At 32.1% G+C, this 66,718-nt stretch overlaps 7 protein-coding genes across 7 annotated transcripts; 5 read left to right on the top strand and 2 right to left on the bottom strand.

Moving 5' to 3' along the window:
• The first annotated feature begins 14,370 nt into the window (after positions 1–14,370).
• LOC129877836 (gibberellin 3-beta-dioxygenase 1-like) lies at positions 14,371–15,770 on the top strand. The gene is made up of 2 exons (XM_055953375.1): positions 14,371–14,868; positions 15,072–15,770. Exons 1-2 carry the CDS (start codon positions 14,387–14,389, stop codon positions 15,640–15,642), a joined length of 1,053 nt encoding a protein of 350 aa, XP_055809350.1. The 5' UTR covers positions 14,371–14,386; the 3' UTR covers positions 15,643–15,770.
• A 4,915-nt stretch (positions 15,771–20,685) lies between these two features.
• LOC129880891 (uncharacterized) lies at positions 20,686–29,616 on the top strand. Its single transcript, XM_055955128.1, has 5 exons — positions 20,686–21,174; positions 21,589–21,700; positions 25,552–25,666; positions 27,391–28,452; positions 29,179–29,616. The coding sequence occupies exons 1-5, from the start codon at positions 20,985–20,987 to the stop codon at positions 29,434–29,436; spliced, it is 1,737 nt and encodes a 578-aa protein (XP_055811103.1). The 5' UTR covers positions 20,686–20,984; the 3' UTR covers positions 29,437–29,616.
• Positions 29,617–35,055: 5,439 nt separating this feature from the next.
• Positions 35,056–35,786, top strand: LOC129877827 (pleckstrin homology domain-containing protein 1-like). Its single transcript, XM_055953369.1, has one exon. It carries the CDS (start codon positions 35,137–35,139, stop codon positions 35,572–35,574), a length of 438 nt encoding a protein of 145 aa, XP_055809344.1. The 5' UTR covers positions 35,056–35,136; the 3' UTR covers positions 35,575–35,786.
• A 3,852-nt stretch (positions 35,787–39,638) lies between these two features.
• Positions 39,639–41,548, bottom strand: LOC129880889 (30S ribosomal protein S31, chloroplastic). Its single transcript, XM_055955127.1, has 3 exons — positions 41,302–41,548; positions 41,131–41,195; positions 39,639–39,886 (listed from the first exon to the last, which is right to left on the bottom strand). Exons 1-3 carry the CDS (start codon positions 41,477–41,479, stop codon positions 39,764–39,766), a joined length of 366 nt encoding a protein of 121 aa, XP_055811102.1. The 5' UTR covers positions 41,480–41,548; the 3' UTR covers positions 39,639–39,763.
• Positions 41,549–42,857: 1,309 nt separating this feature from the next.
• LOC129880888 (uncharacterized) lies at positions 42,858–47,059 on the bottom strand. Its single transcript, XM_055955126.1, has 3 exons — positions 45,780–47,059; positions 43,505–43,820; positions 42,858–43,299 (listed from the first exon to the last, which is right to left on the bottom strand). The coding sequence occupies exons 1-2, from the start codon at positions 46,916–46,918 to the stop codon at positions 43,556–43,558; spliced, it is 1,404 nt and encodes a 467-aa protein (XP_055811101.1). The 5' UTR covers positions 46,919–47,059; the 3' UTR covers positions 42,858–43,299; positions 43,505–43,555.
• A 4,794-nt stretch (positions 47,060–51,853) lies between these two features.
• Positions 51,854–56,199, top strand: LOC129880887 (eukaryotic translation initiation factor 3 subunit F). Its single transcript, XM_055955125.1, has 6 exons — positions 51,854–52,180; positions 53,983–54,062; positions 54,519–54,748; positions 55,083–55,204; positions 55,289–55,402; positions 55,710–56,199. Exons 1-6 carry the CDS (start codon positions 51,959–51,961, stop codon positions 55,797–55,799), a joined length of 858 nt encoding a protein of 285 aa, XP_055811100.1. The 5' UTR covers positions 51,854–51,958; the 3' UTR covers positions 55,800–56,199.
• Positions 56,200–58,917: 2,718 nt separating this feature from the next.
• LOC129877818 (uncharacterized acetyltransferase At3g50280) lies at positions 58,918–60,547 on the top strand. Its single transcript, XM_055953359.1, has one exon. It carries the CDS (start codon positions 59,043–59,045, stop codon positions 60,432–60,434), a length of 1,392 nt encoding a protein of 463 aa, XP_055809334.1. The 5' UTR covers positions 58,918–59,042; the 3' UTR covers positions 60,435–60,547.
• Positions 60,548–66,718: the final 6,171 nt, after the last annotated feature.

Here is a 66,718-nt window from a genome sequence, read left to right as displayed (position 1 = left end):
AATTAACACCTAGGACCTGAAAGTCGATGTACAAAACCTCTAAAAAAAACATTTCTCCGAGTTTCTACTACTAAGTAACACTTCTGTTATTCAATCATAGAATCGGCTAACCTACCCAACAAATAAGTTGGATCCTCTGGATTCCATCGATTGTAGCTAGTGATTGCTCGGGTCTAGTTCCTAGAAGAGTTAATACAGCTCATAATCACTAGCTACAATTTCACACAAGGGTCCTCTCATGGAACCTATAGACACCAATTTGTGTGTCAAAACGTGACACTCGTTCCAAGGTTGTGTCGAAAAGTGACACCCAATTCAATTTATGTATCGAAACGTGACATCTGATCCAATTATATGTCAAAAAATGACACCCGATCCAAGCATACAAAATCAACCACAATCACAGTAAATAGTTCAGCTATCACATCTACCAAGAACAGGTTCATTACAAGTCATGGCCAGTAAGTAGTTATATCACATAACTCATTTCATTATTCCCTATTCATATACACATATGCATACAACAAAGTAATTTAACAAGTACACATATCACATATGGAAAGACAAATTGTCATATACCTCGAAATCAAGTTTTGACAACTCTAAAGTGTAGGAGCCTTCCCTTTTAGGGTTCGTTCAGCTTGCTCTTGGTCTAAAGACAGTAAAAACATACAAAAGATCAATATAATGGTCTAATTTACGCAAATTATAGCATAATCTCCGCTCTTAAACCATTTACGCGAATTGGCGACGCAGTAGGACTATTTCCCATCCTTAGTTTCAGGCCACCCCCTCTCCAATGATTATCAATCATAAGTCTAGGTTCTATGAATCGAATTACGAAGTATGGGAGTAATAATCTGACCTTTGACATGAGAAATCATAGAAAAATGATAAAAAGGGACCTGAGTCGCCTCCTAACTTCTTAAGAGCAGTTTTTCAGAAGAAATACTGTTTCTAAAGTTTTTTCCGACTTAAGACATGTTTGTCCCGCCACAGCGGGACTATCCTCTACAGCGGGATCATCCTGCTCTGGCGGCCCTACCCTGGAGGGAATAATCTTGCTTTGGCGGGATAGAGGGAGAAAGAGAGCTCGTAAGGAGTCTCAAAGTCTCCCTTTTTACAACACACCCTTGTCCCAAGACGCCTTAAAATATACCTTTCACGCCAAGACTGATTCCAAGAGTTTTACTCACCCGAATGCGATTTCGTAAAGTCGTATAGGCTTTGTATCATCTTGGCTATCAACTAAATCAATCAAACTATAGGTTCAATCCCCCATCCATTTCCCAATCACTCTAGACCTCACCTGACTCTAAATTCGTCCAAGTCTGACTTAGGCTCAAAATTTTCCAAGTCACTACTCGAAGTTTTCTGGTCCGAATTTCTTTTCTATTGACTTATCCGTAATGACGGAAATAGATCGTTACAGACTACAAAATTGAAAGATTTTCGTTATTTTTTTAAATTCTGTGTTAAGTCAAATTAGATCATTTATTTTAAACGGAGGGAGTAGTACATATGAGAATCCCTCATATAGTAAGTGTGGATTCAATGCTGATGATTATTGCTTCTTTGAACCAGCTGGATCCTAATTTCCAAATATTATATATGTGTATATATTTAAGTTAAGTTATACTATAACTTAAAAGAGAAAATTTGATAAATAACTATAATTAATTTAGAGTGTAATTACAAAATTTATCATAGCTTGCATATTTATGAAACCTAATGTCTTTCACATTCAGCTATAACAATGAATAATTTTTTAATTTCTAAATGATAGTTTTAAAAAAAACGTACTTCGATATCAAAAAAGCGTATTCGTAAAAATATTTAGAAAAGGAAGGGGTATTGGATAGCATTAAAGGCTTTTTCGTTAGCGAAATCTTTTTCTACCGGGAATTTTTTAAAAAAATTGTACGCCAAACCAAAATAAATAAGTAATAAAACGTTAGAATAAGTTGAATCAACTTGAAAAAATAATTCAATTATTCTTAAATTATTCAATTATTATCTAATTAGTAGTTATATCAATAAAAGAGTTGTATTAGGCGGATATTAATTATATCAATAAAAGAGTTTTATTCAAATTTCGACGGCTAATAGCTGAAACAGAAAAAAGAATTGTATTAGGCGAATATTAATTATATCAACAAAAGAGTTTTGTTTAGATTTTGACTATCAAGCGGCTAACAGCTGAAGCACGCAGAAAAATATAATCAAAATATTTTTCACGTCATATAAATTTTTTAACTTTTTAACTTTAAATCCAAAAAAAAAACCTAACATAATGGAGACTAACACGTTAATTTATAACACGTTATCAGCACGAAGCTCTAATTTTTCAGAAAATTAACTTCTATATCAGGTATATCTACTAAAGAAATTTAATTTTTAAGTTATCTTTGTTACTTTCAAATTAATTTTCATCATGTCAAACTTGTCAAAATTGGAATTTGTGGCACTTGATATTTCTGGTAAAAATTATTTGTCATGGGTACTTGATGCTGAAATTCACCTTACCGCTAAGGGTCTTGGTGATGCTATAATTGAAGGAAATACAGCATCAAGTCAGGATAAAGCAAAGGCTATGATTTTCCTTCGTCATCATCTAGATGAAAGCCTAAAAATGGAATACTTGACAGTGAAAGATCCACTTGAATTGTGGAAAGACTTAAAAGGGAGGTATGACCACCTCAGGGCAACGGTATTGCCAAGGGCTCGTTATGAGTGGATGCACTTACGGTTTCAAGATTTTAAAACCGTAATTGAGTATAATTCTGCTGTATTTAGAATAACTTCCCAATTAAAATTATGTGGGGAAAATATAAATGATGAGGACATGTTAGAAAAGACACTAACTACTTTTCATGCCTCTAATGTAATATTATAGCAGCAATACCGTGAAAAGGGTTTTAAAAAATACTCTGAATTGATATCATGCCTTCTGGTGGCTGAACAACATAATGCCCTTTTAATGAAAAATCATGAAGCCCGTCCCACTGGAACTGCTCCGTTACCGGAGGCAAATATGGTAAAAGCACATGGCCAGTCTGAAAGAAGACATAATAAATATCAAGGTCACAATAATGTGCGTGGGCGTGGCAATGGCAGATGACGATATAATAATCGTCGTTGTGGTGGTCAACATAAAAGGGAGAACAATATCAGTTCTCAAAATGGCCCTTCAAAAAGTAACTGTCATCGTTGTGGCATGAAAGGCCACTGGAAAAATGAATGTCGGACGCCTGAGCATTTTGTAAGACTTTATCAAAATTCTTTTAAAAGAAAGGCAAATAGAGGTGGTGCCTCTTCTTCTAATGCTCGGATAGAGTCACACTTGGCGTTCGAAAATAATGTTGAGGCAAGGCCTTTGAATAATGATAATATTGAAACAAATCTGGCCTTAAGGGATGATGATTTTAATGACCTCAATGATATTACTCATTTGGAGGTTGAAGATTTTTTTAAGGATCTTAATTGATGTTTAATTTCATGTTTTTCAATATGTTATCATGTACTTCGAATTATTGTGTTTTTACGTTTATGTATTTGAAGAAAAATAATAATAATCAAGGTCACATTTTTATGATAATTGTATATTGTTTATTAAATTGTGCTATTTTACAATATTGTAATTAATTACTATTAGTGTGCTATTATTTAATCTTAATATCATATTGTTACTAAAAATAATATTCGCCTTATTTAATGTCATTATACTAACTGTTTATTCTTGTTAATGTTTTAGACATTAATAATATATAATGATTGTATTATTTTTGTCAATAAACAAATTATCTATACATGATGAATATTATATTAATGTTTTATAATATATTTGTTTTTAATACTTGTGTATAATATTTATTTAAGGTTAATAAATATATAATTCCATAAACTAAATTATTGTAACATTAATCATAATTGAATCATATAATTTTTTAAATTCTAAATTACCATAATTTAACTTTTAAAAAAAAAAGGGACTTATGTTTTTCTAGCAAAATTGTTACTTATTTTATTTCTTACAATGCATTTTTATTTTATGAAGATAAATAAATTTATCAGTCTTCAATTGGATTCAAGATGAATAATGGAGATATGTGCATTTTGGATAGTGCCACAACTCATACGATATTAAAAGAAAAGAAATATTTTTGTCATTTGATTATGAAAAAGGCCTATGTCAATACAATATCTGATAGTACAAAATTAATTGAAGGCTCTGGAAAAGCAGCCTTATTACTACCTGGAGGAACGATATTGGTAATTGATAATGCATTATATTGTAGTAAGTCTCAAAGAAACTTGTTAAGTTTCAAGGTTATTCGCCAAAATGGCTATCATATTGAGACTGCAAATGAAGGAAATGTTGAATATCTTTATATTACTACAATAAATATGAAGAAGAAAATTGTGCACGAAAAATTACCTGCACTTTCTTCTGGGTTGTACCATACAAATATTGGTACTGTTGAATCACATGCCATTGTAAACAAAAGGTTTACTGATTCTAATGATTTTATCATTTGGCATGACCGGTTGGGCCATCCCGGTTATAATATGATGCGCAGAATTATTGAGAATTCACATGGACACACTTTGAAGAATCAGAAAATTTTTCAATCTAAGGAATTCTCTTGTGTTGCTTGTTCCCAAGGAAAACTGATTATCAAACCATCAGCAACTAAGGTTGGGATTGAATCCCCTGCGTTTCTGGAACGTATATAGGGTGATATATGTGGGCCAATTCACCCTTCATGTGGACCATTTAAATATTATATGGTCTTGATAGATGCATCTACAAGATGGTCACATGTGTGCTTATTATCAACTCGCAACATGGCTTTTGCGAGATTGTTAGCTCAAATTATAAGGTTAAGAGCACAATTTCCAGATTATGCAATAAAGACAATTCGTCTTGATAATGCTGGTGAATTCACATCTCAATCATTTAATGATTATTGTATGTCGATTGGAATAAAAGTTGAACATCCGGTCGCTCATGTACATACTCAAAATGGTCTAGCAGAATCATTGATTAAACGCCTCCAATGGATAGCTAAACCATTGCTAATGAGGACAAAACTTCCTATTTCAGTATGGGGGCATGTTATTTTGCATGCAGCAGCACTTGTGCGCGTAAGGCCAACAAATTATCATGAATTTTTCCCATTACAGTTGGCATTTGGAAGGGAGCCAAATATATCCCATCTTAGAATATTTGGATGTGCGGTATATGTCCCAATTGCTCCACCGCACCGCACAAAGATGGGTCCCCAAAGAAGGTTGGGAATATATGTTGGGTATGAATCTCCTTCTATTATAAAATATCTGGAACCTATGACTGGAGATTTATTTACGGCAAGATTCGCTGATTGTCATTTTGATGAATCAGTATACCCAACATTAGGGGGAGAAGATAAGCAGTTGAAAAATGAGATAGATTGGAATTCATTGTCACTATCTCATTTAGATCCTCGAACAAATCAATGTGAGCAAGAAGTTCAAAAGATGATTTATTTGCAGAATATTGCAAATCAACTGCCGGATGCATTTACTAACCTTCCACGGGTTACTAAATCGCATATCCCAGCTGCTAATGCTCAAGTTCGAGTTGATGTCCCGGTAGGACAACTTATTCAGGCAAATGAGTCTAGACCACGCTTAAAACGTGGAAGACCATTTGGTTCCAAAGATAAAAATCCTCGAAAAAGGAAAGGAATAAATGATCAAGATGATCATAATTTGGAGGCGAGTGCTCAAGAAGAGCCCAGAGACACAACAAATGGTGATACCACCGAGGAGGTCCAAGTACCTGAAAATAATGAGAATGAAGAAATCTCAATAAGTTATGTCTCGACAGGAAAACGGTGGAACCGAAATGATATTGTGGTCGATAATATTTTTGCTTATAATGTTGCCATTGAAATAATGCAACAAGATAAGGATCTTGAACCAAAATCTGTCGATGAATGCAGACAGAGAAATGATTGGCCAAGATGGAAGGATGCAATTCAAGCAGAGTTAACTTCACTTAAAAAACGTGAAGTTTTCGGATCAATAGTTCGAACACCTGAAGGTGTCAAGCCAGTAGGGCACAAATGGGTTTTTGTGCGTAAACGAAATGAAAAGGGTGAAGTCGTAAGATATAAAGCACGACTTGTAGCCCAAGGTTTTTCGCAAAGACCTGACATTGACTATATGGAAACATATTCTCCTGTGGTGGATGCAATTACTTTCAGGTATCTAATGAATTTGGCAGTTCATGAAAAGCTTGAAATGCACTTAATGGACGTGGTCACTGCCTATTTATATGGCTCATTGGACCACGACATTTTTATGAAAATTCCCGAAGGGTTCAAAGTGCCTGAAGCATACAAGGATTCTCGAGAAAATTGTTCAATAAAGCTTCAGAAATCCTTGTACGGGTTGAAACAATCAGGGCGAATGTGGTACAATCGTCTTAGCGAATATTTGCTAAAAGAAGGATATAAAAATGATCCAATTTGCCCTTGTGTCTTTATGAGAAGGTCTAAATCTGAATTTGTCATAATAGCAGTATATGTTGATGATTTGAATATTATTGGAACTCCGGAAGAACTTTCAAAGGCAGTAAAATGCCTGAAAAAGGAGTTTGAAATGAAAGACCTTGGAAAGACAAAATTTTGTCTTGGTCTACAAATTGAACATTTTACAAATGGGATATTTGTCCATCAGTCAACATATACTGAAAATATTTTAAAGAGATTTTATATGGATAAAGCACACCCATTGAGTACTCCAATGGTTGTGAGATCTCTTGATATTAATACAGATCCGTTTCGGCCTTATGAAAATGATGAAGAACTTATTGGTGCTGAAATACCATACCTTAGTGCAATTGGTGCATTAATGTATCTTGCCAACAATTCTAGACCAGATATAGCTTTCTCAGTAAACTTGTTAGCAAGATTTAGTTCTTCACCAACACGCAGACACTGGAATGGAATTAAGCATATATTCAGATACCTTCGAGGTACCATTGATATGGGATTGTTTTACTCAAATGATTCCATGTCACAATTGATCGGTTATGCAGATGCGGGATATTTATCTGATCCCCATAAAGGTCGATCGCAAACAGGCTATTTATTTACATGTGGTGGTACAGCTATATCATGGCGTTCAACAAAGCAAACTATGGTTGCCACTTTCTCAAATCATGCAGAGATAATAGCCATTCATGAAGCAAGTCGAGAATGTGTTTGGTTAAGATCAATAACTGAACACATTCAAAAAACATGTGGTCTTTCTTTGACAAAAGACGCTCCAACAATATTGTATGAAGACAATGCTGCATGTATAGCTCAACTGAAGGGAGGATACATCAAAGGAGACAGAACAAAACATATTTCACCAAAATTCTTTTTCACTCATGATCTTCAAAAGAAGGGTGAAATAGATGTCCAACAAATTCGTTCAAGTGACAATTTGGCGGATATGTTCACCAAAGCATTGACAACTTCAACCTTTGAGAAAATGAGATACAAAATTGGAATGCGTCGTATTCGAGATATTAAGTGATATTTTCATCAGGGGGAGCAAAATACGCGCTGTACTCTTTTTCCCTTAGTCAAGGTTTTGTCCCACTGGGTTTTCCTGATAAGGTTTTTAATGAGGCAGCACTCAAGGCGTATTATCAGATATGTGTACTCTTTTTCCTTCATTAGGCTTTTTCCCACTGGGTTTTTCCTAATAAGGTTTTAACGAGGCACATTTCTCGTGGACATCCAAGGGGGAGTATTATCAACCAAGTAAAATGGTTGTCCACTTAAAATGGTGGATAGTCCATTTACTTTTTAAGTGGGTAAATTGCCACTAATATTTTCCTCCACTTGTAAATATGACTATAAATATAGCCTTAAATTTCAATGTAAAAATACACAAAACATATAAAAGAAGAGAATTACTATTACTCTCTCTATATTACTACTCTCTCTATTAATACTTTCTATATTACTCTCTTGTTCTTCTTCCTTTACAAAATTGTCAAGTAAGTTAATTTATAACAAAAGAGTTTTGTTTAGATTTTGACTATCAAGCGGCTAACAGCTGAAGCACGCAGAAAAATATAATCAAAATATTTTTCACGTCATATAAATTTTTTAACTTTTTAACTTTAAATCCAAAAAAAAACCCTAACATAATGGAGACTACTCCTTCAGTCCTATAGAGAAAACGTTTTTTTTCTTTTCTGCTTAATTTATGGTCTAATTAATAGATCAAATAAAACAAACCCATTTGGTAAACATCAAATCATTCAATAATATTCACTACCAAACAAAAGTGATACTAACAAAGATATCATTTAAAATATACATTTTGATAATTTGTACATGACCCACATGCTTCAGCATAAATAGTACATGACCAAACAAAAATTCTATCCACATGAGTAAAAAATTCAACGGCGAAACTAAATTTTTTATTATAATCATATCATATATTTATACAAGGGAAACTTACAGATATACTATATTAGAAAAATATTTATTATTTATAACAATAATATTTTTATTTTTATTGAATACTTATAATACATTTATAATACAGTTTTAATATATATATTTTTATTGAATACTTATAATCCTAATTATTTATTAAAAATCACTTTTAAAATAATTTTTTCTTTATACAATATTAAAAACACGAAGTTCTTTAAAAAAAGGTCTTGGAGGAATGCCAAAATGTGGGACAAATGAAGAATCAGAAACAAGTTGGAGCTTGGAATTGGTTATAGAATTTTTTTTTATTTCTTTTCATCTGTTGATTTCTATGTTTGTTTGTATTTTTTTTTGGATGATTTGTGATACTGTTGTTATCATGCTTGACTAACTTATTTCTATATTAAAAGTACCTTGGCATGAACATTAAGGTTGATATTGGGTCGAAGGATTGGCTTATTTACTCGCGTTATTTATTCAAATATAAGATTATATATTAAATCTTAGTGATTGAACGTAATTGTTTGAGAGATTGATCAATAACTGAACTCTATTTAGAAATATTGATTTTAACTTGAAATTTTACTTTTCAAAATAATGTATCCGGGCTTGGCTCTAATACTGTGGGTTTTGAGAAATTTGTTCATCTTAACGCAATACACACGGGTAAAGCACATACATTTTACTAGTTTATACTATGTTAAAAGAATTAAGACCCTTAAAATATTGATTGAACTTTTTGCCTTTTATTAAAAGATTCTGCTTTAGACAAAAGTCTTTTCACCATTTTTTTCAATTACTACACCATTATAGTTTTATTAAATATTTACTATAATAAATATAATAAAAATTATATGGAGAAGTTTTCTTATCATATTATGATTAAATTTCTATACAAAGAATATTTTTTCAATTAAAATAGACTTGATCTCAAAAAAATAATAAAAAAACTTTCAAAACAATAGGCAAAAAAAAGATTTTTTAAAAAGCTTTAGAAAAGGATCCAAAAAAATAGGCCACAAAATAGGCAAAAAAAGGTTTAATTTTTTTTTGAAAGAAACGTCAAAACAATATAACCAAAAAAATCATTAAAAATAGGTAAAAAATTTCTATTCCTAATATGTGGTACAATGGTTTTTTTAAAAAAGCTGAGAAAAGGATCCAAAAAAATATTCCATAAAATAGGCCAAAAAATGTTTTAAAAAAAACGTCAAAACAAATATAGCCCAAAAAAATCTTTAAAAAAGCTAAAAGTTTTCTAACTTAAAAATTGACTAAACTTATAATTCTTAAATCTTTTAAAATTAATAATAAAAGTCTTAACATTTAAATCTTTCCTTTTTATTTGAAAAATATAAGAATTTTTATTTTATATCTCATGATAAATATCTATATCATCTTGAATTGTCATTTAGGTTTATGATTCTTAACTTCTTCTTTATTTAGGATTCTTGACTTTCGAATTAGGGTAGCAAAACTGCGGTAGATTTAGTTTCTACTCAAGTCAATCTTATTTATAAAATCTCATGTAAATCTCTTCAATAGAAATTATAAAATTATTATTTTTCTCTCTGATTTTCATGGTATAATAATCAAGGGTTCCTATTTTTCTGTAGACCGAATCTAATTTATTGCTTTTGTTTTTGCAGCATATGGTCATCTCAAACAAGTATGAATTTCGGCAAGTTTTGATTAGGTTATCTTTTTATTTGAATATTATATATCGAAAACAACCTCTTATTTCATGAAAATAATAATAGTAAATTAGGGATAAATTCTGCATATACGTACGTTATTATTGTTGTTGTTGCAAATATTATATGTGCTTCTAAGTTGTTATAGTGACTAGGATTTTGCTTAGACGTTGGCTTGCTCATTCATTGACATCAAAAAGGTTGGTATCTCATGTCTTTTGTATTTAATAATATATTATAGATACAATAATTTATTTTTATATATTTATTATTAATTAATGCAATAAACACGTGTAAATCACGTACACTTGACTAGTATTATTAAACGTAAAAAGTTCCAAAGTATAAAGTTGGATTACCATTTTACCCCTATACTTGATTAAAATATTTATAAAATATCTAATTAATTAAATAGTAAGTGATAAAATTTTAATTAGTTAATTATGCTTTGTATGAGAGACTTGGGTTATATGTAAGGAAAAATTACCAAGGAAAATACTTTTTAATAAATAATTACTGATTTTAGCGATAGTTTTTATTTATTATCATCTATAGCAATACATAACAATATTATGATATATCTGCCATGAATTAAAAGTGAATTATGCATGCAATATAAGTGTATTATAAGTGTTTTAAAATATATTATACTTGTTTAGTAAGAAATTGACATAATATATTATAAGTGTATTAAAGTGTATGATAAATATATTATCCATGAATAAAACTTATATTATATACAACAACAACAACAACAACAACAACAACCCAGTAAAATCCCACAACGTGGGGTCTGGGGAGGGTAGAGTGTACGCAGACCTTACTCCTACCAAGGTAGGACGGCTGTTTCCGAGAGACCCTCGGCTCAAAAAAGACATAAAGACATAAAAAGGGGGGTCAGATAAGGTTAAGAAATTCAAAGCGCTATAGGAAAATAAATAACGAACGCATCACAGATAAAATAGAGTAATCACAAGTACTGAAAGTAATAAATAGTAACAGAAATAGCAGAAATGAGAGCACAAGGAATTGTAATGTGCTAATGCGCCTACGAATAGGGAAGAATAACGAGACTATGTACTAGCCTTCTACCCTAATGTGGGTCCTCCACACCCTCCTATCTAAGGTCATGTCCTCGGTAAGCTGTAACTGAGCCATGTCCTGTCTAATCACCTCTCCCCAATACTTCTTCGGCCTACCCCTACCTCTTCTGTAACCATCCATGGCCAACCTCTCACACCTCTTCACTGGGTCATCTGTGTCTCTCCTCTTCACATTCCCAAACCATCTCAGTCGCATTTCCCGCATCTTGTCTTCCACCGAGGCCACTCCTACCTTGTCCCGAATAGCCTCATTTCTAATCCTGTCGCTCCTGGTGTGACCACACATCCATCTCAACATTCTCATCTCGGCAACTTTCATCTTTTGAATGTGAGAGATCTTAACTGGCCAACACTCTGCCCCATACAACATAGCCGGTCTAACCACCACTTTGTAGAACTTGCCCTTAAGTTGTAAAACTTATATTATATGAGTTTTATAAATTATTCTCGCTAATATGTATTAAAATTGTATTAAAACTATATTATAAATGTATTATAAGTGTTCAGTGAAAAAAATATTATTATTATAAATGGTAAATATTTTCTTAATATAGTATATTTACGTAAGTTTCCCTATATGCAATGGCTAATAAGTTATTATGGGACTTAAATGGCCAGAAATTAATTAAAGAATAGACGATAAAAAGAATTAAGTTGTGAATGTGAACATTTACATATTGCATGGTATCAATTTTTTCATTCAATATTTGTTTCTTTTAGCTTCCTACGATTATTACTCATTCATTCATTTCAATCTTTTCGTTTTCTTTCTTTCCCTTATTATAAAAATAGATATTAAATCGATTAGACTTTACCAAAAATGATTTTCAATTGGAAAAATCCTTTCTTTTTGATTAAAAAAATTTCTTTTCATCTGGTGTACCTTCTTATTATATACAATACAATCAATTCATAAATTTTATATTAAATTAACTGATTGATAAGTGTTAAAATAGACGTACCATGATATATGAAAAAAATAATCAAGCATATTAAATGAAAGGAGGGAGTCTTGAAAAAAGGTTGTGGGAGCAAAAGTTTTTTTTCTTTTTACTGTTACGTTTATTGAGTGTCCTTTATGCTTATAGTTGTTTCTTTTCTATGTGCCCGTTTGGATGGACTTTAAGTTGATTTTGAATTTAGCCTTCTTACATACAAATTTTAAAATATTTAAGTTAAATTTAATATTAATAAATTTCAGTTTCTTTCACTATTTACTCTCTTTCTTTTATTGTAAAATCACTAGCAAGAACAATCATAAATTAAAGTTGTTGTCATTTAAAATAAAACTTGGCTTAGACATATATTAAATGATCAATCAAGAAAGGGAGATAATATTGTTCCTGCCTTTCACTAATTTGATAAAATAATTAAGTTTTATTTATCTCAACTTTAATAATATACAAGTAGAAGAAGATAACTCAAATCATCATAAACCGAAACTATATTTTTATAGAATTTATAACATTAAAAAAATGTACATATCGAAACAGTTTTATAGAAGAGAGAAAAAACTAAGTACCTAAACTAATTTCCAAAAGTTACATAATAGAATTAGATTTATATATCTTGAAATCACGTGCAACGCACTGGTCGTAGAACTAATTTTTCTAAAAAACATAATAAGTAAATGTACAAATAAGTGCAAGGAGATTAAATATTTTTAATATATTCATACTCTCTCAACAATCTATTTCTTGAATGGAGTTTCACGTGACTTGTCATCATTCATGGGGATAAATTAAAATATAGTCATCTATAGTATTTATGGTTATCAAAACTTACTAACCTTTTTTTTATTATTATTATTTATTTATTTATTTATTTATTTATTTGTGTGTCTTTAAAGTTATAGATATATAAAAGTAACAAATCAGCACAAAAATGGGCAAGCACGCTAAGTAAGTCGGGCACTACGCCATCAACTCCATTATCATTATATTTGTTTCGCAGAATCATTAACTTTGATATTAGTTATAAATTTAGAAAGGATAAAATAAATATAATTTTACTTTTATTTTTGTTAGTTAAAAAAATTATTTTTAATTGATCCTAGACAATCCTCATCGTCTTTTAAATTTGTGATAAACATATGAATGAACTCACACAAATAAAATTAATATATATATATATATATATAAAATATAATTATTAACAAAGAAAATTCAGATAAACCCTTCTAATTCCGTAGCAGTCTTGTTTCAATTATTAACTTTTGTCCACGTCAAACATATTGAGGAGGGTAACACTTGTCTATTTCCAGATTATCGACCCTATTTAAATTGTATTATAAGCTTAAGATCATCCAAAGCACGATTGCTAGCTATTTTTGTTTTTTCCACAAGTGAAATTTTATCCCATTTAGTAGCGCAATAAGAAATTTTATTTAAGAAGATTTTAAAATATAAAAAGGTAAACAATCAAAGAAATTAAAGGAATTTAATATTATATATATATATAAAAATCTTAATTTTGTATATATGTTATAATTTTTTTACACCATGTGGACTCCGCCCCTGACTCCATCTTTAGTTCTAGTTTGATCATAAATTTAAAAATTGATATTTAAAATTTGAAAATTTAAGTTTTGTCGTGATTTTTGGAAAATTCTGCTATATTTGGAAAGAAAATTAAGATTTTGTGAGTGGAAGTCTGAAAAACTCAAAAATTGACTGTTTTGGTGGGACTTGAAAATATTTGAAAATTAAAATTTTATGATCTAATAAATATATTTTAAAACAGATTTTTAACATCTGATTTAAAATCTAAGTCAAAAAGATATTTAAAGAAATATTTTTTATGTCTAACCAAAAATCTAAGTTAAACATATATTTAAAGAAAAAGTTTAAATGACTGATCTAAAATCCAAGTCAAATAAATATTTAAAGAAATTTTTTTAAATGTTTGATTCAAAATCTAAGAATAAATGGTAACTTAATAATGAGCCAGAATTGAGAACCTACCTATAGACAACATATACTCCAAAAGACCAGTCAATCCATGTGTGAAAATATATTTTTCCTACCTTATATATATTCCATGAAAAAACCATATACTTATCAATACAATATTTGTTTTTTCTCCAAAGTCCAAGATAATGGCCACTACTACTCTCGAAGAAGTTTACAAAGAAAACCCTCTTAGCCCTCAACACATTCTTCCTATAGATTTTCACTCAATCCAAGAAGTTCCAAACTCTCATCTATGGCCTAAAATCAATGATTCCCCAATTAGTGATGATGAAAAAAACAAAAATGTCCCAATAATTGATCTTTTGGCCCCTAATGCTGTAGAACTTATTGGTCATGCATGCAAAACATGGGGAATATTTCAAGTGGTTAATCATGGAGTCTATTTAGAACTTTTTGATAAAGTTGAGTCTCAGGCAAGACGATTTTTCGCTTTGCCTGCAGAAGAGAAGGTGAAGGTCGTGAGATCTGCTAGTGGCGCTACTGGCTATGGCACGGCTCGAATTACGCCATTTTTCTCGAAGTTCATGTGGCACGAAGGGTTCACCATTGTGGATTCACCACTTGATCATGCTAAGGAGCTTTGGCCACATGACTATCAACATTTTTGGTGAGTACACGAATCAATTTTTTTTTACATGAATGTATATAAAGACGATTGAAATTATATGCGTTAACGATATAAAATATATTTATATAAGATAATTTTAGGTAACAATTACATTTCTTTCATGATAAACATAAATTTAATTACGTAGATAATTTGAGATAATTATTTTAAGAAATCACGACAATTTTCTTTGGTCTTTGCAGTGATGTGATGGAAACTTATCAAAAGAAGATGAAAGCTCTATCCTTCCAACTCTGGCTACTCATCCTCAATTACTTACAACCATCTCAAGAACATTTAATTAATTCATTTGAATTTATAGGAGCCTTACAATTGAATTCATATCCAAGTTGCCCTAACCCTAACCATGCACTAGGGTTAGCTCCTCATACTGATTCATCATTCCTAACAATACTCCATCAAACTCATAACACAAAGGGTCTTCAAATCTTGAAAAAAGACCATGGATGGATTTCAATTGCTCCGGTTTCCAATGATGCGCTCATCGTTAACATAGGTGATCTTCTTCATATACTCTCTAATGGTGAATTCCCAGCGGTTTATCATCGAGTTCTTGTGGATCAAACTAAGCATAGGGTTTCTTTGGCATATTTTCTTGGACCTCAAGTTGATTCTATAATTGTTCCAATAATTTCTTCTAAGGATAATGATGGTGATGTTGTTGTACCAAAATATAGAAAGGTGGAAGTGAAAGAGTATCTTAGTCTCAAGGCTAAACATCTTGAGAAGGCATTCTCTTTGATTAGATCTTGATGATCAAGAATATAATTATGTTATAGTATTTTAGTACGTAGCTCAGTTGGTTGACTACGTAAACTTTTATTTAGTAGGTGAGGGTTCGATTCCTCATCTTGTGCTCCGCTCCCCATTTCCCCATCCCCCACCCCTACCCCAATTTAATAAAATGAAATATGATGTTTTTCTAGTATTCATGATTTTTAGTAATGTGATCTTTGGTGTAATACATATATACCGTGAAAGTTGTTTGTAGTTTCTAATCAGTTCTCAAGTAGAATCTTAAATTTTGAAAGAATATGTTTTGATTTTCAATATGTTCCACGCGTACGAGTTTATATTTTTTATGAGTCAAATACGTGATTTTTTTAAATATTAAAGTATGATAGTGAGATTCGAATTCAAAATTCCTATCTACGCATGCACTATAATAACGTACATAGTCATTTTATCTAAAAAAAACTAAGTTATTAATAAAAATACAATTTTCTTTACTTAATTATGTTCTCAACACACACTATATATAAATAAGAGTAGTGAAAACAAAAAATAAATTAATAATAAATACATCAAGTTGAGTCACCTAGGAATTTACTCATTTCCAGCTTGTCATACTATTAGAGCAACATTCGAAAAAGACAACAAAAAGCCTATGAAAAAGAAATCTGTGAAATTGCGTAATTAAATTGAGTTATGTCTTATTTAATTACGTCTAATAAGTCCAAAATAAATCACTTCTGGTCTAGTCTTAGGCAGCTAGTTTATATATCATATTAAGAATTAAATTGAAAAGCTGAAGGATGAGACAAAAATGACCTAGTATTAGTTCAATAACTCCAAAAATGATAAAGCTTCCAAATCCCCTAGCCCCCCTTCTTCCAACCCAAACTACCAACTCTTACAAGTGAGGGTTGCTCAGTTGGTTAAGCACCTCGACCCATGATCGGTAGGTCCTGGGTTCGAATCACACTGGAGGGAAAGTGTGGAAACACTATAAATCCTCCAAAATGGGGGATAAAAAAAAAAACTACCAACTCTAGAAAAATATTATATTAAAAACTAATAATATTTAATAAAGATTTGATAATAAATTTTAAATATTTTTCACTTTAATTAGGATTTATAAAAATTAAAAGTAAAGATAAAATTATGTTTAATTATATTCTTTTGCAAATAAGAGAAGAAAGTATTTTATTTAAATTTTATGATTTGTTAGAGTTCTTAATTAATTCGAGGATGGTTTGATTTGAAATATGAAAATATAATCTAATTGAAATTTGGAATTAAATTTATAACATTAATTTCACATTTGGTAGAATTCTTTATGTCCCGATCGATACTCATATGGTATAGTAATGTCAAATTAACAATATTGGGATTAAATATTAGATTGATACATATGTCTTTCTCTAAAGCTCTTTTCCATAAGTTGCTTAAATAGCCGCGACTAAAATTAAAATTAAAAATTTACCTTGTTTTATCTTAGTTTAAATCAAGCACATACTCTATGTTATATATGTATGTTCCATTTTTTTAATTAAATAAAAAATATATATATAAAAAAAATTATTCAATAAATAATCCCATTACTTAGAGATGTCAATTTTGGTCAGGTCCGACCAACCTAGTCATCTCGCACAAGTTTTGAAATTTGATGGGCCAAGATGGGATGACTCACCATTTCAATTGGTATAAACAACACAAATTTCACTAGTTTATGATCTAATTATATGTCTTTTCGTGAGTCTTTGAAAAAGCAAATTACACTCAGTGGTCATTCGACCAAATTAATTATCAAAAAAATTGTCATTCATTATATAGGCATGTATAATCAGTGTATCATAATGTATATTCAGTGTATAGCTCATGTATAAGTAATCTATATTGTATAGTCAGTGTATAATCATTGTATATTTTCTATGATTTTGGTTATTTTTTATGTAAATAAAATATGGCTATATTTGTTTTAAACTAATTAGTTTATTGTATATATTTGAAATTGTTCTTTTTTGAAATTAGGAGACACTATCTAATTACACAATCATTCCTACCATATTTACTAATTTTTGCTGTAATTTGAAATAATTACATTTTTTATTACTAATTAATAATTTCATATCCGATTTCAAGTCAGATAGATCTAGATATAATTTTTTTGCTACCAGATACACTGAAATAGGGAGAGAGGCGAGCGAGACAGGTCTATTTATGCCAAATATATGTGAATCACATTAGATGCATGTATCTAAATGTATCTGGTGTGATTCGCATGAATCTGGGATACCAGATACGCGAGGGAGATAGAAGGAGGTGAGGAAGATTTGTCTATGTGTTCCAGATACATGCGAATCCATTTGGATAAATATATCTAGAACAAATTACACCTAATTAATTTGACCCCATTTATCCCAAGATACATGTATCTGAACATATCTGGATGAACTAAAATTTATAAAATTCGTAATATTGCAAACTAGCGTGTAACTTAGTAATTAACTCATAAACTAGTGAGATTTCTGTAAGTTACCTTTGAAATTACTATTCATGCTAGAATTTGATCTCTAGAAACATGGGTCAAAATTAGGTTTAATTTTTTTAGATACATTTTATCCAAGTGGATTTGCATGTATTTGGGATAAACTAACTCTCTCGCTCGCCTATTTCCCTATGATATGATATTCCAAATATATGTATCTAATGTGATTTATATATATCTGCTAGAATACACCAACTCTCTTGCTTGTCTCCCTTAAGGGTATAATTATTATATCCTCCTTTCTTGTATGAGTTAACATTTGAAGTTAATATTTATTTATTATTAACAAACAAACACCAAGTTCTTGTTTTTTCCTTATAGCGTTTTGTAGTTGTTCTTTATTATCTTAAGCTTGCCGACACTTAAACTTTTTGTTAAAATTTTATTTTGTGAGACAAAACACAAATACTGCATCTGTTCATTCTCCAGTGTAATGTTTTTTTGTTAGGATAATTAATTATAAAGAAATCATTAGATCAAGGAATAATCTGACAGACCATATAAACAAAACGACAAAGCTACATTTTGCTATGATCTCTAAAATTTACAATTCTACCATATCATTAAGGGGCGAAAATCGTGCTTTGGCAAATGAATGAATCAGATCATGACACGTGATTGAATCGAAATTAAAGATACATTAATCCTTTTTACCTTAGCTCAAGATTATTCGGGGATCACAAAATCGTGTTATAACCAGATAACTCTCATTCCGAATGCCAATAAGACCACTTCCTCAATCCTGAGCATCATTTAACTCAAGAGCCGAAGGATCAATTTTCGGAAACAAACCACATTATAGGTAGAGTGAGGACCCTCGAGCTAATCAATAGTCATCCTCGAGCTCAATATTGGAGCCCAGGACCATGCTACTATATAGATCTTTTAAAATTAGCGTGTAGTTATTTCACACTTAGGTGTGGGATTGACTTTTGGGCTAAAAATAGAGCTTTCGAAGAAGAAGATCAAAGTCACACTGAAAATATATCTACTTGACTACTTCCATTTGTTTTTTATGGTTTTAACGAGACTCTCCACCTTCTCTATTCATGTATTTTTCCTTTCCTTTAATGTGTATAATCTCATTCTTATAATCACTCCCTAATTCACTTGTCTTTAACCTCTTCTTTACAAGTTTCATTGTTAACCAAAAAATAATAATTCAATAAATAATATTGAAAATAATTTATGTATGTCAAAATGATCAGGGGCGGAGTAGCTAGATATTCGAGTATGAATTTGATCGAATTCAATAGCTTTTACTTAAAACAACATATTTATGTTTAAAAAATTTATCAAATATAGTAATAAAAGGACAGTCCGGTGCACTTAAGCTCCCGCTATGCGCAGGGTTCGGGGAAGGACCCGACCACAAGGGTCTATTGTACGCAGCCTTACATTTCTGCCAGAGGCTGTTTTCAAGGCTTGAACCTGTGATCTCCTGATCACATGACAGCAACTTTACCAGTTACTCCAAGGCTTCCCTTCAATTTAACCATATTTGTGTAATATATATTAAGAGTCTGTTTGACCAAACAAGGCTAATGGCTATATAGGCCATATAAAATAAAGTTTAGTTTGGTGATATAATATTATGCTTGATAAAAGTTATATAGTTGACTATAATATGATTAAAATTAAGACGTTATATATTATACCTTTATAGGTAGTATTGAGGATTTCCTATTTTTCAGATATACAATAAGAATGTGGTGCAGTGAATGAAGTTATTTCTTTTTTAATTAGAGGTCTCAATTTTAACTTTTGAATATAAGTAAAAAAACCTTGATAAAAAGTGTTAATCATAAATGATTTCTATCCAGCATGAATTCAGACTAATCATGCTCTATTATGAATATCGAATGTCGAATGAAAATCCAAAAAAGAAATCCAATGATATCTTCATTCGAACTTTTTGAAGACAACTAACCACCATAACTTCTTTTTTTTGGTCAAACTAACCACCATAACTTCTTTTTCCCTCACAACAAGGCAAAAGTGTAATTTTAAAAATATTTTTAATTAAATAAATCAAAATTTATGAAGTGGGGCTATTTTTGTAATTATGCATAGCAACCATTGGAATTCTGATAACGTACCCTTCAAGTGAAGAAAACATCAAAAGAGAAGCTTTGTTAGTTGCATTAAACATGCCCCACGCTCATCACTATTTTTTTCTTTTTAATTTTATTATATCTGTATTCGTATTTGATTAATTTAAATTCATTCATATAAGATATCTTTAAGAGAAATTTATTTTTCTAAATAAATTTTTTTAATGTTTAAAATCAATAACAAGATCTCAAATTAACGATGAAGATGCCTTATCCGTTACACCATGAACTTTTTTTTTGGTTGCCCCACACTCGTGACTTGTCCTATCAATTATCTAATTCTGAATAAGAACAAAATGGACAACCAAGCCCCAAAAGTCTTTTTTATATTCATTTTCATCCCTTATTCTTCCAATAAGTAACATTTTTAGCTTCCAATTTCCCCCCTCTCTCTCTCTTTTGATCTTCATATCATATTTCTTTTGATTTCTCCCTCTAATTTTTACCTACCGTTTTTGTTGTCTCTGCAAATTGCGGTTTCGTTAAGCTTTTTGCAGAATTTTGTTGTGAATTTTTCAAGTGATTTTTTTACATCTGGGTTTTAGCATTATTGTGTTTGTTGAAGTAGTTCATGAGGATGTGTATATGATGAGTGTGAAATGCTGTTTTTGTTTCTTGAAATTTGAAGAAAAAACTGGGATTTTATGGAGGGATTTTTGGGGATTTTTTTTTCAGTTGATGGATTAGGGGTTTTTAGGTTTTTTTGAAGTATGAATAGAAGTTTTAGGGCAGAGGAATCAACGTTGAGGGAGTTACAGCAGAAAATGGGGAGCTTTAGGAATTCGGTAATGAAGGAGAAGGAAGAGGAGCTAGGTTTGTTTCTCGAAATGCGAAGAAGGGAGAAGGAAAGAAATGATCTTCTCCTTTTTCAGAACGGCGATGAATTTGATGCTCCGCTTGGTGAGAAATCTAATTTATGTTTTTTCTGTTTCATATATTGTCTTTCATTATTAGTTTCTCGTTGAGATTATTGTGTGATTTTGCGTTTGTTGATGAATTTGGTTACTGTAGAGCAATGTTGTTCATACTCTTCGAAAATGTTGTCAGCTTAATTTGGGCTCTAGAGCTATGTTGCTCAGACTCTTCAAAAATGTTCTTTGATGGTGCGTGTCGGATTCTCTAAAAGTAGTGTATTTTTGGAGAATCGGACACGAGTGCAGCATGGAAAGTGAAGAGTCTGCACAACTTAGCTGAAGAATCATAAGAACACGACAGTATGTTCGATTTGTGGTGAACTTGGGTTTTCCATTGAGCTCTACTTCATAAGCTAAGCTCATTAATTGTTATTTTTTGCAAATTCTTTGTCCTGTGTAGAATCAAGAGCAGGCAGTTCGCCTATATTCAATATTGGATCAACTACTAATGTGAGGAAGAATGGTGCCGATGATTTCCTCAATGCTGACAATGATAAAAATGACTACGAATGGTAATTTCCTTTAATTTTACCGTCTTCTCGAGCATGTACTGATGGTGACTCTTCTTCTTCCGTTAATTATGTTTTGTTAGCTGGTTAGGTTGGACTGTCATAAATTCCTCAATCAAGTGAAATGTCTATGTCATGTCACCTACATTATGTCTTCATGTTCTATCTTCATCTTTTATTGTTTTTTATGGTTAAAGCAATGATAGCTTCTACAGTTCTTTTGGGGTAAAGCAATGATAGCTTTTACAATACTATCATACATGTTTGCTCAAATAATCTTCCGCAGACAGGGTTACTGATTTTTTGAACGGGCATAATGTTTAATAGTACACACAAAACACAAAATTATGAATATGAGGGGGCAAAAAACATAGTTTTTCCATCTTAAACATTAGGTTGGTTATTTGAGCCCCTAAGGGGGGAAGAAGTGGAAAAATCATTGTTTCCCCTCAGGGAGCGGTGGAGTTTGAGGGTGGAGTTTAAGAAAGGTAACATTAAGAAGTTACTCATCAAATATATGGAGTATGCTTAATGTGACAGTGACAGATTCAAGTCATTAAATTTCATAATCAAGATTCAAAAACAACAACAATAGTTTGCAATGCAAAAGAAATGTAAAGCACCATGTTAAATGTCTAGATCCTATGCAATGTTTCTCCTCTTTGTCTTTGATTTAAGATATTCGCGAGAAAGTGGTTTGAATTTTGTGTTCTCGTAGGGGCCTCTTTTTACAGATGAATCAATTTATTTATTTTACTCATTGTTCTGTACATTGTAGGAAAAAAAGAAAATTAGGTAAACATCGTATTGGTGTCCCAACAAATTGATAAGAGAGTCCAAATTTAGAAGTAATTAGAAATAGAACTTTGTTGGGGAATGTGTCTCAAAACTTGGCTACGATTCATAAAATTTGGTCTCCACTCATGATATACAGGTAAACTTAAGATGAACTCTCAAAGTAAGAAGTTGAGGATAAATAAACTTTTGGTGATGGACATTCTAATTTGGTGCCAATAACAAGCACTCCCTCCTTCCTCAAAAAATGGCTTGGTTCGGAGTACATGAGACAACTTGTCTAATTTTTGTGTGAATTCAGACTCCGAATTTCTAATTGTTTAGAAATTAAAATAACATATTTGGAAACTACATAAAGGTACTACAGATAGCAAGTGTTTGTAGTTTAAATAGAGAAAATAGCCAAATCCCCCCTCAATCTATATCCGGATTCCCAATTACATACTTCAATTTCATGGGGTTCCTATCACCCATCTAGACTGTTTCAACCTTCCTAAATGCTTACGTGGCAAAGTGAGTTTGTTTGAGCACCATATACAGATATTAAAACCTTATTTCTAATATTTATTTTCATAAATATATGTATACAACAACAACAACAACAACAACCCAGTGAAATTCCACAACGTGGGGTCTGGGGAGGGTAGAGTGTACGCAGACCTTACTCCTACCAAGGTAGGACGGTTGTTTTCGAGAGACCCTCGGCAATATATGTATATTTTCATAAATATATGTATTTTTAATTATTCTTTTTGCCTTATATGTTTTCTTTCTTCTCCATAGAAACATAGACCAGATCTCTCCACCAATTACCATCTCTAAGCCATTGCTGCCACCACCATCTCCATCGAATTCACCATTGTTGATTCCAAATAAGTTTTCAAACTCTCATGTAAAAAATTTGCAAAACCAATCAAATCCACTATAAATAAAATGACATAGAGCCCGTTTGGATTGGCTTTAAGTTGGTCAAAACCAACTTAAAGCCCCTTTTTAGCTTTTGGACGTGTTTGCCTAATGCTGACTTTAAGCCATAAAGTTCTTAAAGTCAGTCAGAAATGAAAAGTTAGGATTTCTAACTTTTTTTTCCAAAGTGCTTAAAGTCATTTTCTTTGACCATGGAAATTACTTTTATATCCTTTATATTTTAACTAAATTCTCAAACTACCTTTTTTTATTCTTTTAACCCTAAAATTCACATCATAAGCACTTTTATCCAAACACTCAACTGCTTATTTATAAAAATAACTTTCAGCACTTCAAAATTCTAAAAGCACTTTATACATAAAAGTTACTTTTTTTAAGCCTATCCAAACGGGCTCATATATTTATATCACCCAAAAAGTCTTTGAATCAGATTTGAAAAAATCTATGTGGGTTCACATCAAATCCAGTTACAACAACAACATACCAAGTGAAATCCCACAAAGTGGGGTCTGGGGAGGGTAGAGTGTACGCAGACCTTACCACTACCTCGTAGAGGTAGAGAGGCTGTTTCCGAAAGACCCTCGACTCAAGTGTATCAAGCCCAAGAAAAAGAAGAAAACAATGACGGAAGTGTAAGAGAAAAAACAACAACAACAAATAATATGCTAAACGAAATGCAATAAACAACATATGGCAAGATTTATAAAGGCACGACTAGTCCTATGACCTACACTAAACCTCTACACTACAGGACAAATCCCTACTAGCCTTCTATCCTAATAAGCGACCTCCACTTTTTCCTATCTAGAGTCATGTCCTCGGTAATATGAAGCTGCACCATATCATGACGAATCACTTCACCTCAATACTTTTTCGGCCTACTCCTTCCCCGCCTCGTACCCCCTATATCCAACCTCTTGCACCTCCTCACTGGGGCATCGGCGCACCTCCTCTTCACATGCCCAAACCATCTCAGTCTAATAGATCCTTTAATTATCAATCTCAAATCTCAATCAATCAACTACATCTCAGTATCGGCATGTTATCAATCTCATTAATTGTTCAATCGCCAGTGAATCAGCCTTTTCCTCTTTAACATTGTCGTCGTTGCCGTTGACAATGATGACGTGGAGCACATCGTCGGCTCCTCCTTATCTTCCCAACTTTTAACGTTTACAGTGATGGTGAAAGTACTTTGGGTGTTTGAAGGGAGGGTGAAAATATAGGAGAAAAGGGTAAAGAATGACAAAAAAATTGAAAAAAAAATTAATAAAATTTCCACGTGTCAAACGCGTGAAATTCACAGGTCAACATAGATGTTGTTGTGGTTTTTTAAAGGATGTAATCATTTCAGTTTTAAACAGTTCAGCGGGTTGATACGACTCCCCTGAAGTTGAAGTGTGTAGTTGGAAATCCTGATATAGGTTTTGGGGCTTTTGGATATTTTCTCAGTTTAAATAATTAGAACTTGTTTAACGAATCATAGTCAAAGGAAAAGCAGTTTGAATCCCAAAATGGTAATGACAAAATCCAGAAATTGGTGACAGCCACTGAGAGTCCATTGAGTGCAGCTAAGCTAGACCAAGGAAAAACCAGCGAGTGGGAAAGAAATGTATCTGCTTTAGATTAACAATTCTTACTGCTTTTACAAAGTGTTCTAATAACAAACATCTGCAAATTAACACCTAGCTAACAAGCTAACTGACAATTAAACAAACTTGTTATCTTAAGCACCTCATTGTAGTATTTACATCACAGCCTACAGTCATGCTACGCCACAGTTTAGTCTTTCCTCTACTTGCATTCCTTCAAAGGTAATCGTGCCAAACTATTTGGGACAGAAGGACATTTAATAATTGATGTTCATTTTTACTTATATTTTGAAGTTCAACTAATGAATTCCATATATCAAAATGTTGATGCAAACAAGTAAAGTAGTGGGTGCTATAACACCCGTGCAATCAATCAAAGAAAAAAGAAGCTAAAAAGTCCAAAATAGAAGAGAAAAGGCTTCTCAAGACCACTGATATTGGATGATCTTTTGCCTCACTTATACGTCCTTCAGTATCAAATGAGTATCTGCTTATGCCTTTTATCTGTATGCTTAGGTCTCATATAGTTTTGTATTTCAGGCTTCTAACACCTCCCAGTACTCCTCTTTTTCCTTCACTTGAGATGGAGTCGGAAAAATCAATGATGAGTCAGCTGGGAACTCCTAAAGCTCGCCCAACTGCATTGAGATCTAGAGTAAGAATATACTGCTTTAACTTTTCTTACTCCATGATTGCTGAAATAATGCATTTTCTGTAATTCGTTTGAGTATTATATATGATAATATGCTTAATACATGAAATGCTATCTTCATGAGTTCAACTTATTTTCGCTACACCTCCAGCCAGTATAAGGGATGTAGAGATGTGCAAGAAGCATAACAAGAGGCAAATTTCTGTGATCAGGTAGAAAGGACCTTGCAGGTCTTTTAGTTCAAAACACACATGGTGGCTCCGTTGTTTAGTCAAATGCTATTAGCAACGAAATCATCTTCGTTGATATATCACAGTTATCTTAATGAATTTCTTAAAGCAAATAATATGATATAGAACCCGTTTGGATGTGCTTTAAGTTGGTCAAACCAACTTATAAGCCCTTTTTAGCTTTTGGACGTGTTTGCCTAATGCTAACTTTAAGCCATAAAGTTCTTAAAGTCAGTCAAAAATGAAAAGTTAGGATTTCTAACTTTTTTTTAAGTGCTTAAAACCATTTTGTTTGACCATGGAAATTACTTTTATATCCCTTATATTTTAACTAAATTCTCAAACTACCATTTTTATTCTTTTAACCCTAAAATTCAAACACTTATTTTCAACATAAGCACTTTTATCCAAACACTCAACTGCTTATTTATAAAAATAACTTTCAGCACTTCAAAGTTCTAAAAGCACTTCATACATAAAAGTTACTTTTTTTAAGCCCATCCAAACGGGCTCATACTCATGTGCATTTCCTTTTTGAAGTTTCTCATGAGCATGTATAGTTACCATTGCTCAATCTTTCAAAGTTTTCACCACCTTTTGCAGACGTAAATTTCTAGGAGTGCAATCGTTGTTGGGTAGTAAGGCTTGCTTGTTTACCCTTTAATCACAAATTACGGGTTCTCCTAAAACGTAAACAGATATAGAATTTTGCCTACCACCTTTAGCCTGTATGGTATTTGGTTCTTCGGTTTTTCAATTAGTATGTACCATATACTGATCCGTAGTTGGTTCGGTTCAGTTTCTATTCAGTTCTTCGGTATAAGCAAATGGGGAAAAACTTACACCCTGCTTAGAATTGATACATCCTCATTGTAGTCGGTGATGTTCATATTGCATACTTTTGTTTGTTGAGCTTCAAAAGTTAGATGATATTGGCTATTGGTGAAATTCATGGCAAATGAGAACATAAGAAAATGATTCCTACAGTTAGCACTGTTCTTTGTTATATATATTTACAACATAATCCAGAGACAACCTATTTTTGTCATAATCTGGAAATTGAAAGAAATAGCTTCTTAAAAGGACAAATTTCTCGGGCAAGGAGGATTCTTGCTGGTAATAAATGATTTTAACTGATTAACTCCATCTCCTTATCGAAGAACAGCTGCTGCGATATTTTCATCTTGAACACGACTAAGCAGCAGCTGCAGTGGTTATTGTCACTGTCGGTATTTCGGTTAACGGAAATTCTGATATCTTAAAATCAAAAAACTGAACTGTCGAAAAATTAAAACTGAAACCATCCGAAGAACCAAAACTGAAGAACTGAATTAATTTGGTTCGGACTGGTTTTTTGGTTTTAATGCCGACCCCTAACACCTGCCCCTGTTAAAAATTAGGGATGGAATGTTGGATCTTCCAGCTAGGCAGTCTTAACTTGAATTTGTTGGGAACCATGGACTGATTTTACTATGCAACTTGTTATTCTGGATGCAGTTAGCAAATCCCCAGCCTGAGCCCTCTGGTAGAAGCAATTTAGCATCTAGACAGCCTGCTTCCGTTACCGGATTAAATACTTCAAATTCAGGTCTTCGAAGACCATCTTCATCAGGTGGATCAAGACCTTCAACTCCAACTGGACGACCCACATTAAGTGCAACATCCTCCTTGACATCAGCATCTAGACGCACATCTACTGCAGCATCCAAAGCAATGACATCCACTGCAACTTCTAAAACAATGTCAACCACAACCACGTCTCGGCCATCAAGGTCTTCAACACCAACTTCTCGTTCCACCTTGCCTTCTGCTAAGTCCACGGTTCCTACAAGATCTTCAACACCTACAGCAAGGTCTAGTGCAAGGTCCTCAACACCAACCAGAAACTCCTCAACACTCACAACCAGGGCATCTATTCCTGGATCAAAGTCCACATCAAGGGCAGCAACTCCAACTCGTCGGCCTACTTCAGTGTCCAGTACAGCTAATGTGACAGCTCCTTCCATTAAATCTCCATCTTCAGTTACACCAGCAACCACTACGGCAAGAAATCCTGGAGCCTCACGTCCTAGTTCTCCAACTGTAAAACCCAGACCATGGAAGCCCTCAGATATCCCAGGGCTCTCCTATGATGCTCCACCCAATTTACGGACATCACTATCTGACAGGCCAACTTCAGCTACAAGGGGTAGACCTGGAGCACCAAGTGCTAGATCTTCATCCATCGAGCCAGTTTTAAATGGAAGGATTAGACGACAATCTTGCTCTCCATCTAGAGGGCGTCCTCCTAATGGTGTTGTGCGTAGCAGCGGGAGCTCTGTTCCGATACCAGCTATGAGTCGATTACATGCTAAAGCTAATGATAATGTAAGCCCTGGTATGATTGGAACTAAGATGGTTGAAAGGGTAATAAATATGCGGAAGCTGGCTCCTCCTGCAAAGCAAGATAACAAACATTCTCCCCGTAATAACTTATATGCACACTCTTCATCACCCGACAGTTCAGGTTTTGGAAGGACATTGTCGAAGAAATCCTTGGATATGGCTATGAGGCATATGGTATGTATATTTCATTTCATGCTGCTATTTAGATAAAAGATAATACACAAAATTCACTTGGATAGGCTTTTCAGAGTATGCTCATGAATGTTCTCTATGCAACATGGTGCTCTTCAGAATGAAGACTTCCTTTTTGGGATAAGTTTCTGTAGTTTGAAGGCATGTATAGCCTTTTAAGAGCCTTTTTAACCATGGGTACTTTTCAGTTTTTAAGAGCCCATTTGGATCTTCCAGGATTTGAAAAACTCCAAAAGGTTATTTTCACAATTTTCTCTCAAAATCACTCACCAAAAGGTTATTTTCACAATTTGTATTCATGTCCAAACACAACTCCAATTTCCAAATACCATTTTAAACTTGAAAACAAATACTCCCTTCGTTTCAATTTATTTGTTTGGTTTTGACTTGGCACAGTATTTAAGAAAGTAAAGAAGTTTTTTGAATCTTGTGGTCTTAAATTAAAGATATATAGAATGTATCAAAATGCCCTTCAGTCTTGTGGCCTTAAACATGTCACGTGAAAAGTTAGAATTAAAGAGTTGCCATAAAAGGAAAGAAACATTCTTTTTGAAATGAACTAAAGAAAAATAAGGCAACGCCTCACTAAAAGCATACAATATGCTCTCTTGGTTTTACCGGAGCTCTAAGAAGGCACATTGTCATCCTTCTTGTTTGTTTGTTTTTACTTCAAGGTTTTGCTTAATTGAGAATATTCCTCTCACACAGGATATAAGGCGAAGCATCTCAGGAAATCTGCGTCCATCGATGACTAATATTCCAGCATCCTCCATGTACAGTGTAAGATCAGGACCTAACAGAAGCATGACAGTGAGTGTATCTGATTCCCCACTTGCTACCAGCAGCAATGCTAGTTCTGAAGTGAGTGTCAATAACAATACGGTGTGTCTTGATGGGAGTGAAGTTGATGATGCTATTAGCGGTGTTAAAGGTGCTCGATCTCCTGCCAATATGCATGGAAGGTAATGATTGTCCTTCGCTGGTGCAAGATTATAAAATTATAGTTTTGATTCAGTGCCGGAATGAGAGTTTTGGCGCTTGAATCATGATTGTTTCCTCGGAAGAACCGATGCATAATGTCTCCCTCGTTATGTAAAGATTGATGCACAGTTAGCTATGAAATTTGAAGCCAGCCTATTCTCATAAGTTATGTTGTGTGCTTAGAACCATTTTTTTCAAACAGAAATGCTAGTTCTGAAGTGAATATATGATTCCCCAGTTGCTAGAATCAATAATGTGCCTCATTCTAGTTCCTACTTTCAGATTATAAGCTCCCGTTTGACCATAGGTTTTGAAGTTGAAATTTGAGTTGAAGTTGTGTTTGGACATGCATTTTACTTGAAAAAGTTTGAAATTTTGTGAGTGGAAGTCTTTGAAAATATTTTCAAATTTCATGGCCCTAACAAGGATTTTTTTTCTTATCTGGCGTTCGAACTCGAGACTTCTGGTTAATGGAAGAGCAGCCTTATCCATTGTACCATATCTCTTTGGCGGTACGACTAGTAGTCTACAAGGTACTAAGGGGTCGTTTGGTGTGAAGGATAACACCAAATAATTTCGGAATTAAATTATAGTGGCACTTAAGTTTGTGTTTGGTTGGCAAGTCTGAAATAATTTATCCCGGAATTAATAAATAGTACCGGGATAAGTTATCCCTTCTCTTGGGTGATATAAGTTATCCCGGAACAAAATAGGTAAATGACAAATATATTCCTTTAAATATTTTTTATACTTCACTTTTTACATTCAGATATATTTATATTATTTTTAAACATATATAACAACATTTGCTTTTTATTTTTATGATAATTCTTCATATTTTTTCTATTGAAAAATTACACTATATAATATAATTTTTATTTATAAATTCATTTGACTAATTCTTATGTTTATTTACATTTTGATTTTTCTTAAAAAAAAATTTACTTTAACAAATTTAAAATGAAAATTCTATTTTTTAAATTAAATAAGAAGGAAGTTTTATTTTTAAATACATACGGACATCATGAAAATGCACACATAAAAATATTTAAGGTAAAGAAGATGAAAGTTTTATTTTAAGAATGAATATTGAATAAATAAAACTTGCAAAAAAATATAAAAAACTAAATAAAGTGAAGGATATTTTTGTAAACAAACAATCTATTCTTAAAATTTATGCAATGCATATTATTTTGAATATAATAAAACGAACATTCAATAAGACATAATCTCAACATAACTTATCCCATCATAATTAATCTCAAAATAACTAATTTCATCATAATTTATATTCAAATCAAACAATCCTAAATGAGTATATTAGGAGGAAATGGTTGTTGTGTTGCTCTATGCAAAGTAGAAGTTCAAACCTACTAGGACAGTAAAATATTAGTATAACCCAACAGAAAAATAAATATCGTATCTACATTTGGAGAGAAAATGACCAAAATGGTCCTTAATATATGAGTTATGCTTAAATTACCCTTTTACACATATTCTAATACCATATTTACTTGTATTCCCTATTATATCAAAAAATATTCAAAATCCCTCTTTTTCCTTTAACTCTCTCTCCCTCACTGATACATCACTTTTCCTCCCTAAATCCTCACCTAAATTCGCTCCTCTTTATCAGTTTTTGAGATTTTGAATTTCTGAGTACATCTGTTACTCAATTTCAAGGTTCTAACTAAGGTATATTTAAGTTTTTCCTTATCTGGAATCTCACTTCATCCTCATTCAATCTAATTTCTCCTAAAATTTGTATCGTTTGATTTCTTCTGTAAATCTTTGAAAAATCTTCTAAAATTGGTATCCTTTGCTTTCTTCTGTAAATCTTTCTGTTTTTTTAACTCATATCTTCAATGATACATATGGAATCCGTTCATGATCTCACACAGTTGAATAAAAATCAAGAAATTCGTGTTTCACCTGGTTCTGATTCATCTTGGGAAGGTTACGACGAGGTTATATCCAAACATCGTAACGATCCAGCAGTGATGGATAAGCTATGTGAGAAATTGATGTATCTGCTGTTTTAATGTATTTGATACATTAACTGTAATGTATCAGAATCAGTAAGCAACTAAAATGTAATAATCTTTCCATATATCAATTGAAAAGATTTGTATGCTTTTCTCATCTGTCAAACTCGAATATAAAATCAAAGTTTATGTATCATATTTTAATGTATCAAACTTGACTATCCGGGGCATCTTGCGTATGTATCACAATAACATTTATCAATTTTTAATGAATCTGATACATATACTTTTGTATCACATTCTCATTTACTAAACAATAATTCTTCTGATACATATTGTTTATGTATCAGGTCCGCTTGTAGAAAGATGTTATGATTCTGATACTTCTTTTTTATGTATCATATTCATAAGTGTCAAGTTTTGCGAATTCTGATACATATTGTTTGTGTATGAGATTTTCATGCATCAAAATTTATTGATTATGATACATCATGCATATGTATCATATTCTCATTTCTCAACATTTACTAATTCTGATACATTTTGTTTTTGCATAAGAATTTCATTTCTCAAGATTTAATGAGTATGATACATCTTGCTTATGTATCAGATTAGCTTGTATCAAGATTTACTGCATATGGTACATCTACAACTTATATCAACACAAGATGTTATGTATCATCCACAACTCTTGTAGAATTATAGTTGTCGGAAAGCCAAGAATATTTATGTTAGGAAAAATAACGATCCAAAAAAAATCCATGTGAGATTTCATCTCTCCTAGTCAAGGAGAACCGATGGACGTCGAGTTTTTTTTTTTAAAAAAAAATTATAGTGGTAGAATTTACAATTTTGTTTTTCACCAATTGTAAACATTTTAAATGTATCTGCTGATTTAAGTATCCTGATACATTATATTTAATGTATCAGAATCAGTAATGAACTGAAATGTACTAATCTTTCCGTATATCAACTGAAAAGATTTGTATGTTTATCTCATGTGTCAAACTCAAATATAAAATAAAAATAGATGTAATTATATGATTCAAATAGAATGTATACCGGGATAACACAAACATCATATCTCTTTAGGAATGAAATTACAAGTCTTTCTGTTGTGGCCTTGGTGGCCACAACGTCCACAAGAATTTGTGCTACTACTTATCTTCTCACTAGCGAACTTTTTTCTCCTTTTCTTTGGTCTTCCTGGCATCCTTTTGTATATTGGTGGCAAGATAAATTCTTTTAAAATTTCCTTCAAAGTAGACAAATCTTTTTTATCTGGCATTGGAACCATTGGTAATTCATAAGTATTTGCCAACGCCTCTGGCTTGTAGTAATCATCACAGTATGGGTATAGGTCAGTAATGTTCTTGCTCTTCAACACTGCAATTGCATGTGGACATGGTATCTCGTCTAGTTGAAATCTGCCACAATTGCATGTTTTTCTTTCAAGACACACAATGTATCTTATACCTAATTCATAAACAGAATAAATCTATTCTGATGAAGCAACAACCTGCGCGAAATAAATTTCAAATATAAGTATCAGTACTTATGCATCACATACACAACTATGTATCAGAAATGATGTAAAAGGATAATAATTATCACAGAATATACATAACTGATGAAGCAACAAACTGCAGAAAATAAACTTCACATATATGTATCAGAACTCATGTATCAAATACAGATCAGATATATCAGAACTGATGTATCAGTATATAATTATCACAGAATATACCTAAATGATGAAGCAACAAACTGCAGGAATCAAGCTTCACATATATGTATTAGTACTTATGTATCAACTACACAATTGATGTATCAGAACTGATGTATCAGTATATAATTAGCACAGGTTATACCTAAATGATGAAGCAACAAACTGCAATAATTAAACTTTTCATATATGTATCAGTACTTATGTATCAACTACACAACTAATGTATCTATACTGATGTATCAGTATATAATTAGAACATGTTATACCTAACTGATTAATCAACAACTTGCAGGAAATAAACTTCACATATATGTATTAGAACTTATGTATCAACTGTAGAACTAATGTATCATAACTGATGTATCAATATTTAATTAGCACATGTTATACCTAACTGATGAATCAGCAACCCGCAGGAAATAAATTTCACATATATGTATCAGAACTTATGTGTCAACTACAGAACTGATGTATCAGTATTTAATTAGCACAGGTTATACCTAACTGATGTATCAAAAAACTGCAGGAAATAAACTTTACACATATGTATCACAACTGATGTATCAACTACAGATCTAATGTATCAGAATTGATGTATCAGTATTTAATTAGCACAGTTTATACATAACTGATGTATCAAAAACCCGCAGGAAGTAAAATTCACATATATATATATATATATATATTAGAACTTATGTATCAACTACAGAACTGATGTATCAGAACTAATGTATCAGCATTTAATTAGCACAGTTTATACCTAACTGATGTATCAAAAAACTGCAGGAAATAAACTTCACACATATGTATCACAACTGATGTATCAACTACAGATCTGATGTATCAAAATTGATGTATCAATCTTTAATTAGCACAGTTTATACATAACTGATGTATCAAAAACCCGAAGGAAATAAACTTCACACATATGTATCACAATTGATGTATCAACTATAAAACTGATTTATCAGAAATGATGTATCAGTATATAATTAATACATGTTATACCTAACTAATGTATCAAATAACTATGTATCAAGTACTTATCTACTTAAAAATAACTGTCGTGTACCTTCATTCTCGAACACTTGATCGTGTTTGATACTATGATATCTTCAAATTTTCTACCCAAAGTATGTTTTGTATAAGATGCTACTTCCCTATTTTTGCAGCTAAAGTTGATGTATCATATACATAACTTATGTATCAGTAAAACTGAAAAAAAATAAATTGAAATCGACTTTGGTTTGAATTGATGCTCTGTGTTTTCCATTCGAGACGATGCTCTGTTTTTTGGCTTGAATTTTAATGAACATGACCGTTGCTTTTTTTAACAAATTAATCTCATTAATTAGATCAGTAATTCATTTAAAGAACCAATTATACCTTATATTAAGATACTATCCATAAATAGCTGATATGCATTAACTATTCTACAGCTAAAGATGATGTATCAGATACATAACTAATGTATCAGCAAAACTGGAAAAAAAATTGAAATCGACTTTGGTTTGAATTGATGCTCTATTTTTTGGCTTGAATCTTCATGTACACAACCATTGCTTTTTTAACCAATTAATCTCATTAATTAGATCAATAATTGATTTAAAGAACCAATCATACCTTATATTAAGATACTATCCATAAATAGATGATCTGCATTAACTATTTTACAGCTAAAGTTGATGTATCAGATATATACTAATGTATCAGCAAAATTAAAAAAAAAAAGAAAATCGAATAATTTTGATATGATAAGGGATGTATAGTAATTAAACTTTTTCATTATGGGATTTAGGTAAAGTTTACTTATTTTTATCCTTACTCACGATGGTTTTAATTCATTTTTGGAAGGAAAAAAGAACTTTTAAATTAGCAGAAAAATAATAAAACAAGCAACCTGTCTAGTGTTCACATTTCTCTCTCCTCTTTCTTTTATCTCTCTCTCTCTCTCCTTCGATCCCATCACCCATGGCCAGTCTATGGCGAGCCGTGATGGGTGACAACACAACTTCATCGAACGACGACTACGATGGAGTAGAATTCTGGTTTAATCCTGAACGAACCGGATGGCTTACAAAACAAGGCGAATATATAAAAACTTGGCGTCGCCGGTGGTTCGTGTTGAAACAGGGGAAGCTGTTTTGGTTCAAGGAAGCCAATATCACCAGAGGATCGAAACCGCGTGGCGTTGTTCCGGTGGCAAATTGCCTTACAGTGAAAGGAGCTGAAGATGTTCTCAACAAACAATTTGCTTTCGAGCTTTCAACTCGTTCCGATACTATGTACTTCATTGCTGATTCGGAGAAGGAGAAAGAGGATTGGATCAATTCGATCGGACGGTCTATAGTGCAGCATTCGAGATCTGTTACTCGTGATGAAATTCTCGATTATGATAGCCGGAAATAAAATATTTGCCTAACCGAATTATGGTACGTGTATCTTTGTTTTTTTTTCTTTTTTGGGAAATTAATTATTATCTTTATGTCTCGTCTGTGTGTAGTGTGAATTGAATATATAATTTCTGGTATTTGAAACTGTAAGTACTCTGTTTGAGTCATTGTTGAACTATGAATGTTGTAAATTTGCTGCCTGTTGTGAGTTGAAGTTTCCTCTTTGCATTTTTGAGCTGTTAGGTATTTTATCTTACTTTTTTACACAATTCTGATGGCACTTTAGAGGTATATAACAGTTTGTTTGGATGTTTGTTATATTGTTTCATAATGTATCGGATTCTGTTGTATTGTATTGACTGTAATGTCTTGATGAATACGACGTTTGGATAGATTGTATCGATTCCCGTAATTACATAATGTCAAACTTGAGCAAATTGAAGGACAAACCCGGAAGAAGAGCAGGGTACGAAATAGAGCTATTATAAATAGGTAATAGGGTAAAAGATAAAATATGATTTTTAGATAATAAACAAAGATAAAATGAGAAGAAAACATAAGGCAACTTTATGAGACTTTTCATTGTTAAATAACAATAGACTTAAAGATACGATACAATAAAATTTAAGTAGTAATCAAAATAAATATTGTATTTAAACTGATAATACAATACAATAGGTAACTATCATCCAAACAAGTTGTAAGTAACAATTCAGATATCATGAAGGCTTTGCTTTTTCACTTGTTGGGTATGTTAATTTGTTGATTATTACAATAGAAGAAATGCAATTAAGAATATTTGAAGGAACTGAGATGAGATCAGCAAATCTCCTTCAATACTTGCGTTTCAAAGTTTAGTAATAGAGGAATGTCTGGAATCATTATGGAGAGCTCTTTGGAATGAAATTAGAGTGATGGTGGATACAAGCAAATTAGATTCTCTAATATACTTCTTAGAAAATACGAAATCCGGGGCTTGCTAATGTCCCATGAAGTTTCTATTTTACTCTCTAGCTATATCTGTTCTTGTATTCTTGAGCTACTCCATGATGTTGCTCTTTTTTCCACAGTTGATAATCCATCCCACCTCCCAACATGTCCCAATATTTATCTCTCAACTGTCTCCTGCAAAATTACATCATGATTTACTAGCTTTTGATATGCTCTTCCTTCATTAACTTTTTATTTGTTGATAATCGAGAAATACCTGAGGGCCAATGGCACATGGTTCAAAGTTCAATGGATAATGGACCCGAGCCTCTAGCTTTCTCCACCTAAATACCATGCTTTTGTCTAGAGCAGGATTAGAACCCGTGACGTGTGCCTAATTCACATCACTCTCTGCATTTACCACTAGACCAAAGCTATGAGGGTGCTTCCCTCATTAGTTAATCTTTCATTTTTCTCTTTTGTGGATTCTAACTTGTATAAATGCACTTTTTGTTCCTAGTTCACACAAAATCAAATCGATCGCAACTTGTATAAATGCATCTTTATAAAAATGTATACTACCAAATTGTGGTGGTCTTGTTGAGTCTAAGACACGTTAACTTCCAAGGTTAGCACTTGCTAATTCAGCTCTGCGGTGATATGTTTATTTGGGTCATTTTATAGAAGCTCATTTAGATTGGTCATGTGAATTTGAATCCATATTCTTTTGTTGGTGAGGGATAACCCTCATTGTCATGTTCCATAAGCATTCCTTTTGGCGGTCCTTTCCATTTCAGTCAGATTCTTCTTCTTTTTTCTTGTCCTTAATGTTTCGGTTGTGCACTTGGGTACATTGGCTGGTTATGATTTTCGGAATACCAAAAAGAAAGCTTTTTTTTTTAACATAACATTCAGAGTTGCATTATGTTTCTGAGATGATTTTAGGTAGCTCTCCCTGTTGTTATTATCATTAAAAACTCTGAAGTGTTGTATAGTAGAAGAAGAAAATTCCTGAGTTTCATTAACGATAGTGTCTCATGATCCTACAAGATGTTGCATGACATGGCCATAAAGATATCATTTACTTTCTCTCACGGAATTAAAGAACCGGTGCTTTTTGGAATGAAGTATGCTACAGATGAGAGCCATTTAATACCTAGAGATTTTGTTTTTTGGCTAGATTTCTTAGGCTCATATCTGCATACTTGCCAAGCTAGGCAGATATTTAGTAGTTTTAAATGTTACCTAGTGAATCTAATACTGCAATAGTCATTGATTTGACTTCACTTTACTTTAGATTAAAGATAGGGGCTGGGCCGGCAGTGAAGACTCATTTAGTAGACAGCGAGCGAGTTCGGTATGTTAATGCTCACTAGAACTTGGAAGAAATTTGTTCTCCTCAGAAAAATAGAATCTCTCTTCCACCTTTCTGCTGCAATTTCGGGATTTTATTTTTCATTAGAGTCTTTGCAATTAGGGTTTTAAGAAGTTCGTTCTTAATTAGCCCCCGGGCTTGGTCAGAAGCTCAAGTCTTGCGCCATGCGAACTAAGCTTGGTATGTAAGTGGAAAAAGGCAGAGGGGTGGATCCATTATTCTCGAGCTTCGAAGGCTACCTGGTCTTAACCTGTACATCAAATCCAGCATTTTCTTCCACCAATATCTATTTTATCCAATACTCTATACAACATTGGCATACTTCTGCTGTCTGCCTGCCACAGATGAACTCTCAAACATGTACTATATCAACATACTTGTGTCCTGCTGTAAAGTTGTTTACGATTGTAGTGTTCTGTATAACATTTTTCTATATATGAACTTCAAAAACCGTATTTGAATATGTATACAAACTTGTTGACCCAAGCGAGAAAAGCTCTTCTATAACCCCCTTTCATTATAGTTTTGATACCTCAATCCATTTCTTTTGTGACCTGGTCCGCTCGCTCGCATCTCGACTAATTCTACGAGGTATATGTTACCTCCCCCAACACATATATGGAGTAATTCTATCCATGGAGGTCTAAATAAGAACACCTAGGGGTCGTTTGGTAGGATGTATTAGAGAATCTAATAAATGTATTAGCTGTGTTATTATTTAATCCTTTGTTTGGTAAAGGCCGAAGTGCCCTTAATATATCAAACCAAAAAGTGGATAGGAAATAGCTCCAACATAATTAATCTCAATATTATTTATACACTCTATTCAATACTATTCTTGTGAACTCTACCAAACGACCTCCTATTGTTTTTGTCTCCACTAGAATGTGAACCTAAAACCTCGTGGTTTTCAACCTAGAAAGAATTCACATAAATGAAATGAATTTGTGGAGTTCCCTAAGCTTTTCACTTGTCTTCATAGGCAGACCCACATGTATAGGAACGGGTGCTTGCTCCCATTAACTTCGAAAAAAATTATATATATGTATGTATATATACTTTGAGGAATAGATATATATTTAACTGTGCACTTTGGGACATTGGTTGAAATTGTTGCTTCCGCACCTGCGATTCAAGATCGATCTCGGAATAGCACATTTTTATTTTCAGCAAAAGTGATGCATGTGGGGGATTCGAACCTGCAATCAGCATGTATATTCACCAGATCCTTGACCATAGAGCTATCACAATCAACTACACTACAAAGCTAAACTATAAGTACTTATTGGCTTAGAACTCATATTTGATATATGTGTATATATATATATATATATATGTATGTATCTATATGTATGTATTTTCGCTACTGCTCACACTACTATGATCAATCGTACACAATATTATCCCTCAATCATCATTGGAAGTTTTGCTAGCACCTATGTTAAGATAATGGTGCCCCCATGATTTTCAAATCTTGGGTTGGCCTCTGCTTGTCTCGATAGCTAAAATAGTGATAATTTCTTGAATAATACTTATCAAACACCAGAAAATTAGTATTGAGAAACCATTTTTTATGGATAATATTTTTCTTCATGCCAAACATACCTGAAGTGAGGTTTGGTTGGGGGTGGGGGGAGGGGGGTTGGTTTTTTAAGCTTTCTACCTTTTATTGATGTCTATCACCGCTAGTATAGTGAACGTTGCTAGAACCCCATGCACAATTTAACAGGACACAAGAACATTTAATTCAAGGCCCTTCAAGCAAACTAGAAATCTCAGTCCAACTATTAACTTAATCGACATTAAAATTTTGGTAACTCGATGAAATAAACAAGTAGTAGAATATTAGAGCTACATAAAAATAAAAATTGCTGATGATGAAGTTGTTCCTCCAAGAAAACTAGGGGTCATGAATCTCAATTTTAACGACTTGGCCATCATCAAATGGATCTCTCTTTGGTGCTGCTGGTGGTGCTGCAACCCTAGGTGGTCCTCTTCCCTTCTTCTTGTTCCTTGGCCTTGCCTAAACCAATTCATAGAGTCAATATTAGTTCAAAATAGCAATCAAAAATGTTTAAACAACTATTGGTTTCCGCTATTCTTGTCAAATCTAATGAACATAACAACAACATACCCAGTGTATTTCCATAAATTGGAGTCTAGAGAGGGTAGAAGACATATAGACCTTACCTCTACCTTAGATGTGACTTGTGAGATAGAGAGGCTGTTTCCGATAGACCCTCGGCTCAAGACAAAAACAGACTAGAAAAAGATGTAATGAAAATACAGAAGATAATAGGTAGTAACAAAACAACAAATAGTAGCAGAATAGTACTACAACCAACTAGTACTACAATCAAACTATACGAAACAACTAATATCAACAAAAATCGAAGAACAATAAACTACAAGCGTAGCACTATGATTAACGAACATAAATTGTTAAATATTTAATGGAGGCTAAAGGTGGTTAGTGCATACTTGTGGGATTATTTTGAACCTACCTTCAAACACAAACGCAATGGATCATTATAGTCATTTTATCGTGCTATTCTAGAATGAAATTTCCAAAACTTCAATCGATCAATCGTACCTCAAGTGCGAGCTAGTTTAGGTCATAAATATAAATCCTTCTTTTTATCTATTATGATACAAAGTAAAATCTTATGAAAAAGAAAATAAAACCTTAAAAATTCTACAATACTAATAGCATTTGGTTATAGGCATTAAACTCCCGCATTAATTATGCAAAACCTTATACACCACAAATCTTACTTGAATCTATGAATTGTTTTATATGAGTTGATATATCTCAATTGTTTTATCCACTTTTTATATGGGATAGTAATCCCACTCTTTTATTATTATAAATAATTGGATAAAAAAAATCCAAGGATTAGCAAATACTCAAATCAAACTTCGAAATAAAATTAATCTCAAATTTTTCTATCGAGATTATTATCCTTGTCCCAATTCCAAAGTATCAAACTAGAATGTAACCGTAGGATTCTCCTAATATAGAGGATGCAAGTGTTTGATTATAAAATATACGGGGTAATCAATGGCAGAGCCAGAATTTTGAATTCAAAATCTGAAAGAATAGACATACGAACTAGTCGATCATAATTTTCAAGCTAGGGGATTCGGATGAAACCACTAAGCCCAAGGTGGCTCCGCCACTGGATGTAACTGAAATTAAGTTATATATTAGTGTTACCCTACAATAAACCAAAAACATACTAAGAAGGAAGGAAAGGGAACTCTCACATTGCCAAAGGAGTGATTGAACCGCTTGCCTTTCGCCGTCTTCTTATCCCCTCTGCCGCAATAAACTGAAATCAAAACAAATCCACAAAAAAAAAATCATTTCAATTTCTCGAACTCAAATTGAAATCATCACAATTCACAAACATGAATTCGAAGGTATGTAATTCATACTCAATGGGAGGTTTGAAGCGGTGAGAGACGAAGAAGAAATTGATGCTGAAGGAGACGCCGCCGTAATTGAGACGCTGCCGACGACGGAGTGAGAACGAGAGAAGGATAAATTAGGCGAGAGAGACGCCATGGATTGAACAGCAGCCATAGGGACTGAACCAAATAACAACGACGGCATTGCAGCAGCTCAAGTAATGGTGGGTGGGGATAGAATTCAGTTTTTTTAATTTGTGGTGGTTCAATAGCTTTTTATTGTTTCTAGATAATGTCTAGACACACCCTTTGTTTCGTCTTTTTTCTTCAAAAATGCCCCTGAATTAAGGCAAAATTGATTCCTTTTTTTCTCTTTTTTTTGAAATAATGTTAAAGACATTTTTTTTAAATATGACAAAAGAAACCAGGAGCTACTATTTTTTTTTGAATGCTCACAAAATAAAATATTTGCTTGATGTAATAGCTCGCAAATCACAAAGGATAGATAACATGCATTAGGTAAGTTCGGTGTAATGCGCTCGATCTAGAAGGCAAATTCCTTATTTTTGCTGGTAAGGGGTTTCGAATTTGAAACCTCCAACATGAAAGTCTCAAGCTCAAATTACTGGACCACCCCGAAGGGTATGTTAGACATAAAAGTATTTTTGATCTATTTGGATAGTTGAAGGATATTTTTTATCTAAAAATATAACGAGGGATAAATTTGGCCCCTAAAAGGTCATTTGGTACGAGGAATAAGGAATAATAATCTCGGGAGAGAATGCAGATTATTTTATTCTGCATTTAATTAAAAAATTTAATTAATTTCAAAATTATTTATCTCACAATTTATACTATAATGATAGATTAATTATTCCACATATATGATTAAATAACTAATTTCGTGGTATATCCTAATTCATAAGATGACTTATTTGTTCCATCTCCCGTGGAAAATGACCCCTTGTATAATTGGGTGTTGCTAACCTTATACGTAGGTTAATTAAATTAGCTTTTATAAGTATTTTTTTTATTTATCTACATGTTTGGTAAGCATAAATAATATAAAGTTAAAATCAATCAAAAGTCATAAGTTCATCACACCTCAATTTATAAGCATTTTTTTGGTTAATCAACTCTTTTGTAAAATCCACGTAGATCCTACACCAGATATGTTGTTGTCGTATGTAATTTCCAAAATTCTAACTTTTAATTATTCTCTATTCCATTCCGTCATTTGTCCTTTATTAGGTAAAATTCTTTTTAGAATTTATATTTTTTGTAAATAGCTTTAAAGAACACTTTAGTCATTTTAACCGATATAATGAGGAGGAGGAGGAGTAATGAGATAAATGTACTCCTTTCTCCAATATTATTTGTCTAAATTACTAAAAATATTGTCCTAAATTACTTATCAATTTACGAAATCAAAAAGAATTCATTATATTTTTTTCATTTGTACCTTAAATTAATTCATTTAAAAAATATAAAAATTGTAAAGTTCCTCCATTGTTAATCTTGATATTGATGGATAAGACACATAAATAAAATGTATTAAAAATAATTAAGAGGACAAATTAGTATATGTTTCTTATTTATGATTATTTAAAGGGCGTGTAAAGGAAAAAATGGACACCTAATATACAATGGAGGGTGGCCTAAGCCTCAAAAGACAAGACATTCCCAATTGATTATTTTTTTTTTACCAAACTCACTCAAAAATACAAAAATATACTAGTAACAAGTCTGTCAAAAGATGAAAATACACTACTCTACAAATATTTGAAAACACACTATACTTATTATAGACCACAAAATTGATACAGAACTATGATCTTTCCCTCTTGACTTGAACTTTTGCTTTCTACTGCTTCCCTGAATTGTGTTTTGTAGATTTACATCTATCGGCCAAGTTGAGCTTAAATGAAACAGTAAGAATTCATATAGCCGACCCCAACTTGTTTGGTATTGAGGTGTAATTGTTGGTGGTGGTGAACAGCTCCCAGGCAAATCACTCTATTCAATCTAGACAAAAAATCAAGAACAAATAATATAGTCATTTCCCTATAGAAAAACGTGTTAGTAATAGACCGATCATTCACGTTAGCATTTAATCAAATGTATGATTTACAGGACCAAAATTTATCTATGTCGACGTCTTGAGAAACTTCTTCTCCACTCTGTATTTAATATTTACCAGAATTACCATAGAAGCATATGGGAATCTCACCATTTTCTCCTTGAATGATGCATTTCTTGAACTATCTTTTTTCTTTTATGACTAGACTTCTTCACCCTTTTTGTTATGGATAGAAGAAGTACTACTTGGAAGGAAACAAGTTTCCTCGCCGCCCGTGCTCCACAAGAAATTGGCATATGTAGATGTATAATAAGAGTTCCTAGGCTCAGCTGCCAATGCCTGTTGGTATCTTTCTTCTGCTCCCCATAAGTCCTTCCTAACCGTCCACAAGAAGTTCGCGTACTGACATAAGACCTCTGCATCTGGTGGTTCCACTTGGACAGCCCGCTTGAAGCATTCCTCCGCCCTGTTACAACAAATGACCTCATCATTTGAAATCATAGCAAACAAAGTACTCTTCTATCCCAAACTAGTTGGGGTTGACTATATAAACTCTATGTATAGAATTATCCATTTGTTTTTTTATTGTGTTTTAATATATTTCACTTTTTGTTGTTCTTGTTCCTTTCTTGTAGGATTTGCACTGCTTCCCTTGTTAGTGGCTATGTTTTCTTATTCTTTGTATTTGGATTTGCTACACTTGAACCGAGTGTCTTTCGGAAATAGGCTCTCTACCTCCACGAGGTAGTGGTAAGGTCTGCATATAATGTTGTTGTTGTACTCGTGTTTATTTCATTTTGTTGTCTGAAACTACAAACAAAAAGAGGGACATGTCTTCCCTCTTCTAGTCTCAAAAAGCACAGCTCAGGTAATATCTAACAATGGTGAAACGAAGATTTTCACTAAAGGGATTCATAATATAAGAGTGTAGATACAAGAAAAAGCAAAGATTCCTTGAGCCGAGGGTTTATCGGAAACAGTCTCTCTACCTACCTTGGGTAGGGGTAAAATTTGTGTACACTCTACCCTCCCTATACCCCACTTGTGAGATTACATTGGGTAGTTATTATCGTACAATAAGAACCGAGGGGATTCAACATAAAAAAACAATTTTAACCTTTTCTATACAATATAATATTTCAGCGAAGGGGGTCCAGTCGTCCAGATGAAGACCCTTGAGCCCCCTAGCACCGCCCTGATGTCTAACAGTACAAGTTCTGAGCTATGAATCTGAGTTACTAATTATTTCAACACTATTTCGTGTTGTTCCCAAGATCAACAAAGAATTTCCAAAAGTTGCTCAATTGATCTTTTCAAAATATTCCTTCAAAATCTTGGCATCAGCAAAGTATAATCTAAAGAATGGGCTTCAAATAATTTTGTTGTTGTTGTTGTTGTGGTCACATAGAATAGCCAAACAATTACACTCTCTTACAGGGCTAGTATGCTGAGCAACTTAGAATTTTGTTGTGCCAGTGCACAAAGTAAGCACACAACGACTATGTATACCTTTGGTCGGTCTATCACTGCTCATGTTGCGCTAACTCCTTTTTTTATTGTGTTAAAGAAAATGGAATGGAATATTAGTTCCTCTGTGACCTAGTATTGTAGTTCCACTTTTTTCTCTAAATTTTCAAGAGTTGCTGTTTGATCTTTGCAATCTCTCAAGTTTCAAGAAGAGTATGCCAAAACTAGGTTCCTCTGTAACCTAGTTTTGGCATACTCTTCTTGAAACTTGAGAGATTGCAAAGATCAAACAGCAACTCTTGAAAATTTAGAGAAAAAAGTGGAACTACAATACTAGGTCACAGAGGAACTAATATTCCATTCCATTTTCTTTAACACAATAAAAAAAGGAGTTAGCGCAACATGAGCAGTGATAGACCGACCAAAGGTATACATAGTCGTTGTGTGCTTACTTTGTGCACTGGCACAACAAAATTCTAAGTTGCTCAGCATACTAGCCCTGTAAGAGAGTGTAATTGTTTGGCTATTCTATGTGACCACAACAACAACAACAACAACAACATACCCAGTATAATCTCACATGGTGGACGTGAAAGTAGAGTATACGCAAACCTTACCCTACCTTAGAGGTACTTGAGGTAGGGAGGTTGTTTCCGATAGATCCTCAGGTCAAGGAAAAACAGTCCAAAGCAGTCTAATAGAAAAAGTAATGGAAGTCAAAGCATAACAAGGTATTCTAAACAATAACTATAGCAAAATAATACGATAATCAAAGTACTAAAAACAGCAACTAGTAACAGAAATCAAAGGAAAAGAGCAATAATAAGACTATAATATGAACGGATATCGAGACAACACACTATACCTGCTAACCTACTATCATAATCCGTATCATCCACAACCTCCTATCTAAGCTCATATATGAATTATGTAAGACAAGGGAAGTTGAAGAAATTACCTATTATAATCTCGAGCGATAACTTTCAGAAACTGTGCATAATTGCATAGCAAAAGTGTGTTATAAGGCTCATGAGACAGAGCCATCTGATAAACAAGATCAGTCTTGAAATAGTCAACATTGTTATCTGGCTCAATCTCAACTGACAATGGTGATACAAACTTTAACATGACTTCATGATCAAAACCAATACCACTTAGACCCCTCATATTCAAAACTTCATCTTCTATTGAATCCCACAATTCTATCTCTTCATCACTCCTCAATACTTTATCAGCCAAATTTGACACTTCTTCAGGAACAATATGAGGATAATTAACTTGTAGATGTTGTTCATCACAAGCCATTTGCACTAATGGTTTCGCGACAGCAACATTGTTTGATGCAGATTGAACACTAAAATTAGCCAAGAGGATCATTACATACATCATTAATATTGGTGTTCGCGAAAATACTTGTCGAAAAAGCCATACATATGATGCATACATGTCTCCTTTCACTTTACCAATACTCATCTCTAAATCTTCATTACACATTGATTCCCTCATATGCAATGCATAAGTTTGCAACTCCACAATAATGAATACCAAAGAGGAAAAAGCCTTTGAGGTACAAGAATTAGTTACCTTTAAGTCATTAAATCTACCAGACTCCCACTGATGTTTCTTTTTTATCATTCGAAGTGATAAAGGAAGTCCAAAACTTTTGGCTTTTTGTTCAATATTTGCCCATAAAATTGCCTCCCTTTCTGGCCAATATGGAGGTTCTGGCTTAATACCAAGCATTCTTGGCTCAAGAGACTCAAATTTTGATGGAAAAAATGAATCTTTACTCCTAAAAATTGCACAAAACCCTTCATTTTCCCCCCTTTCAATCCCTTTTCCATCAAATTGTTCTTCACCAAAATTTGCACATGAACTATAACTACATCTTTGTATGCTACTATGATCTTTAGAGACATTTTTCTCAAAGTATTGTGACCCAAGTGACTTTCTTGATTTTACAGGGCTAAAAAGAACAACTTTACAAATAAAGTTTGGATTTTTATCACCCCATCTTGTTGATTTTGGAGGTGAATAGAGAAAAGAAGGGGTTGAAGGAGCAGCAGCTTGAAGGAGCACAAAATTTTGGAGCTTCATAATTAGTAAAGTACTTATTTTTTGGTCAGTAATTAGAGTAAATAGGCAAAATGTAAGGAGAGGAAGTATAAGAAAATAGGCAGAAGAAGTGGTCAAAGGACAAAAACAATTTTGAAGAAAAAAACAAACAGAAAACCCGTGGGGAAAGGGGACTTCTTTTTTTTTTTTTTTGACAGATCTCTAAAAAGGAAGAAAAATAGTGGAGCTGTTATTTGAATCTCAAGATTATGAAACACAACTCATTTCGACTAATACTAACGTGATATATAAATTTTAAAAATATTTAAATGATTATTTTACAAGTATGAATATTAATTGATATAGCGAAAACCAATTGAGCTCTCAAAATATATAAATTCAAAGTTAAAGTATTACTCAATATATATTTTTTCTCTCGAAATAAAGCTTAGTTAAATTACTCAATTTTTTAAAATAAATATTTTTTAACTTCTCGAAAACTTGACGAAATATATTAATATTAATTTAATTCGTGAAGTACGAATGAAAAAAAAAAACGATAAGAATGACAGCAACGTGTACCGATCCAAATCACATACACGTAAGAGGAAATCATATCCCAATAGAGAAACATTAAAGTTTGCACCGGTAAAGTATATTGATTTTTTTATTTCATATTAATTGAATTTTTAGAATTTTTTTATTATTTATAATAGTTAAATTGTTTAAAGCTTAAGAAATAATTTAATTTTTTTTTATGCTTGCTTTTTGCATTAATGAAATTTTGTAATTTTCTAAAAGTTAAACTACATTACTTATAAAGTTATACACCAATAAGAGATTATTTGTATTTATAATTTTACATTTAATCATCTTTATGAGACTAATTAAACAAAAGGGTAATAAAGAAAAATATAATTCAAATTTTGTTCTTAAAAACTTTTCTTATATATGAATTACGTTAAAAATTCAGTTAATATAGAACGGAGGAACTACTACTCAAAAGCAACTATTTTTATGGTTTAAATGCACACTACTAACTAGGGAAAATTAGGTAAAAGGGATGTTTGAGAGTTGAATAAAAAATAAGGGATTTGTATTTTTTTTTTCTTTTTTTTTGGTTATAAATATTTAATTAGGGATTAATTATTAAGAATTGGGGTTGATTTGAAATATTTATAAATTTAGGGTAAAAAATTAAAATATCAAAACTTATAATAAAAACCCTAAATCTATTCATTTTCTTCATTGATCTGTTCTGTTTCCTCCTCTTCTTCTCTTCTCTTCTCTTTTCTTTTTTCTAATTCGTTCTCCTTCATTCGAATTTCTTTGTTCTCCTCTCATCTCTTCTCTTTTCTTTCCCCTAATTTTCATTCATTTACTCCACTTTTTTAAATTTATGTTCTCTATTTCCCTCTTCTCTTCTCTTTTCTTTACTCCATTTTTTAAAACTTCTGTTCTTCATTTCCCTCCTCTCTTCTCTTCTACGCTCTTGTTTCTTTTTCTTTCATCATCTTCTTCCTTAATTTCTTTACTTTTTTTCTTCTCCGTTTTTCACTTTCTTTTTAAACTTTTTGTGTTTTCATCTTCTTCGGCGGATGTTGTCATTCTCATTTTTTTCTTCACTCCGATTTGACTGTGAAAATTATATAAAAAAATTGATGAAAAGAGAAAGAACAGAAGAGAGGATATGTTGTAAATGTTTATATAAACATGAGTTGTTCAAGCAACCAAGAAGATATTTAAACAACCAAAAGTTGTTTAGTTCAAACAACCAGAATATATTTAAACAACCTTAAATTGTTTAGTTCAAACAACAGAAGTTGTTTAAACAACCAAAAATTATTTAAACAACCAAAAGTTGTTTAGTTCAAACATTCAGAAGATATTTAAACAACCCTAAGTTGTTTAGTTCAAACAACCAGAAGTTGTTTAAACAACCATAAGTTGTTTAGTTCAAACAACCAGAAGATATTTAAACAACCCTAAGTTGTTTAGGTGTTTTTTACAACCCTCTTATATGTTGGACCTATTTGTAAATAACAAAACTTTAGGGTGTATAAAAATATTTTTTTAAAAATTAGCATAACCATTAATACCTAATTATATTAGAGTCCCTTTTACCCAATTTTTAAAACTTGTGTCCTATCTACTCAAATAGATAACTCAAAAGTCTCTTTTAATTAAAATCCCCCCCACTAACTAACAACTAGGGAAAATAAGGTAAAAGGGACCTTTGAGAGTTAAATGAAGGATAGGGGATTTGTATTTTATTTTTATTTTTTTTATTATAAATTTTTAATTAGATGTTAATTATGAAGAGATGGGGTTGAATTAGAATATTTAAAAGTTTAGGGTAAAAATTAAAAGATCAAAAACTTTTAATAAAACCCTATTTTTCATTCATTTACTCCATTTTTTTAAACTTATGTTCTCTATTTTCCTCTTCTCTTCTCTCTTTTGTTCTTCATTTCCCTCCCCTCTTCTCTTCTCTTTTCTTCATTTTAACGCTCTAGTTTCTTTTTCTTTCATCTTCTTCTTCCTTAACTTCTTTACTTTTTTTCTTCTCCGTTTTTTCCTTTCTTTTTAAACTTTTTGTGTTTTCATCTTCTTCTTCTTCGGATGTTGTCATTCTCATTTTTTTCTTCACTCCGATTTGACTGTGAAAATTATATAAAAAAATTGATGAAAAGAGAAGAGAGTATATGTTGTAAATGTTTATATAAATATGAGTTGTTCAAGCAACCAAGAAGATATTTAAACAACCAAAAGTTGTTTAGTTCAAACAACCAGAAGATATTTAAACAACCCTAAATTGTTTAGTTCAAACAACAGAAGTTGTTTAAACAACCAAAAATTATTTAAACAACCAAAAGTTGTTTAGTTCAAACAATCAGAAAATATTTAAACAACCCTAAGTTATTTAGTTCAAACAACCAGAAGTTGTTTAAACAACCATAAGTTGTTTAGTTCAAACAACCAGAAGATATTTAAACAACCTTAAGTTGTTTAGGTGTTTTTTACAACCCTCTTATATGTTGGACCTATTTGTAAATAAAAAAACTTTGGGGTGTATAAAAATATTTTTTTTAAAATTAGCATAACTCATTAATACCTAATTATACTAGAGTCCCTTTTACCCAATTTTTAAAATTTGTGTCCTATATCCTCAAATAGATAACTCAAAAGTCTTTTTTAATTAAAATCCCCCAACTAGCTATAACAAATAACACCAACAACATATTTTCTACGTTCGCTTATATTTGCCTATTATATTAAAAATAAATATTTATTATTATATATTTAATTAAAAAATTATTATTTTATACTTATTTTATTTGTATTATTAAATACTATTTATTTTCTAATAATTAGATAGCATATGATTAATAAGAATGACATAATATATTTTTTTATTATTTTATTATTTTTTAAAAACGTTTCAAGTCAAGTAAAAATAGACCGGAGGGGTTAAAAAAAAAGTCAAAACATTTATCAAAGAGAAAGTATTCATATCTACCACGATTTTTACGAATTTTTAAAAAATAAAATAAGATACCCCAAAAATTCAAAAACAATTGACTCGAATCACTAACTTTCCATAATAGCCAAATTTCGAGATATTCAGAAATTCATGGAGTCAATTATAAATGCATACATCTCCTTATTTATTGTTAGACATCAGAATATATATGATATGTACATAACTATCAAATAACTTTTTCTTTTTTGGTTGAACCAAAGGAGTCATCAATGTACTTAGTTAGAAATAAAACTAGGTATTCTCTTCATAATTTTTTTGGAATAAAAAAAATTTCTGCAGCAAATACGTTTATATACTGTGTTAATTTCTTTAAAATTTTAGGATGAGTTTTTCTTATGTTTGGTTGAGATAAAATTGTGGAATAACTAATTCTGATTAATTTCAAGTCAATTTTATCTCATGATGACTTAGTTGGTTTGGAAGGTGGTTATCCACACGGATGACTCGGGATCGATCCCCCCTCAATACCTTCTGAGTAGAGCCTATTGCATAGGACTTGTCTGGTGCGGTTTACATCCCATTGTGGTTGGCAGGCTATTATACAATGATATTTTTAACTAGTGCGCACAAAGCGCTCACCATAAAGTGTTCACCCGAAGGGCAAAGGGTGTGGCAGAGGTTGTCATGGCTGCGGGTTATTCTGAGATTCAAAAAAAAAAATCGCAAAATAACTTATCACGAGATTTTAATGATATTTTTATCCCACATAAAGGGTTAAATAATAATCTCAAAATAATTAATCTCAGAATAATTTTGAAATAACTTATTTCGCGACCAAGCAAGCCATGAAGGTTAGGAATTGTCAAATTCAACCATACAATTGTCAACTTTATCTAGAGAATCACCAAAGGATATGGTGCAATTGATGATGATGCTTCTTGATCTTCGATTCTACTATGGAAAAATTCTTGGTAAAGAGCATTTGCCTCCGAAGGGGCTCTATGCGGTGCGAATCTGAATAGTCGGGCTCTAATGTGGATATCTAACACCGAATGAGAAATCCAAAAAAAATAAAAAATGACCTAAATACACAACTTATTTTACCATATTCTCTAAAATTTCCTACTACTTGAAAAATTACAAAAAAACACTAATCTCTCTTATTCTCGAATACACCACTTTATGCGATGTATCCGTCAGATACACCACTTTACGTGATGTATCGTGACGTCACATACATCATTTTACGCGATATATCGATTGAATACATCACTTTTGAGAGGTACGTGATGTATCAAAATGTTGAGTAATATATCCAAAAACAAGAAGCGATATATCAGAACGTTTTGGAATGTATCGAAATTCTACTAAATTTAAAAAAAAATTGTAATTTTTTTTTAAAAAGAATATAATATAATTAACTTTTAACACTATGAGATTTATGTAATCATGAAAAAAAAAAGACCCGGCCCAAATAAAGCTTCACCCGTTTTTTCCAATCCGCAAAACCCTAGCAATTTCACTCATCTCAGTACTCTCCATCTTACAGTTCTTCGTGTATTTCTCGCTCACAGTACGAAGAACAGTGGATAACAACAATGGCGTCCATCGATCAAACAGTGTTGCAATTTTCGCCATCATCAGCGAGCTTATCGGCAAAAGTTCACCCTTTGGTCATTTTCAACATCTGCGATTGCTTTGTGAGGCGGCCTGACCAAGCTGAGCGTATCATAGGCACTCTTCTAGGATCTGTATTGCCTGATGGTACTGTTGACATTCGGAATTCTTATGCCGTTCCACACAGCGAGTCTCAAGATCAGGTTTGCCTCTCATTACTGCAGATTCTCTTAATTTTTGTCCTTTTTAGATTGAATTTGCTGGAATAAATCGGAAAAGAGCTGTATTTCGATTGTAACTCTCTCTCTCTCTCTGTTTGGATGATTTTTGTGTAATTTTTGGTAACGACATGGACCAAATAAGCAATTTTCAGTGATTTTTTCGAAATTAGAGAACGCTATATGTTGCTTATATTACTTTATTGTAAAAATATCGTTGATTAGGGTGCACATTGTGTTTGTGCATAGTAAAGTGTCTAAACCATGCATATGCTGTGTGAAAATACTAAGAGAAAAGAATATATATATTAGAAATGTAGTTGCATTTTGCCAACCCTGTGTGATATTTAGATCTTGTTAACTTAGTGCGTGTGACTTTGAATTTTATTTTTTGCTTCAGAGGTTCATAGTTCAGGTGTGTTGAGCCAATCAGTATGACAAGAAACTTAAGGTGTATTCATTTAAATGGAGAAGGGTTGATAGCACGGCCATTTTACACCGTGTTTTTCTGAGGTGCAGTAAAAGAAGAAAACTTAAGGTGCATTAGTTAGAAACTAGATAATTTCATGTTTGTTGCCATTGCAAAGGAAGGACATATTTGGTACTCTTGGAGGGGGTCAGATCTTCAAGAGAAGATGAAGGATGCTTTGCAGCAACGTGTATTCTGTTATCTGAATCCCTATTGCTTGTTTTTGGCTTGAGCTAACTTGTAAAATATCACCACTGTTAACAATTTCGTACAATATAAAAGTTATATCTTGGCCTTGATCTGTCTTAATCACATCTAAGAAGTGGTCAGATAGTGAATCCATTGATCCAGTGCCTTTCACTGGAGTGACAAATAAACTCATGGAGTGGTTATCCAAAAAAACTAAATTTAAACCTAATTCTAATATTTTATCAGTTGCAGTTTTCTTTCTTTGCTTTTACAGTTGTTACTTTAATTGATTGCAACTAAGGTCCTTCCTCATTACATTTCTAAAAGAAGAAATTTCACATAGATAGTTTAGAGATGAAAATACAAAGAAAGAGACAATGAAAAATAGTTGAAGTTAATGCAAGCAGTATAAAACTAATACACCAAGATTTGTTTGGACAAAACTGTTAGCAAGGTTTTGGAATAGGTCTGAAACTTGGTCACATGAATTAAGGAATTCACTTCTAAAAATTAAGAGTGGCTTGACTAAAATACCCTTAATTATGATTTTATTTGCTTAGTTGACATAAATATCATGGTGATTAGGAACGTGTCAAGGGAAAAATTGAGAAAAAGAATTAAATACCTTCTTGGTTTTGTGAACATCAATTATTACGGATCCACTTTAGAGCTAAAACATCAATTATTTTGGACGGGAGGGAGTAACAAATAGTATTTAGCATTTAATTGTAGAAGTGGAAAGTGGAAAGTGGAGGTAAATTGGCATGAAAGAGGGAGAGAGGGAAATGCCTGCATTTAACCTTATATTTTTTATGGAGAGTGGTTGTTTTATATTGCAAGATGGTGTCAAGAATGAATGACATGCCAATGAAAGAATCTGCAAGAACTACACAGGAACACACATTTATGTAGAATTTTTTTAGATGTTCTATATACACCTAGAGCTAATACATCTTACAAAAATGTCTTCAATACATTCTGTTTTGCCAAATTGTTGTTTCTTTTCTCGTGATGGTATTCTTAACTCCATGATTCTAAAAAGATACCTCCATTTGTGATATAGAGCTTGTTGTAATGTGCTTTTATTTTATTACTTTTTCTGAACTTTTGGGCATGCCTTCTTTTAAAGGTTGCACTGGATATTGATTACCATCATAACATGTTATCGTCTCATCAGAAGGTGAATCCGAAGGAAGTGATTGTTGGATGGTAATTCTCGATATATTTATGCTCATTTATTTTATGCTTTTATGTTTATGCCCAACTTGCTTGGAATTAAGGCACAATTGTTGTTGTTGTTTGTTTGTTTCATCTTTTATGTTCATGCTACTTGAATATTTGGTGATAATCTGGAGTGAAGGAAATAGTATTTGGTTAGACAAGTGAGACTGAGTGGAGTGGTACTAGCCACTATATTTTGCATGTACAAAACATGAATTAATGACTGCATTTGTCAAGATACAATACTTTCTGCCTTCTTTTATATATTATAAAACATTAGGCAACTTTTCCAGGTTCTGTTTTCTTTGACTATCCCACTACATCCACCCTAAGTTTTGGTTGGTGGACTTATGCACCTCCTATTCTGTGTGGTAGTCAACATATCAAATACTTGGAATACTTGATCTGATGAATTTGTGGATATCTCATGCTTAAACTTTCCAGGTTTTCTACTGGTTTTGGAGTCTCTGGTGGCAGTGCTTTGATCCAAGAGTTTTATTCTAGAGAAACTTCAAATCCTATACATTTGACTGTTGATGCTGGATTTCAAAATGGGGAAGCTTCAATAAAAGGCTTTGTCTCTGTGCATTTGTCTCTCGGAGATCAGCCACTTGCTGCTCAATTCCAGGAAATTCCATTGGACCTACGTATGGTTGAAGCTGAAAGGGTTGGATGTATGTCTCTACTTCCCTTCCTTTCCAAATAGAGTAGGCCCCATGTGCATTGGTCAGATTGGATGGAAGGAAGGGTTGGGTGATATGAAATTGAGAACTGTTGGTGGGATTTTCTTATGACAATGAGGGTTGATCAGGGTATTTTTTGTTCAAACAAATAGTTATTCATCTAAAGTATATTGTGCAAAAAGTATATTGTGCAAAAATTAGCCATATTGTTAATGTGTTTAAGTCGAGAAGTAGTGTGTATATATAGATTAATTGAAGCAATAGCTTTTATTTCCTGTTCTCAATGGAAATCCTTACTGGGACTTACTTGTGCCCCTTAATGCAGTTGATATGCTCAAGACAACAACTGTGAACAAACTTCCCAATGATCTTGAAGGAATGGAAGCATCAATGGAACGATTACTTGCTCTTATTGATGATGTCCACAAATATGTTGATGATGTCGTGGTAACAGTGACTTTTCCATACTTGAATTTAGCAAGTTTCTATGGTTTTTCATCTCCAAGTCTTCATATTGGGTTTCATTTGTAGGAAGGACGTCTACCCCAGGATAACAAAACAGGAAGATTCATAGCTGATACCGTGGCTACAATTCCTAAACTCTCACCCCAAGCCTTTGATAAGCTTGTGAATGATGGTCTTCAGGTAGTGTTTTTGCCCCTTACTATGTTTCTGCCGTTGCTTCCCTGCCCCTTTTCCCGACCAAGAAAGTAGGTAGGTGACTCTTTACTACTGGTTAAGTCACTGTGGTTCAAATGTTTGCTTAGAATCCTGTTTGGTTGTGATTTCCTATAGGGTGGCCCCTTCCATTGTCTCTTTCTCGTGAGTTTTTCTGTTGATTTCCATAATGCATATGATATTTTATCTTACCCATGGCATGGTTATCATGATATTTATGTAGCCTTGATATTCAATCTGGGTTATCTTACCCTGCATTTATCTTTATTTGTAGGACCAATTGGTTTTGCTGTATTTGGCAAGCCTCACGAGAACTCAACTCAGCTTTGCAGAAAAGTTGAATACCGCTGCTCAGATCCTGTGATTGATGATGATTTCATTCTCTTGTAATGCAAGGCAGATTTTTGACCGGGTGACTGAAGGGTCTGACTTTCAACCAATCAATCCTCTTGATAGATAAGGCCTCATGGGTTTCAAGAACTATATGATTGGCTAAGTAGTTTTACATATTCTCCTTTTGGACGTGGTGGGGTAAGGGTTGGACTAGATGGACAATATGTAATGCGAGAGAGACTCAGTGTACTCGATAGTTTAGAGGTGATAGGCGTAAGGATACAACAAGTTTCCATCTTTTTGTACTTGTCTTTCATGGCATTAAGCTTAATAGTTGCTAATTGAAAATGCCCAGTACTTTTGACAGCTCCTGTTCGAAATTTCTTTTCCAAACAGGAAATAGTAAACTTAATACATAAAACTTTCTTGAATTTGGTTCAGTTTCCAACTTGCACGCCTAAATTATGCTATGGTTCTATTAATCTTTGAACTTCAGTTTTCTGTCTATTATCACCTTATTATGTCAGATGAAGAGTAGCTTTTAGTACCTTCTTGGTGTGTGGGAGCCAAGAAAGAAGCAAAATTGTTGAAGGGGTTTTGCTCATATTGATTGTAATCGCTAGATCATGGTATTTTGCCATTGTTATCTTCCTTTAATCCTGTTTTGATTACTTTCTCTGTGCTGAGGGTCCATCGAAAACGAATATGTTAGCGATCATCAAACTTGTGACATAGATAAGATTGGAGTTCATGCAATTGAAACTTTCTCTGTACTGAGGGTCCATCGGAAACATCCATTGTATCTAAAAGTTAAGAATATGCGTACACCTCCACTTGTGAAATGACTATTGATTTCAATGAATAAAGCATTTGTTTCTACAGAAATTCTTTTTTATTTTCGAAGGATGAAAGGGGGTCCCTTATACATGATTATTTATTAAGGAAATTAACAAGGTGAAATGCGGACAGCTCAGTTGATTCAGTGTACATTAAAGACTACATTTTTCACATTCTAATTGTAATAAGTATGTTGCTCCACAGTAGCTTCCAGGGCAATCAAAATGCATCCCAACGTCCAAGATTCAATTCCCACTGACTGTATTATTTTTTATGTACTTATTTGCGCGTTTTACATTTTTATCTTCGGAATCCTCATGAGTGAAAATCTTGAATCCGCTTCAAACCATTAAATAATACATATTTCTCCCCCTGTCCCATATTAGTTGTTCATCTTACTAAAAATAGTTATCCCATATTAGCAAGGGAGCCACCTAATGATCAGGGGTTTATTCAAACCCCCTTCGATGGAAAATAATACTCTCTCTGTTTCAAAAGGAATGACCCACTTTTCTTTTTAGTTTGTTTCAAAAAGAATGACTCATTTCCTGTTTTGGTAACAATTTAGTTTCAGCTTTCCACGTGGGATATTTAAAGAAACAAGATTAAAGTACATTTTGGTACATTGACATAACTTTAATTTAGAACCAAAACAATGAAAAATCTTCTTTATTTTTTTAAATTTCATATCAAGTCAAACTAGGTCATTCTTTTTGTAACGGAGGAAATAGTATTTATATATGTTTAAAATAATTTTTATGTATATATAGTAGATGTCAAACTCCATTCGGCAATTTCATGTATTTACTTCTTCAAATTTTGAACCCCCTTAATAAAGTTTCTGCCCTCGCCACTACATATTATTAGTTGTCCACCTTATTAAATCAAGAAAGTATTAATTATTTTTTTATATTACCTTTGCAATTACTTCTTTTTAAAAGTGTTCACATTTGTTTGTAAAATTTCCAAAAAGCTTTTTAAGGGGTGAATTAGTAAAATTATCTTTTTATGTATGATTTTTTTAATGCATGTAAAAAGGAAAATGATCAATTAATATGAAATGAAGGGAATAGTAAGTATAATATTACTTGTAGATGCAGCTGTAGTAATGTTTTATGGTTTACATAACCAAATATTCCTAGTTGGTTTAATTTAAATAGAATACGCCGACCAAACAAGAATGACAGTTTTGAGGATCATTCTGGGCATTAATAAACTTAAACTCTCAACTGGGATCACGTAGAACACAAGCTAAGTTCAATTATTATAACTATTTTAATTTAGTAGTGGAATTAATTAATTAATAATAAGTAGTTCAATTATTATAACTATGTGTCGAGGAGGGGCTTCGAAGCTCCAGTGAGGAGGTGAGAGAGGCTGGTGATAGGGTATACGTGGAGGGGTAAGGGTAGACCGAAAAAGTATTGAGGAGAGGTGATTAGACAGGACATGACGCAATTTCATATTACCGAAGACATGACTTTAGATAGGAAGTAGTGGAGGATGTATTATTAGGGTAGACGGTTAGTAGGGGTAGAGTGTTGTCTAGCCCTACGTAGGTCTACTGCCTGTCGTAGGAGTAGTTGTTCCTCGTAGTTCTTGCCATATGTTGTATTTTGATTATCACATTATTTTGAGATTGTTATTGTTTTTCTCTTCTAGACTTTACACTACGCTTTCTTCCATTGTTAGCCAAGAGTCTTTCCGAAACAGTCTCTCTACATCTACGAGGTAATAATAAGATCTGCATACACTTTATCTTCCCCAAATATCACTTTGTGGGATTTCACTCAATATGTTGTTGTAATAATTAGCCGAAGTTTATATTTGTCCAAATATAAACACATATACACCTCCGTCCATCTTAAATAAAATAATTTTTCATCAAATCTAATATGGACACGTAAAAATAAGGAAGAAATACTTATTATCGTTTATCGTTAGTTGGGCTCGTGCCAACCAGTCATAGCTTTGAAGTAGCAGTTGCCAAATCGAAAAGACAGCAACAGCCATCTCTACAAATGCATGAATCAAATTCCATATATTCACTAAATTAAAGATAGATAGACTGAGAACTCATTTGTTATTACTCTTATATGAAATGGAAAAAAAAAATTGTTTAGTATATTAAGCTTTCGTTGTGTGAAGTCTGAAAAAGAGATAGACAACTATACGTCTTTTCTTGTATTTTTACAAAAGGTTATTTCTATAACTTGAATTATGATCTACTGATTACATGATAATAATTTTATCAGTTACGACGAAACTCACCTTTTACTGTTACTCCTACAGTATATTATTTAAGTGCAGTCCCCCAAATTAAAATATAAAAAATGAAAATGAACACTTGGGTCAACAAATGCATGAATCAATTTCCCTATATATAGCCCTCCTCTTTCTACTCTTCACTTCATCCTCAGCTGCAAATTAACTAACAATGACTTCTGCATCTGTAGCTTTGGTCTCCAAATGCACCATTTTCCCATCCGAAAAATCGTTTCTTTCTGATCTAAAACTCTCCGTTTCCGATCTTCCTATGCTCTCTGTTCACTACATTCAAAAAGGCTGCTTATTTACTCGTCCACCTTTTCCAATCGCCAGACTCATTTCCCTTCTAAAGCTCAGTCTTTCTCATACCCTCACTCACTTCCCTCCTCTCGCGGGGCGATTCGTGACTGACTCAGATGGCTACGTCTACATTTCTTGCAATGATGATGGTGTTGATTTTGTGCATGCTTCAGCTACTCACATTTTCATTCGCGATGTCATAGGCTCTATTGATGTTCCTCACCATGTTAAGGAGTTTTTCCCTTTAGACCACACGGTTAGCTATAGAGGGCACTTTAGCCCTCTACTCGCTGTTCAAGTGACGGAATTAGCTGACGGCGTATTCATTGGATGCGCCGTCAATCATTCCGTCACGGACGGGACGTCGTTTTGGAATTTCTTCAATACATTTGCTGAGTTGAGTAGAGGTGTGAAAAGGATTACAAGGCAGCCCGATTTTACCCGTGATTCAGTTTTGATTTCAAATTCTGTGCTGAAAATCCCGACCGATGGACCGAAAGTTACGTTCTCCAGTGATGCCCCTTTGAAGGAGAGGATTTTTAGTTTCAGCAGGGAATCAATTCAAAGACTCAAAGCGAAGACGAACAATCAGAAATTGAATTTCGACGGAGAAATTAACATTGTTGAATTGATGGCAAAACAGAGAAACGATCCCCTGAAAATCAAAACAGAAACGGAGGCGATAATTCCAATGGCTGAGATTTCATCATTTCAATCGCTTTGCGCATTGCTCTGGCGTGCTGTGACACGTGCTAGGAAATTTCCAGCTTCGAAAATGACGACATTCAGAATGGCTGTAAATTGCCGTCACCGTCTCCAGCCGATTCTAAATCCGTTATACTTCGGCAATGCAATTCAGAGCATTCCCACTTATGTATCAGCAGGGGACGTATTATCTCACGATCTACACTGGTGCGCGGAGCAATTGAATAAAAACGTGAAAGCACACGATGATGTTATGGTGAGGAAGTTCGTAGAGGATTGGGAAAAGGATCCACGGTGTTTTCCCCTGGGAAATTTCGACGGAGCTATGCTAACAATGGGGAGTTCGCCGAGATTTCCAATGTATGAGAATGATTTCGGGTGGGGCAGACCCGTTGCTGTTAGAAGCGGGAGGGCGAATAAATTTGACGGAAAGATATCAGCGTTTCCTGGGAGAGAAGGAGGAGGAAGCGTGGATTTGGAGGTGATTTTGTCACCGAAAACAATGGACGCCCTGGAGTCCGACGCTGAGTTCATGCAGTATGTTACTGGCTATTGAATATTGTTGTAATTAAAGCGTGTCAAATTAAATATAAATAAATAAAAATGAATGTAGTGAGTAAAATAATATTTCTCGATTGCTCTTATATTGTCCAAGTACGCTTAACTACAGAATCAAACGATTAATTAATACATAAAAGTACTAGGTGTACCTATTTCATGATTAATATAATATCATTAATTAAACATTAAGTCGTCTTTTAGTGGATAATCTAGAACACAATCAATGATCAAAGTCTTTTAAAATATTTTTAAAATGAAAAATTGAATTAATTAATTATTTAATTAAAGAGTGTTAGGCAATAGTTTAAATACCAGTCTTTTGATTAAAAAATAGCTGAACTTTACGTTAATCATTCCTTGAATTTGGCAATTTGATAGCTGGCTTCAACCATAACGCCCCCCGCCCCCGCCCCCGCCCCCCAACCACCACTAAATATTGATATGACAAAAAAATAAATAAGCAGTGTCAAACAGTTTTTAGCAATAATATTCTGCCAATCGGCTGAAGCTATGAGATTATCACAGTGGTGTATCTGGTCCAGTCACAAATAGCCTCAATCTTCGCAGGATCTACCATAAAGCTATCCTTAAATTATTTGAAATGAACAAATAAATTATTTATTTATAATTTGATTCAAAAATGGTCTTGTCGTTAATATTTTAGTCCAGAAATACCCTTATTATTATTTAATGGGTCAAAAATATCCTTTTTCAAATAAATATATTATTTATTTTCTTTTTTAACACATATTTTTAATTTTTCCCAATAATATTTCTTTTCTTAGCAAATGTTTATTCTACAACAAAAAATTAAAAAAATAAAAATATTTCTTATTTTATTATAATTTTTTTTATCTTTATTTGAAAAAAAATTAATGATGAATTTATTATGATCTTATATATATATGACATATATTATCCGTTAAAACTAAGAGTACATGAAATTATTCTTTTTTAATTGATAAAATGAGATTACGAAGAATAAAATAATTTCCTACATTTTTATTACTTAAAGTGGTTTAAATAGAAAGAAAACAAGAATGAAGTTCCTTAAAAGTAATATTTTTATAAGGAACAAGATTATTTTATTTTTTTAAAAAAAGTTATTCGGAAAAGGTCATTTTTGACCCATTTTGTAATAATAGGGGCATTTTTAACTCATTAAATAACAATAAGGACATTTTTGGATCAAATTATTGGCAACAAGGACATTTTTGAACCAAAATATAAACAGAGAACATTTTTGTTCATTTCAAACAGTTTAAGGACATTTTTGATCTTTTTCCCTAATATCAAAGAGACTCCCAGAGAATGAAAATAGAAAAATTAAGCTGCCCAATTAATGAAACTAAAGAATTAACACGATTCTACCCATTGTTATCATTAATTAGTTATATGGATTTATGTAAATATCCAAAGGGAATGGTATGACTTTAAAACTTATGAAAACTTCCAAATTTTCTAATTTAAGCTAAATCAAATGCCACGAAATGAAATAGTAGCAATAATGCGCCTAATATTATTATTACCGTAACATATAACTCCGATATATTAAAGAACAAATTTTTTAAATACACAATTTATTTTATTATATTCTTCAAAATTTTCTATCATTTAAAAAAATTATAAAAATTCTTACTCTCTTTTATTTTTTTATACATCACCGTACACGATGTATCAATCGGATACATCACTTTACGTGATGTATCGGGATGTAGGATACATCACTTTACGTGTTATATCAGAATATATGTGATGTATCGAATTTCACCAAATTTAAAAGATTTTTGTAATTTAAAAAAAGAGTAGGGATATAATGTAATTAACTCATGAGATTTGTGTAATTCCTACAGTATTAAATCCTAAATCATACTTATGTAAAAAACGATCTATAAGATCGACTCAAAAAATTGAGGAAAAATCAATTCAACTCGTCGATTTTTTTCTGCACAAGAATACTCAAGAATTATTTAATTTTTTTGTTTTTTATTTTTAAAAATCGACGCAATCCTTCAATTTTGATTTTATAATAGTGTCATTTGTTTCTACCGAAATTCTTTTTTAGTTTTGGAGTAAGATGAAAAGGTGCCTCTCATACATGATTAAGGAAATTCACAAAGGTGAAATGTACACAGTTTAGATGTGAGTTAGACGGATATTATAGTTTGCATAAGTAATACTATGTTTGATAGCTAATAAAGAGATAAATTATTTATGTATGAAATTAATATTGTATTTGATTTGCATTTAAAAATTCACACATAATAAATACATATATAAGCTAATAGGGATTATATGTTACTTTATGCCAGATAGAAGGTGGATTAATTAAGACATGAATAACTAATTCTTGCATAATTAATATCTACATAAATAATACATAAATTTACTCATTACTAATCACTATATTATTCATACATGCATAACTTTAACCAGCTACCAGACAACCCCGAAAGATTATACAATTTTTCACATAACAATAGAGTGACTATTATATTATATATACTATATACTAAAAAAAATGAAATTCTTCGCAATTACTCGTTAACTGTCAATCTGTCATTCACGTGAAAGCTTGAAAAACATTAAGGTTCAAGAATTTTTCCACCTGAATTTGTTACTATTTGTTAATTAATTAGTGAGAAGGCAGCATATATTAAGTGGAATCATAGGTCAAATCATTAAATAATACATAGTAGTACGTATAATATTACTAGTAAATACTATAATTACTACTGTATACTGTATTAAGTTTATTTCTTATTGTTCATAATTGTATTAAATTAAATAGAATCCAGCCGACCAATCAGAAATGACGCTTTTGAGGATCATTCTGGGATTAATAAACTGAACTTGATCATTTAGAACACAAGCTAAGTTCAATTATTATAACTATTTTAAATTATTAGTGGAATTTATTAATTGATTATTTAATTAACAGAAGTATTTTGATTACTAGTGTTACTAATTGTACGATTGAGGAGAGATTACAAATTGTTTTTTTGTAAAGCATAAGGAGAATGACAGATCACGTACACCATAAAAGATGACGTTCATTAATATTTCTTTTGTCGCAATTTATTTATTCAATTTTGACTTAACAACGCAATTTAGAGCATTCCTACTTGCATATCAGCAGGGGACGTACATGTTGGTGAAATTACAATTACTCATTGCTATTCCTTCCTTCTATTTTTACTTGTTTATTTTAGAAAATCAAGAAATAATTTATTATTTAGTTTCTAATATATCCTTATTATTAACTATAATCATATTTCAAAGCATTAAATTTATTTTATTCAAAATTTATATGGTAAAATTGTCCTTGTATTATATTTAGCAGCAATAATAAATATGAATATTTATGACCAATAATCTATATAAATATCGTTAATGGCTTTAGAGTCTCTGGATATAATAACACCAACTCTATTTCCGCCAAATATTTTTGCGGCAATAAATCTTGTTGTTAAGAGAAATCTATTGTCACTAAATAGCTCTTTTATTTAGTGTTTATTATTTTTTAAAAAATATACCAAGTCAATACTAAACAAATAAAAATAGACGAAAGGAACTATAAAGTCAAACCATATTAATTAGTTAATACTCCTATTAATGACTAAACCTACAATAATACATAACAATAGTATTGTTTAAAATATTTGCTGTTATAAGACGTAAGATGAATGACAGCCCCCAAACAGGTTATGAGGTCAGGGATTTGTCTTATTTGTCTCCCTATATATTATACATCATTTATGTACTAAATTTATGATACTCTTGATCTTTTTAGATATTGATATTGCAAAGAACGTGAACACACTCTCTTTTGAAATCGTAAAACAGAATGAAAATTAAAAAAAATTAGCTTTCAAGTGAAACTAGAGAATTAACACAATTCTACCAATTGCTATCATTAGATTTATAATCTCAAATACTCCTTATAGAAGCCATAATGTATTTAAAAATTCGACGGAATTTCCCTGTTAAGAGCTTATTACTATTTTCTTCTAAATTATAAAAAATTTTTAAATTTAGTGGAATTCGGATACATCTCAAAATGTCATTATACATCATGTAAAGTGATGTATCCGACTAATATATCGTGAAAGTGATGTACCTGATCGATACATCATTTAAAGTGATGTATCCGACGTTCTGATACATCACATAAAGTGGTATATATGACCAATACATCGCGTAAAGTGATGTATCTGACCGATACATCGTCTAAAGTGATGTATCCGAGAATAGAGATTTTTATAATTTTTTCAAATGATAAGGAATTTTAGAGAATATGATAAAATAAATTGTGTATTAAGGTAATTTATATATAATAAGATGCTTTTAAAACTATGAAATCTTCCAAAATTTCTAATTTAGCCATAATCAATGACCATCTAAACTATGAAATCCCACAAAACGAAATAATAGAATAATGCCAAATAATAAATAGCATTATTACTGTAATATATAACTCTGATATATTAAATTTTAAATCATTTCTTTTGACCCTTTTTTTTTTGTTGAGAAGGTGAAAAGAGTCCTCATACGTACAAAAACAATGAATTATTCACTGTAATCTCACATATAGAGTTTAAAAGAAATAACGTATTCATTATAACTCTTATTTTTATTTTGTAAAAATAGAAAGTTTGTTCCGATAGGCCTTCGAATGGATCCTCATACATAATTATAATTTATAAGTGAAATTCACAAAGATGAAATGCACACACTTCAGCTGATAAAATGTACATTAAAGATTAATAGATTAACCATTTTACGTACGAGTTAGTAGTATTATTCGATTACCTGAAAATTCTTCACAATTACTCGTTAACTGTAATTCACGTGGAAGCTAGAAAAACATCATGATCCAATAACTTTGGCACCTTAATTTGTTACTAGTATTAATTAATGAGAAGACAGCATATAATATAATAGAGGAAAAATTACACGAATAAACAAATATATATTAGTTAATTAGATAATATAATTACAGTTTAATTAAATTATCATTTACCACTAACTTGCAATCATAATTATGAGGCCCACATCCAGAATAAGTGTAATTCGGTTACTAATTATATAAATTCAGAATTTTCCTAATTGTATAAATTTAGAATTTGTATATGCTTACCCTAACTTGTATATAATTATCATATTGATACATTTGATTTGTATAAGTTCTTAAAAATTCCTAAATGTATAAATACAGAATTTGTATATTGGCAGCAAATTATATAAACGGAAATACTCATAGAAAATGAAACTATACCTATAGAGCGTAATTAGACAAATTGTAACTAAGGAACATAATTAAAATACTTATAGTAGTTATTTGTGAAATTTTCAAAATGTAAAGGCGAATGTGAATGAGATTGAATCTAGTACTTTCGACGTAGAACATAAATTTACACAAAAATTGCAACAAATAGTAATCATAAACTCATAACCTTAAAGCTATAATGAATTCAATGCTCAAATTTTCAAATTTTAAACTCAAAAAATTATTTAAATTCTGCATGCACCTCTGTCAAATGGAACTATATAAAGAGTCAAACCATTAAATAATACATAGTAGTATGTATAATATTATTAGTAAATTCTATTGTATACTGTATTTTGTTAATTTATATCCAATTGTTCATATATTGTTTGGATTATATTAAAGTAATAGAACACACCGACCAATCAAAAAAGACGGTTCAGAAGATCATTCTGCATTAATAAACTGAACTCTTTAAGTAGGATCTTAGGACACAAGCTAAGTTTAATTATTAAACTATGTAATAATTATGGTGGAATTAATTAATTAATTAGGTGAGGAGATTCCAAACTGAGTTTTGTAATCATAAGGAGAATGCCAGGTCACATTATACAGAACATCAAAAGACGGCGCTAACTAGAGGTGGGTGTTATTCAGATTAAAATGAAAAATTAATTTAAATTAAATAGAATTTTAGTTTGGATTGGCTTTTTAGATTTTTGGTTTGATTTCGAATTAAAAAATTATTTATTTTAGTTTGATTTCGAATTTAGCAAAATAAAAACTAAAAAATCGAAAAAAAATTAAACTATTTTATATTTTATATGCCATATATATTACTAATTACATATATAATATTTAGGTTAAGAATTAAAGTTATAATTAATCATGTTCATCCCTTTTTTTTAGTTAGATGATTTTTATTAGGGTATTAGTAATCTATCATACTAGGATATTTAGGTCCAATTCATTGTTCATTTTTATTTCACTAAGTATTGTTTTTTAAAATT

Source organism: Solanum dulcamara, chromosome 2 (genome assembly GCF_947179165.1).
Source record: "Solanum dulcamara chromosome 2, daSolDulc1.2, whole genome shotgun sequence".
Classification (NCBI taxonomy): Eukaryota; Viridiplantae; Streptophyta; class Magnoliopsida; order Solanales; family Solanaceae; genus Solanum; species Solanum dulcamara.
Note: the sequence above shows the minus strand (reverse complement) of the source record. Positions and strands in the feature narration are given on the sequence as shown.

What these genes read in the sequence shown, in the direction of transcription:
- LOC129877836 (XM_055953375.1), top strand. Translation starts at nt 14,387, where the DNA reads ATGGCCACTACTACTCTCGAAGAAGTTTACAAAGAAAACCCTCTTAGC. An exon ending in CATGACTATCAACATTTTTG is followed by an intron (nt 14,869 to 15,071) that starts GTGAGTACACGA and finishes TGGTCTTTGCAG; the next exon opens with TGATGTGATGGAAACTTATC.
- LOC129880887 (XM_055955125.1), top strand. Translation starts at nt 51,959, where the DNA reads ATGGCGTCCATCGATCAAACAGTGTTGCAATTTTCGCCATCATCAGCG. An exon ending in AATATGTTGATGATGTCGTG is followed by an intron (nt 55,205 to 55,288) that starts GTAACAGTGACT and finishes TTTCATTTGTAG; the next exon opens with GAAGGACGTCTACCCCAGGA. An exon ending in TTGTGAATGATGGTCTTCAG is followed by an intron (nt 55,403 to 55,709) that starts GTAGTGTTTTTG and finishes CTTTATTTGTAG; the next exon opens with GACCAATTGGTTTTGCTGTA.
- LOC129877818 (XM_055953359.1), top strand. Translation starts at nt 59,043, where the DNA reads ATGACTTCTGCATCTGTAGCTTTGGTCTCCAAATGCACCATTTTCCCA.
- LOC129880889 (XM_055955127.1), bottom strand. Translation starts at nt 41,479, where the DNA reads ATGCCGTCGTTGTTATTTGGTTCAGTCCCTATGGCTGCTGTTCAATCC. An exon ending in CGCTTCAAACCTCCCATTGA is followed by an intron (nt 41,196 to 41,301) that starts GTATGAATTACA and finishes TTTTGATTTCAG; the next exon opens with TTTATTGCGGCAGAGGGGAT. An exon ending in TCAATCACTCCTTTGGCAAT is followed by an intron (nt 39,887 to 41,130) that starts GTGAGAGTTCCC and finishes GAATTGGTTTAG; the next exon opens with GCAAGGCCAAGGAACAAGAA.
- LOC129880888 (XM_055955126.1), bottom strand. Translation starts at nt 46,918, where the DNA reads ATGAAGCTCCAAAATTTTGTGCTCCTTCAAGCTGCTGCTCCTTCAACC. An exon ending in ATCGCTCGAGATTATAATAG is followed by an intron (nt 43,821 to 45,779) that starts GTAATTTCTTCA and finishes TTGTTGTAACAG; the next exon opens with GGCGGAGGAATGCTTCAAGC.
- LOC129877827 (XM_055953369.1), top strand. Translation starts at nt 35,137, where the DNA reads ATGGCCAGTCTATGGCGAGCCGTGATGGGTGACAACACAACTTCATCG.
- LOC129880891 (XM_055955128.1), top strand. Translation starts at nt 20,985, where the DNA reads ATGAATAGAAGTTTTAGGGCAGAGGAATCAACGTTGAGGGAGTTACAG. An exon ending in GATAAAAATGACTACGAATG is followed by an intron (nt 21,701 to 25,551) that starts GTAATTTCCTTT and finishes TTTGTATTTCAG; the next exon opens with GCTTCTAACACCTCCCAGTA. An exon ending in CAACTGCATTGAGATCTAGA is followed by an intron (nt 25,667 to 27,390) that starts GTAAGAATATAC and finishes TTCTGGATGCAG; the next exon opens with TTAGCAAATCCCCAGCCTGA.